The 70,427-nt window shown below is 54.1% G+C and overlaps 1 protein-coding gene and 4 gene segments (V, D, J or C); 3 read left to right on the forward strand and 2 right to left on the reverse strand.

Annotated features, from left to right (window-relative positions):
• Positions 1 to 882: 882 nt before the first annotated feature.
• Positions 883 to 25,808, forward strand: LOC120380854. The segment is given in 9 exon segments: positions 883 to 928; positions 1,583 to 1,891; positions 3,355 to 3,681; positions 3,981 to 4,301; positions 5,499 to 5,813; positions 6,906 to 7,235; positions 7,717 to 8,049; positions 23,041 to 23,180; positions 25,701 to 25,808. Coding segments are annotated over 9 exon segments (2,130 nt in total).
• Positions 25,809 to 26,830: 1,022 nt separating this feature from the next.
• Positions 26,831 to 35,181, reverse strand: LOC120380855. The segment is given in 5 exon segments: positions 26,831 to 27,159; positions 28,534 to 28,667; positions 32,678 to 33,010; positions 33,330 to 33,656; positions 35,163 to 35,181. Coding segments are annotated over 5 exon segments (897 nt in total).
• A 346-nt stretch (positions 35,182 to 35,527) lies between these two features.
• LOC120380856 lies at positions 35,528 to 41,409 on the reverse strand. The segment is given in 3 exon segments: positions 35,528 to 35,914; positions 36,324 to 36,697; positions 41,405 to 41,409. Coding segments are annotated over 3 exon segments (675 nt in total).
• Positions 41,410 to 41,583: 174 nt separating this feature from the next.
• LOC120380857 lies at positions 41,584 to 49,557 on the forward strand. Its single transcript, XM_039498743.1, is given in 9 exon segments — positions 41,584 to 41,644; positions 42,495 to 42,766; positions 42,769 to 42,802; positions 44,268 to 44,594; positions 44,894 to 45,244; positions 46,625 to 46,759; positions 47,860 to 48,294; positions 48,793 to 49,025; positions 49,387 to 49,557. Coding segments are annotated over 9 exon segments (2,019 nt in total).
• Positions 49,558 to 69,045: 19,488 nt separating this feature from the next.
• LOC120380858 overlaps positions 69,046 to 70,427 on the forward strand; it is a 30,202-nt gene continuing 28,820 nt past the window's right edge. The window contains 1 exon segment of the C gene segment in view: positions 69,046 to 69,049. Coding sequence covers positions 69,046 to 69,049 — 4 coding nt within the window.

The following is a 70,427-nucleotide window of genomic DNA, read 5'->3' on the forward strand; positions in this document are numbered from 1 at the left end:
ATTTGCCCCAGGCTCCGGGCCCTGCAGGGGCCCCCATGAGAGTTTTTGGGGTCCCTGGAGTGGGGTCCTTCTCTCGCTCCGGGAACCCTGGAAAACTCTCGTGGGGCCTAGGCTCCCGGAGCTTCTTCCGCTCCTGGTTGTCGTCGGCAATTCGGTGGTGGGTGGGGGGTCCTTCCACCGCGGGACCTGCTGTCGAAGTGCCCCGAAGACCCACAGTGGGAAGGTCCTTCCGGCACTTCGGTGGCGGGCCCTGGGGCGGATCTTCAGCGGCAATTCGGCGGCGGGGGGTCCTTCCGCCATGGGACCCGCCACCAAAAACCCCAGGCTCCCTGCATCCTCTGGGCGGCCCTGCAGCCCCCCCCCCTAATCTTGGAGATCCCTGTTCACTCCCCCAGCTGGGGACAGATCCTAGGGGGTGATGTTTCAGCCCCATCTGCATTAACCTTGTAAAGACCAGAGAGAAAACCCAGGAGTCCTGACTCCCACCCACCCAGGATGGATAGATTGATAGTGGGCGTCTATGGGGAGGGATAGATGTCCTGTACATAGTTGCACACAAGTATCGTGTCTCCCTTCTAGCATCTTTTCTTTCTTTTAACGTCTCCTGGCAGTTTGTTGTTGCTATACAAAGGGTCTCTTCTTGTCCTTGCTCCTGTGAAGGTGGTTAGAAGTAGCAGGGTGGTTCCTCGCACTGTGACTGGTGGTGGAATGGCCACTGCAATTTGACCTGTTTAGAACTGATCGACTGGTGGAATTTCAGGGCACAAGAAGGGATCACTGTGATCGGCATGTCCCCAGCGATTCCTGGCCCAAGCCCCTACCTTCTGGTCGAGCAGAGTAGTTAGAAAGAGAGGCCAAAGCTGGCTTTAAGGACTCCGAGTCATGGAGAGTTCACCACAGTCCAGAAATCAGGACTGCAACCCCCAAAGTATTGCAAAGCTGGGAAATTTCCCCTGGACCTGTCAGTGTCCCGGAGAGGCAGATTGACGAGCCCAGAGGCCGAGGTGTATGGTTTGAAAGCTCTGTTTGCACAGAAGGGCAGGGACCGGAGGAGAAAGGGCGCTGGTTGGGTTATCTCATCCATCCATGACTCATGGAGGGCTCTTCCCTAGCTTTAACTAATAGTCTTGTGATCAAACAGAGGAAGGAATTTAGGGAACTGGCTTCAACTCCCAGATCTCCCACAGATTCCCTCTGTCACCTTGGGGAAGCCACGTCACCTCTCCATGCCTCACTTTCCCCATCTGTTCAATGGGGGTGATGATGCTCACTGCACACTGGAGAGCTGAGATGGGCTGGACGCAGGTTGTGAGGTGCCTGGGGAATATTTCAGCCTTGCAAAGGACCAGAGTCTCCTCTCAGCATCACTCACACAAAACCAGAACTATTCCACCGGAGCTGCTCCAGGTTTACACTGGAACGGTCGAGGTCAGAATCCCATTTCTCGTGTTTTTTGCCGGTCGCTAGGACACCACTGCACAATGGGAAGTTAAAGGCGGAGAGAAGGTCTGTGACAGGCCCAAGGTCCCACGTGGTTTCCCCCCTCTTGATGGTTTCTCTTATATTCTCTTTATTTTTCCAGCGAACCCCAGACCCCCCTCCGTCTTCCCCCTGGTTCCCTGCTGCCCCAAGACTGGGAATGCTCCCCCGGACACGAGCTTGGCCTGCCTTGTAACTGGCTATTTCCCAGCACCAGTGGCCATCAAGTGGAATTCGGGCAAAGTGACCCAGGGGGTCACAACTTTCCCAGGGGTGACGATGACCGACGGGCTCCTCACCCGGAGCAGCCTCCTGATCAACCCTGCCAGGTCCCAGCAGGGCGACACCTACCAGTGCGATGTGACACATCAAGGGACAGCAACGACCCTGTGGAAGAAGTTCCCTCAGGAGTGTAAGACACGCGGCAGGGGAGGGTGGGACAGCCAGGCTGAGCTTTTCAAAGCGCCTAGAGGGACTGGGAGCCAGTGAATCTTAATCCACATCCCGTAGGTGCCTTTGGAAAAACCTCCGCCTGAAAGTCTGGGGAAAGTTGGGCCCAGTGTTGAAACACACTGAGCCCTGGTGCTTTGTGACTGCAGATCTCCTGCCCCCAGCGCCCCCTCCATGGACCCCTGAATGAGGGAAACCTTAGGGTGAAAGGCGCCCTGGGCAGAGACCTACGTTCCACTAAGGGGGGGATTTTTCAGCCCTGCATAAAGGATTTAGGCACCCGGTTCCCATGGGAACTTGGTATGCAAATCTCTTAGGCACCTGGGAAATCTTAGACCCGCAGCCGGGCTGAAATGGCACCTAAGCCTCATGCTGGCCCCTCTGTACAGGGGAATCTTCAGCTCACTGCCTTTCACCCTCCCCCTCCCCCAAACCCACCCAACCGCCTCCCACTGGGGAGGTAGAACAAAGCCCATTCGCCGCATCAGTCCAAAGCCTCAAAGCAAAACCAGTGCAGCTCAGAGCCCAGGGACCCGGCCACCAGGGCCCCCCAACGTTCAGCCGGCTGCATGGGGAGCACACCCCCCGTTTCCACTAGGTCACCGTTCCTGCATGTTTCCTAGGCCCCCTGCCTGTCCACACCTAGAGATTCCCCCTCAGGCGCTTTCCTCAGCACTGAGCAAGAAGCTTTCCCTGCTATAGCCAGCAGCAAGCAGCCCCATGGGACTACAATTCCCAGCAACCACTGGCCTTAAAGGGGCAATACCCCCTTAGGAGCTAGCACTGGTTCCACCTTTGTCATGGAGCTGGGTTTGTTCCTTGCACTCCCGCTGTTCTGGGGCATCGTTTGAAATGGACAGAAGCCCAGAGCCGCAAACCTAGGCATTCTGGGGTCAGAACTTCAACGGGTGTAAATCGACTGATCTCCGCTGAAGTCAGTGGCACTGAGCCGACTTACATCAGCTGGGGATTTGACCTTTATCCGTAGTCAGACACAGTCAGTCCTGTCCCAGGTTTTCTTCTGATTCTATGTCAGGCTGTGCAGTGCCACGGTGCCCCTTAAATAGGGGACATTAATTGAGGGAAACTAGTTCAAATTATCAAACACAGCTCAAGCTCCAGCTTTGTCCCCGCTGTTGACCAGGGAGAACACACTCCATGCAGCACGTGCAGGAAGAGGCCTGGAGGCTTTTAATATTTGCCTAGATGATTTAAGGGCCCTGTTCCCATTTGTTTTAATCCCTTACATGGCTGTGAAGAATCTCAGCCCTGGAGGCTGGTTAAAGTACTCAGTGGAAACGTACCACAACAAGCTGGGGGTTGCTGGTGCTGGGAGGACTGTAGCGTTAGCCCTCTCTCTGGAAGGGGACTGGGGATCTACAGAGAGTGACACTGGACTGTGTTGTCCCCTCTCTCTGCTCTCAGGGTGTGTTTCGACAACGCCACCCCAGGTTCACCTCCTGGTCCCCACCTGCGAGGAGAGCTCCACAGAGAGCCAGCTGGAGCTGGTTTGCCTCCTCCTGAGCTTCAAACCCGGCAACGCCGACGTGAAATGGCTGGTGAATGGAAAGGAGAGCAGCCCCCCCACCCCGGCCTTTTCCCCTGCCATGGGCACAGACGGCTTCTACATGGGGCAGAGCCGCATGAACATCACCAAGCAGAGCTGGGAGCAGGGGGACGTCTACAGCTGTCAAGTGACCCACCCAGCAGTGGGAGCAGAGCTCTCCATGCACAACACCAGCAAGTGCTTGGGTGAGGGGATGGGCCCGTGCATGGCGGGGAGGTGGGGCGGAGAGTTACTGAGAAGCCAGCCCTGCCGAAGGGTAGGTGGGACTTCACCTAGACACCAGTGTGATGGGAGACATAGGAGTGCCATAGAGAAACTGGTGCTGTATGTGGATGGGAAGAGAAAGAGATACCATGGCTGGCTGGATGGGAGGGACACTAGGAGTGTTCTGATGGAGGTCGAGGGATAGATTAGATTTCAATCGTCCTTTTCTGCCTTTCCACATTATTTGAACTGGTCAATGACATCTCTTTGCATTTCTCAGCCTGCCTCAGAAGCTCACTTGACCCAACCATCTACTTAACCAAACCCTCCTATGAAGACGTCATCAAAAATTCTGGTCATGTTACCTGTCTAGTTCTGGGCTTTGACTTAGCAGCCAGCAGGATGGCATGGAAAGTGGATGGGCAGGTCAGCTCTGCGGCAAAGACAGAACCCCCCAAGAAGAACAGCAACGGGACCACCAGCCTGGTCAGTTCTCACCCTGTGTCTCTGGCACAATGGGGACAAGGCACCAAATTTACCTGCAAAGTGACCACACCCTGTTCTGGAGAACTAACCCAGGACATAACCATGAGCAATACAGGTGAGGAGCCCTGGCATCTCCAAGGGAAAGGCAACCGCCAGTCACTGTGAATTGGGATTAGAGGGTGAAACTCACCCCACACACATCCTAGGCAGCCTTTATGTCCCAGGTAATCACCAAGTCGGACTTTAGCGGCGCCTAGGCCCTTAGCACAGGGGTGTGTTGCCGGTAGAATTAGTATTTCCCCTGTGAATCTCTCATTCTCAATCTCTCACTAATTTCCACTTGCACAGTTTTCCCAGTATTCCCTGCCTGATCATTAAATCCCAGCTCCTCCAAGAATTTCACTTCTTCGGCTCCCTGGGCAACGGGGATGTGGCCTGTCAGGGACTCTGATCTGCCGTGCGTCTGTACTTCTTACCTCTGGAAATCTGGCTGGTGCTTGTCACCCGCCATCTGGCCTTTCCGGGCTATTTCCGGTGAGACTCTCAGAGCGTCCAGTGGAGTTAGGTGCTCAAATCCCATTGAAATACCCAAGATGTCCAAGTCCTTAAGGCAGCCTTTGAAAATCTCAATTGTGTTGAATTTCGCTGGGAGCATTTGAAGGAGGGAAGAGGCTCCATCGGAGTGGGAAATGGGTTGGTGACCCAATATCATGATGATGCATGATGGAGACTTGGGTGAAGAGGAGATTCAATGTTTGGGGTGAGAGTTCAGGTTTGGGATGCAGGACGAGCTCAAAGCCCCCTGCCCCTCTGCGTTACTGTAAAGCCAAGCTGAGGATAATGAGCCTGATGATGATCTTGAAGGGGATGAAGATGACGTCGATGACGGTGAAGATGCTGGAGGAGAAAAAATGTTAGCATTCTGGAGAAGAAGATAAAGAGGAAGGAAGTGGTTATGAAGACAAGGGAGGTGAAGAAGATGAATATGATGATGGTGATGAAGATGAAGATGAAGATGATAATGTTAAGTTGTTGCCGTTTAAGCTTGAGTATCTGGGAGGTCACTGTGCACTCTGCGGGGAAGGCTTGGGAGTTCATTTGAGTTCTTGGGTGAAGGTCCAGCCTCTTTGAGTTTCAGGGGAGATGATGCTCAGTGGTTGGGTTTTTGTTTTGCCTGGTCTAGCTTCACACATACCCTGAACAACTGCCCTCCCTGGGCCCTTCACACAGTGATAGCTGCTGGAGCTAAGTCCTTAACTTAGACATGCAAACAAGTCTTATTCTTCTCTTGCCCCTCTTCCTTTTCATTTAGGCATCAGTAAGAAGGAGCCCTCAGTCACCGTCTCCCGAGCTTATCACGAAGACATCTCTGGAAACAGAGTCTCCTTGACTCTCATCTGCGAAGTTAGCGGCTTTTACCCAGAAGAGATCAGCATCTCATGGTTGAAGAACAACTCCCCGGAACTCAAGTTGAGTTACAACAATGGGCCTGTGTCAGGAAGTGGCACTTTCTTTGCCTACAGCATCCTGAAGGTTGAGCAAAGTCAAGGAGAAGGAAATTACACCTGCGTGGTGCATCACCCGGCCATGGAAGAGCCCAAGAGTGTTGTGGAAAAGGTGTCCCTTGGTAAGTGGATTCTCAGAGGCAGGTATTAATTTGGGGATGTCCACATGCTTTCTTATCCCATTCAGCCAATGGCATGAACAAGTGCATGACTCCATGTGAGCCCTGGTGGGAGGAGTGGCAACGAAGGAATTCTATCTCCATTACGATGCCGTATCAGATTGAGAAGCTGATGAATTCATGCAAATAAAGGAGAGAAACCCCTCAGTTCTATTGTCCCACATTGGGGCTTGGGCATCCATATGAATCTGGACTCCCAGCTCCAGCACGATCCACTTTAGAAACTTATTTCATGAGCCAGACCATGCATATCCTTCAGCGAACATTCAGTAGAAGCCGTTGTGCCTGGGTGCCAGGGCTCCAATGAGTCTGGGCTTCCCTGCTGAGATTTCTAAAGGGATTCAAGTTCTCCCCTCCCCCATTGGTTTGTAGTGGGAGTTGGGGGACTCAGGCCCTGAGGGACTTTCGCAGATCGTGGTTCTGAAATGTAAATGGCCCCTTTGCCTGTGCAGGGGGTAGGGGTTTAGGGAACACAAGTTCCGTCCTGAGCCCTGGGTGTGGTGAGGTGTTTAGTGGTTAGATTAAGGGGTCTGGGTGCCAGGCATGGCCATGGGCAGGTCATTTGTGCTCTGTGTCCCAGCTGCCATCTCTGGGAAATGGGGATAACCACGCTGAGCTCAGAATCGCCATTAAGCTCATGAATTTCAGGCCAGAAGTACCCTGAGTTTAGCAACCACGGCAGGTCTGTCCCTGGCCATTTTTTCTACAATGGGGCTTTCTCCCAACAAAACCGGAGACCTTCAGATTTGCTCCTGGCTCCCAGATACCGTAATAACCATAATGGGACCCAGGAATCCCAATCCCTTGGTTGGTTGGAAAATCTCAGCCACTGTTCCCGCTGCTCCATAAAATGAGATTCCCGCCCCTTCCACCAGGGAACCCAGTGCCCTATTTACAAGTCCAATGATGCTCAGCCCCTTTCCCAAACAGCCCCTGGGCTTTGCACCCCTGAGAGAGCGGCACTCAGTTACCACCTGGTGCCTGTTGACGTATTTGCTCAGCCCAGCCCTCAACACCTCCTCCTGCCCCCACCAGTTGTCAGCAACTGTAATCGACACCCTTTGGAGGTGTCTCTCCTTCCCCCTTCCCTGGAGGAGCTCTACATAGTGCAGAACACCACTATCAGTTGTTTGGTGAGCGGCATGGAGACCCCCAGCAGCCTGGAGGTCTCCTGGAACCGGGCTAGCGGGGGCCCGTTGGCCGTGGTCTCCAGGGATCTGGTGCTGCAGGAAGATGGTACCTACAGTGCAACCAGCATCCTGCGGGTGTGCGTGGAGGAGTGGCAGGCATGGGAGGAGTTCACCTGCACCGCGAAGCACCAAGACATCCCGTCGGCCATTGTCAAGACCGTCCACAAGAGTCACAGTAAGAACTCAGCCTTTCTCCTGTAGGGGGGCGCCAGCTCCAATCGGGCCGCAGGCTGGGGGAGTGGCTGGCACAGGGTGTGGGGAATGGGATGCGGGACCTTCTGTCTCTAGGGGGCGCCAGCTCTGATCCGGTTTCAGGTTTTGGGACTGGGAGTTACAAATTTGCAAAGTGATGAGAGAGAAGGGGACGGAGAGTCAGGACTCCTGGGTTCTTTTTCTGTCTCTGGGAGGGGAGTGGGATGTAGTGGGTTAGAACAGGGAGACTGGAGGCTGGGACTCCTGGGTTCTAGCCCTTTTTCATGGAAGGGATTTGGATCTAGTGGGTTAGTATGGCCCGAACTCCTGGATTCTGTCCATGGGTCTGAGATGTGTGTAGAGGGGTCTAGTGGGATATTGCAGGGGGATGAGGGTGGGGGATGGTAGCCAGGACTCCTGGATCCCAATTCTTAGCATTAACCTCTTGCTGTTTCTCATGGCAGTGGTCTCCCTCCGGGCCCCTTCTGTCTACATCTCCCCTCCTCACGCTGAGGAACTGGCTCTCTGGGAATCAGCCACCATCACCTGCCTGGCCTCTTGCTTCTGGCCCAGAGACATCTTGGTTACATGGACCCAGCAGGACCGGCCCATGCCCCAGGAAGCCGACACCAACATCGGCCCTGTGTGGGAGGCTGGGAAGGAGGAGCGCTACTTCATCTACAGCAAGCTCAATGTCCTGGTGTCCGAATGGGAGCACGGGGACACCTATGCCTGCGTGGTGGGGCACGAGGGTCTGCCCATGACCTTCATCCACTGGAGCGTGGAAAAAGCTTCTGGTAAACCCACCGCCGTCAATGTCTCTGTGATCTTTTCCGACACCGACGTCACTTGCTACTGAGGAGCAGAGCCCCGCGGGCTCCTCATGGCGTATCTGAGATGGCCACGGAACCTCGTGGGGTCTGGGATTCCTCGGAGCCTGTGTGTAAAGCTGTGGTAGCTCTGCTGTGCGGCGTGTGGCTGTGTGTGGAATATGCCCAAATATGCACCATGCTAGAGCTTGTGATGAAGGGTGTGTCTTCTGCAGAGAGTGTCCATGTGTCTTATCTACCAACCCACTTTTACTCCCACAATATCTAGATGTAGCCATCTACCCTTCTTTCTTTCGCTCTTTCTCTCTAGCCATCCTCCTTTCCTCATGGATTGTCTACATCAATTCATCCTTCCACAGGATCCATCCATCCATCCTACCCTCTGCAGTACCTGTCTCTTCCATTCTACCATATCCATCCATTCATGCATGGAAAATCAGGCAATGTCTTCTCTGCATCCATCCATCCTCATGCAGTTCATGTTTCTACCTGCTCACCCCTCTGCAGTGAGTTGCTATCCATCCATTGTTATTGATGATATTGCAGCTCCTAGATGTCCTGAGTGAGGTTAGGGCTCCATTGGATGGGCACTACATGAACACAGGTAGAGCAAACGTCCTGGAACCAAGGAGCTGATAGTCTAAGCAGAGAGAGGCTGGGAGGGGATATTTTGGCACAAAGGGATTAAAATTGGGACACTAAAAAGGAGTGAGACACCCAACTCCCACTGCAATTGTGAGTTTATTTCACTGGCACCTCATTTCCTCAGAGTCCTTGAAAGACCCCAGCCTAAGTGGCTTTTCTCTGGTCACACTGCAGGTCAGTGGGAGAGGTGGAAATAGAGTCCTGATCCCCCATCTCCAAGACTTGTTTCTTAACCATTGCACCTGTCTAGCAATGTAGCCCAGGCTGCTATGGTGTCAGAACTCCTAGGAGATGTGTCCTCATCTGACTGCAGAAGGTGCAGGGGCAGAGCCCCCAGAAATCTGGTGTTATGTCTGCCAGGAGCTAGGCGACGGGTGAGACTGAGTTAGGAGCCTCCATTCCCACCAGCTCTATCCCTGGATGTATGAACATGGGGTGGGGTGCAGGGGAAGTGATTTCACCTCTGTGTTCGGGGTTAGGGAGACCGATACTGGAGCAGCATTCAGCTCTGGAGGCAACATGCAGTGACAGTCAGAAAAGGTAACAATGGTAGGAACCATTAGGAAAGGGACAGATAATAAGACAGTAAATCTCATAATTCCACCATATAAATCCATGGTATGTCCACAGCTTGAATATCGTACGATTGGTGTTGAGAAAGTAAATAAGGAAGTGTTATTTCCCCCTTCACATAACACAAGAACCAGGGGTCACCCACTGAGATTAAATGGCAGCTGGTTTAAAACAAACACAAGGAAGTATTTCTTCCCACAACAGAGTCAACCTGTGGAACTAGTGGTCAGGGGATGTTGTGATGGCCAGAAATATAGTTGGGTTCAAAGAAGAATTAGAGAAGTTCATGGAGGATAAGTCTATGAAAGGTTATTAGCCAAGATGGTCATGGATGCAGCCCTAAGCTCTTGTTGTCCCTAAGGCTCTGCCTGTCATAGTCTGGTTCTGTACGACAGCAGATGGATGACTCAATAATTGCCCTGATCTGGTTATTCCCTCTGATACCTCTGGCATCAGCCACTGTTGGAAGACAGGATACTGGGGTAGCTGGACCATTCGTCCCATGAAGTGTGGCCGTTCTCTTGTCCAATATTCAAAAGAAGGTTGAAAAATTGGAGGAGGTGCAAAAGAGAGCTAGAAAAATGATTAGAGGGCTGGGGAAAATGCCTTCCAGTGAGAGACAGGAGGAGACGAATTGGCTGAAAGAGACATTCAGGAGATGGCTTCATGGATATGTATAAGTACCTCCATGGGGAGAAAGTACCGGGCAATTAAGGCCTGTAACTTAGTATAGAGAGACTTGAGAGGGGCCCATGGCTGGACAGATACAAATGTAGAATAAAGCACTGCGGGGTGGGTCAGGGTCGTGCTGACACTGCAGATTCAGTCTGCCGGACTGTCCTGGGCCTCACCACAATGCGGCCCAATTGCCAGAGTCTAAGCGGCAGCCCTTGGGTTCTGGGCTGTGTGGCCTAATGGGCCGAGACAATATGGCCACCCATGAGCACAGAGCGGTGTGGCCTAGTGCCCAGGGTCGATATATCAGCCCTCAAGTGCAGGAGTTTGTTTCCTAGGGGTTAGAATGAACATAGCGGCCCTTGAGTGCAGGGGAGCGTGGCCTAGCAGCCAGGGTGAATAGAGATTGCTTCTTGTCCTATCCTCAGAGGTTAAGAAGAACAATTTTTCTCCCTTCTCCTTGTAACAGCTTTTAGTGTTCTTGAAAACGGTTATCAAGTCCCCTCTCAGCCTTCTCTTTTCCAGACTAAACAAACCCAGTTTTTAATCTTCCCTCACAGCTCATGTTTTCTAGACCTTTCATCATTTTTGTTTCTCTTCTCTGACTTTCTCCAATTTGTCCACATCTTTCCTGAAACGTGGTGCCCAGAACTGGACACAAGACTCCAGTTGAGGCCTAATCAGTGCAGAGTAGATCGGAAGAATGACTCCTCGTGTCTTGTTTACAACTGTCCTGATAATATATCCCAGAATGATGTTCACTTTTTTTGCAACAGTGTTACACTGCTGACTCATGATTAACTTGTGATCCACTATGACCCCCAGATCCCTTTCTGCAGTACACCTTCCTAGGCAGTCATTGCCCGTTTTGTATGTGTGCAACTGATTGTTCCTTCCTAAATGGAGTATTTAGCATTTTTCCTTATTGAATTTCATCCTATTTACTTCAGACCATTTCTCCAGTTTGTCCAGATCACTTTGAATTTTAATCCTGTCCCCCAAAGCACTTGCAACCCCTCGAAGCTTGGTATCATCTGTAAACTTTATAAAAGTGTACTCTGTATGCTATTATCTAAATCATTGATGAAGTTATTGAACAGAACCAGACCCAGAACTGATCCCTGTGGGACCCCACTCGTTATGTCCTTCCAGCATGACTATGTGACCCTGCCAGCAGGTAGGGGATCTTGGGGGACAATTACTGCACTGGTCGGGTGCAAAATAAACTTTATTAAGAAAATACAAAAACAGGGAAAATTCAATAGTGAGGGGTATGGGGTTTGTTAAGGTAGACAATTGGGGAGGGGTTTCTTTTGGTGAACAGTAAGGGGGTTTCAATAGTGGGGTACAATACAGTAGGATACAATACAGTGGGTAACCAATTAACACAGAAATATATGATGCAAAAGGGAGCTAACAATTTCTATGTAAAAAGATGTGTCACAGCAGCATATAACCAACTAACAGTTATGGATAAAATATGTTAAATAGCAAACAATTCTAGGCAAAAATGTGTCACAGTGGTGTAAATGTAGAATGTGAGGTGTATCAGAGAGAAAAAGTAACCAATGGGGTTTTATGCTAGACTTCAGCAATACAATTGAGGTTTGGCAGCAGTAGGAGCGGGGTGAACACGTGAGGGAAGGAATTAAAAGAGAGAGAGCACGAGGTGGAGGGAGATTTAAACTCAGAGAGACACAGAGAGCAGAGAGACTGCAACAAGTTAGGGAGACACAGAGAACAAACAGGCTGTAAGTGACTGGGGAAGCCCGGGGGCGGGGGGTGTGTGCTGACAGTGGGAAGACAGACTTAATCACAATTATACAGAACACAGCAAAATCTTATCTATGATCTAACTTAACCAAGACTACACAAATTAGCAAGTAACAAAACACAATGCAACAATTCTCTAAGCCTAACTTACAGAGTACAATGCAAACAATTTTCGAAACCTAACTTAAGCATAGCTATGCAAAATGAAATTACAATTTATCTAGACTAAAGGCTAAACCTAACCTAATGGGTGCACCTTATACTAGGGGTAGTTCCAAAGGGCAGAGTGGTGTGTGCCAAGGATACAGCTCCAAGGGTGAGGGATTAACTAGTGGTGGCTGCAGCAGTGGGGCAGCTGCAAGCAGGCTTATTTCTAGCAGCAAAGGCGCTGCAGAGCTAGAAGCAGATTACAGATACAGACCAGGGAGTTAGCTTGGGTCTGTCTGCTGGGGAAACAAGGCCAGCAGCTAGGACAGGGGGAGTTTGCAAGAGGGAGTTCTTACCAATCTCCAAAGCAGCAGCAGGAACAGCAGTTTCAGCATCAGAGGACACAGAGAGGACTCGATTCGCTTACAATAATCAGGAGATCTCCAGGCAAAATTCGTTGTTCGTGGGAGGGGAGTTTAAAAATGGGGGTACGCTCAAAAACAAACGAGAGCGGGAAGAGGGCCCCCCCAAAGACCCCTAGCTGATCAGACCAGGTGGCAAAGCAGGGACCTTCTTCGGGGGTCTGATCAGAAAATGTCTGTTTTTAAAGGCAAACTCAGGCAGTTTCCCGCCAGTAACTCTGATTGGTTCCCCTTCTTACAGGGGAGGAGAGAAGGCAGGGAAAAACTGCAGGTACGCATAGGACATGTCTGGGCAAGTTCTAAGCTACAGGTATGACTCATATGCTCAGCTATTTGGCCATTTTAGGTCTTGCATACCTGGGCAGAGCACCCTACACCGAGCCGGGTCTGAACAAAGAAGCTAGACAAAGGAGCAAAAAGCCCCCCTCCCTGAGCAGAGCAATGGCTCCAGTCAGTCTGCACAAGCCATTTCCAGGACAGCAGGGCCAGGCTGTGACTTTAGTTAGCACCATGGCCGGGAGGGGCGGCCACACAGGACAAACAGAAAGGAGAGGGAAAAAAAGGAATGCAACAGGGGGACAGCTGTAACAGACAATGAACCACTGATAACTACTCTCTGGGAATGGTTTTCCAACCAGTTATGCACCCACTTTGTAGTAGCTCCATCTAGGTTGCATTTTCCTAGTTTCTTTATGAGACGATCATGCGAGACAGTATCAAAAGCCTTATTAAAATCAATATATACCACATCTACCACTTCCCCCAATCCACAAGGCTTCTTACCCTGTCAAAGAAAGCTGTCCGCTTGGTTTGACATGATTTGTTCTTGACATGTCCATGCTGTTACTTATCACTTTATTTTCTTCTACATGTTTGCAAATAATTTGCTCTATTATCTTTCCAGGTACAGAAGTTAAGCTGATTGGTGTGTTATTCCCCGGGTTGTCTTTATTTCCATTTTTATAGATGGGCACGATATTTGCCCTTTTCTAGTCTTCTGGAATCTCTCCCATCGTCCAGGACTTTTCAAAGATAATTGTTAATGGCTCAGATATCTCCTCAGTCAGCTCCTTGAGTATCCTAGGATGTATTTCATCAGGCCCTGATGACTTGAAGCCAACTAACATCTAAATCATTTAAAACTGGTTCTTTCCCTATTTTAGCCTCTGATCCTATGTCATTTTCACTGGCATTCACTATGTTAGATGTCCAATCGCCACCCACCTTGTTGGTGAAAAGCGAATCACAGACGTCATTAAGCACCTCTGCCATTTCCGCATCGTCTGTTACTGTTTTCCTCCCCTCATTGCAACACTTCAACATGCTGACCTTACACGGGTGGGAGATACCACTCCCTCCCGCTCCCTGGGACACTTCCGACCGGGCTTCCTGAAGCTGCAGTCCATGTCACGTTGGGGTCTCTGGGCTCCTTGGCGCTGGTAATTCCCTGGGACTCCGACTCCAGCTGGTCAGCTGTAGGCAACAGGTCTCTGGTCTGTGTCTCGAGATCTCCGCCTTCCGCAGGCAACGGCTGTAATGGCTCCGGGGCTGGAGCCTCGACCAAGCGTCCTTCCTCCTTCGCAGTCAGTGCAGAGTGAGCTGGGCTGCTCTTCTTTATACCAGCACAGCATTTGGAGCATGCTTAGCATGGTCTGAGGGGCAGGACTTCCTCCACCCCTAAGGGGATTAATCCTTTCCTGGCTAGTGCGGGTATGCGCACCCCATCACAGGCACGAAATCTGGAAGGGAACCACTGGAACTAACTTCCAGTGGAAGTGGTGGAGTTTCCATCTTGAGATTTGTACATCCAGCCTGGGCTCCATTCTGGAAGATATGCCCCCAACAAAGATAAGTCATTGGGCTCCATAGAGGGGTAGCTGGGTGAGAGTCTTTGGCCTGTGATATACAGGAGATCGGGCTCATTGCTGTCATGGTCCCTTCTTGCCTTAAGATCTACAAAAGCACCAGTCAAAGTTTCAGAGCTAGGAAGGTCACATCAATTATCCACCACCGAACTCTATGGCCTAGGCCTTACAGCACACTGGTGGGTGAATAAAGATTTCAGCTGGTACCTCGGTGCCAGCCCTTTGATTGCCCAGGTGTGTACTAAGTTGAGGAGGCTCCAGGCCATTTCCCAGTTGACGTTTGTGCCATTGACAAGACACATGGATGGGCTCAGGGAATGCTGGGCTGTGAGTCCTTCCAACTCTTGGGAAGGGGTCCCCAATGGAGCCCAGGCTGGTGGTGAGTGAAAGAGGCTCCTACTGAGTGGTGTCCCATGTGGAATGAGTTGGGAGGGGTCTTTACTCAGTCCCCATGACACAACAATACAGACGGCTCAAGGAATTAGAAATGGGCCATGGAGACGTCTGCCTACAGGGACTGAGGTCACTGCTGTGTGACGGTGGCAGAGTGGCTCCAAGTGAGAAATCAGTTGAGGGACATCATTTCTGTTTCCAGTGTCTGACAATATGGGGCAGCTCAGGGTGTTGCTGATGGGGCGGCCAGGCCTTTCCCCCTTTTTGTAGGGCTTGCAGGTGGGCTGGGCAGGTGTTGCCCAAATGTGGCGATGGGCGACAGATCTTCCCCCTTCTCGGAGCATGGGTTGAAATGGAGTCCAGGTGGGTAGTAGCTTAAAAATTGTTCCCATCAGATGGCCCTGTTATTAGGTGTATTATAGTCGTGTGTAGAGGTCTCCACTGAGTTTGGGACACCAATGCGCTAGGAGCTGCACACACATGCAGAGTAAGAGAGAGTCTCTGCCCAGAAGAGTTTAATGTCTGTAGTGAGGCGGCCTGGCTCCCAGCTGCATCTGTGAGGGCCGAGCCAGAACAGCCGCCGAAGTGGGCGGAGTCACCGCCCCCTGTCCCCGCCCCCCAGAAGTCAAGGGGCGGGACAGGAAGTATAAAGGCCCCGACCCAATGCTCAGTTGAGGGCCGGCCGCTGAGGAGGACAGACGCTGGTGCCCGAGCTCCTGCTGGACCGAGCCTTCCCCGAGCCCGGTACCCCAAGGAGGACTGGCCGAGCCTTCCCCGAGCCCAGTACCCTGAGGAGGACTGGCCGAGCCTGTCCCGAGCCCGGTACCCTGAGGAGGACTGGCTGAGCCTTCCCCGAGCCCGGTACCCAGAGGAGGAGTCGAGCCCACCCGTGCACCCGTATCCTGAGGAGCCGATGCTGGTGGACCCCCCTGCCAAAGCCACGACGACACAGGTACCAGTGGAGGGGGAGATTGGAAGTGGCCTGGGGATAGCCGACCCCAGTCTGGCTGCAGCAGATCCTGAGCCTATGTCAGTGTGTCGCGGCCAGGATCCCCACTGACTGCGGCAGACCCACGCCGCTGCTAGGGCCCCGGGCTGGGACGCAGTGGAGTGGGTGGACCTGCGTCCCCCCGCTACCCCCCTCACGGGTGGCAGTTTCCCCCTCACCCCAACGCTCAGGCGTAGAAGCCTGGACTTACCAGTTCCTGCTCAGCCCTGCCTGAGGGTCTGAGCCCTGGACTTGTGTTGCTGCCCCGCCCTGAGCTAGGGCTCAGGCTTTAAAGACTTAATCTGAACTGCTGCTCAGCCCTGCCTGAGGGGCTGAGCCCTGCACCTGTGTTTGTTGCCTGCCCTGAGCTGGGGCGTGGGCTTTGCGGGTACCCAGATGGTACTACCCGTGTGTAGTGAGGTGGCCTGGTCCCCAGCTGCCCAGAGGGTGAAGAGCGACCCCTCACTCAACAGGGGGACCCTTACACGTGGCACCTGACCAGGGACCCTTGCCCAGATATGTGGGCACGGGCCCTCGACCCTTCTGAGAGGGGACCTGGGGGGGAGCGAACCCCACACTGAGACATGGATCTGTCTCAGCTCTTCGCCTTCCTGACCGAAAGCCAGGAGCTCCAGCAGGCGGCCCAGCTCCGGCAACAGCAAGAGCAGCAGGCCGCCCAGCAACAGCAACAGCAGCAGCTGGTTGAACAGCTGGGAGCCCAGCAGCACCAGTTGATGCAAGACCTAGCCATGCGACAACAGGACTTCCAGAAGGAATGCCTCCACCAGCTGGCCGTGGCACTGTCCCGCTCTGCGGACCCCCAGCTGGGGGGCTCCGAGGGGGCACCGCGGCCGAACCCACCCATCCGGCTGACCAAGATGAGCCCCAGCGATGACCCAGAGGCCTTCCTGGTAACGTTCAAGCGGGTCACCGTTGTCGCGGGGTGGGCTCCGCACCAGTGGGCATCCCTCTTGGCCCCGTACCTGACGGGGACCGCCCAGACGGCTACTGGGGTGTCATAGGTTTATTCCCCACTTTGAACTTTAGCGTTCACAAGATGGGGACCTGCATGGACTCCTCTAAACTAAAATCCTAGTTTAGATCTGGTTCTCACTGCCACCAGTCAGTTTTAAGTGTCTGACACACTCCCTGTTCCCCCAAAAACTTCCCCTGGGGAACACAGATCCAAACACCTTGAATCTCAACACAAAGGGAAATAATCCATTTCCCTCCTCCCCTCTCCTAGTACTTAGGAGAGCTACCTGGATTCAAATTCCTTGAATCAAACAAAGAGGGATTCATTTTTCCCCCTCCCCGTCTTCCCCCTCCCCTTGTCCTTGGGAAAAATACCTTGATTCAAACTCCTTGAATCAAACAAAGAGGGATTCACTTTTTCCCTCTCCCCTTCCCCTGAAAATCCAAACAAGGGAAGAAATCAATCGAGTTCTAAAAAGAAAAGATTTTATTAAAGAAAGAAAAAAAAAGTACACTCTCTCTGTATTACCAGGATGCAAAAATACAGGGTCTAACTTATAAAAACTGGAGAGATTTCCCCTCCCTCCTCCTCAGCATAATCAAAGTAACAGCAACAGAAATAAAGAATTCCTTCAGCAAACACACAATTGCAAATATAGAAAGCAACTCAAAAGACTAATCTGCCTTTTTAACTAATACTCTCTATACTGGATAGTAGGAAATACTCAAGGAGAACTTGGAGACATGTCTGGCCTCTCTTAGATCCAAAGAGAGCACGGCAATTCAAACAAAGGACACAGACAAAGCCTTCCCTCCACAGAGATTTGAAATTATCCTGTCCCTTGATTGGTCCTCTGGTCAGGTGTTCCTCAGGTTACTGAGCTTGTTAACCCTTTCCAGGTAAAAGAGACTTTAACCCTTAACTATCTGTTTATGACACGGGGCCTGTCTATGGAGGCCCCCCAAGATTACCACCAAGTAAAAGCGGCAATTCTGGATGCCCTGGACGTGAGCCCAGAGACCTTCCACCAGCGGTTTAGGGGCTTGACCTACCCCACCGGGGGCTGGCCCCGGATGGTGGCCCAGGAACTAAGGGAGACATGTAAGCGGTGGCTGCAACCCGAGACCTGAACGCCGGAGGAACTCACGGAGCAAATAGTGTTGGAACAGTTCCTCCATATACTCCCGCCACGGGGGAGAGCCTGGGTCCTCTGCCATCAGCCCTCGACGCTGGTGACTGCTGTCTCCCTAATGGAGAACTTTTTGGTGGCAGAGGTGGCCGTGGCCCCGACCCCATGAGTCGCCACCCCCAGGGTGGGTCACCCCAATCCCGAGAGGAGGGCCCCCCTGGCCCGGACGGACTCCTGAGGGTCTCCCTGGGGGCCCAAGCCCTGAGGCCGACCCACGGAGGCCCCGGTGTGACCCGCGCCCCCCTTGCCTCCCATAAAGCAGGGGACCACCCGGGACTCCCCCGGGGGAGCCGCAGGAAGACGTCCCCAGCCAGGCCGAACTGACCTGGGACCCTGCTTCTCCTGCGGGGAGTATGGACACCTATGCTGGGACTGCCCGACGATGGAGTGCCACTTCAGCCAAGCTTACTCCGGGGAAGGCCGCGCCCGGCGTCCCCAGGCCGCCAGAATCACGGTGCCCGTGGTCCTGGAGGGGTCCCCAACGGTGGCTCTCATCGATTCCGGCTGCGGTCAGATGCAGGTCTGCCAGAGCTTGGGGCCTCGGGCCGACCCCGACCTAGGAACGATCCGGCTGCAGTGCATCCACGGGGATATCCGGTCGTACCCCAGTGCTCAGGCCCAGCTAACGATAGAAGGGGTCACCCGACTGATGGTAGTGGGCCTCGCCCCGCGCCTGGCGTACCCAGTGATCCTGGGCAGCGACTGGCCCGAGTTTTCGGAAGTCCTCCACTGCCGCACCGGGGAATGCCCGAGGATCACGCCGGTGTGGGGAGAAGAGCCCCCGGAGGCCGTAGAGGGCGAGGAGGAAACGTCCGACCCCTCTGAGCAGCTGAACGAGTCAGGGGACTCCCCCTCAGGGACCCTGGAGGCCCCCCCGCTTCAGACGGACTTCTGCCGCAACCAGCGGGCAGACCCCAACCTCAAGCGGGCATATGAACAGGTGGCCGTCATTGACGGCACCCTCAAAAACTCTCGCCAGGCCACCCAATGGCCCCACTTTGAGTTACGGCAGGAACGGCTGTACTGTGTTGAGAAGGACCCCCGGACAGGGGAGCTTCAGCCCCAGCTCCTCGTTCCCCAGTGTCACCGACGAGCCGTCATGAAGCTAGCCAATGACGTCCCGGCGGCTGGGCACCTCGGCCATGAGAAGACGTTGTCCCGGATTCTGACGCGCTTCTTTTGGCCTGGCATGCATCAGGAGGTGTGGACTTACTGCCGGTCCTGCCCCGACTGCCAGTTGGCTGCGCCGGCCCAGACCCCGAAGGCGCCGTTGATTCCCATGCCATTGATCGAAACCCCCTTTGAGCGGGTGGCCATGGACTTGGTGGGCCCGCTCCCCAAAAGCGCGGACGGCTTCCAGTATATACTGGTCCTGCTGGACTATGCTACCTGGTTCCCCGAGGCCATACCCCTCCGGACTATCACGGCCCGTAGCATTGCCAACGAGCTCGTGAAAATCTTTGCCCGCATTGGTTTGCCCCGAAAAATCCTTACGGATCAGGGTACCAACTTCACCGCTCGGCTATTACGGCAGGTGTGTGAAGTCCTAGGGATTAAGCAGGTGCATATGTCCGTTTACCATCCGCAGACCGACGGGCTGGTCGAACGCTTTAATCGGACCCTTAAGAGCATGTTACGGAACTTTCCCCCAGACGACCTCCGACGCTGGGACCAGTTACTACCACCACTGCTCCTGGCGATCCGGGAGGTCCCGCAGTCTTCCACGAAGTTCTCCCCATTCGAGTTACTATATGGCCGGCGGCCCTGAGGCCTCCTGGACCTGATGCGAGAGACATGGGAGCAAGCCCCATCCCCTGCCCAAGACCTCTTGAAGTACGTATTGCAGCTTCAGGAGCGTCTGGCTCAGGCAGGGGCCCTCGCCCGTGAGAATTTGACGCCCAGGAGTCTCAGGCGCAGGCCTACAATCGCGGGGCGCAGACTCGTGAATTCCAATCCGGGGACCTGGTCCTACTTCCCCTCCTGTCTAGCGAATCAAAGATTCTGGCCCGGTGGCAATGACCGTACGAGGTGATCCGACAGGTCGGGCCTGTTACGTATGAGATCTACCAGCCCGACCGGCGAAAAAAGAAGCAACGCTACCACGTGAACCTTCTGAAACCATGGCGAGAGCAAGAGGGGCTATTGATTACCCCCTACCCGCCGGACCCTGAGCTGGGTCCCCAGGTGACAGAACCCGTGGACTCCGAAGGCCCCCAGCTCGGACCGACCCTGACGACGGAGCAACTCAACCAGACCCAGTCTCTCCTATTGGCATTCCCCCACACCTTCACAACCCATCTGGGGTGCACCACCCTTGTCCAGCACACCATTCAGACAGAGCCGGGCATGGTGGTCCAAGGTGCGGCCAGGCCTTTGCCCTACCACATGCGGCCGATCGTCGAGGAAGAGGTACGGGCCATGCTGGACTTAGGGGTCATCGAACCAGCCCAGAGTGAATGGCGCAGTCCAATTGTCCTAGTACCCAAACCGGATGGCAGCAGACGGTTCTGCATCGATTTCAGGCGCGTCAACGCCATCTCGAAGTTTGACGCGTACCCGATGCCCTGAGTAGATGAGTTGCTCGGCCGGTTGGGAGAAGCCCGATACATCACTACTCTTGATCTGAGCAAGGGGTATTGGCAGATCCCCCTTTAACCGGCCTTCCGGGAGAAGACCGCTTTTGCCACCCCCATGGGCCTGTATCAATTCACCAGAATGCCCTTCGGCCTCCATGGGGCCCCGGCCACGTTTCAGCGGCTGATGGACCGCCTCCTCCAGCCCCATCAGGACTACGCCGCCGCATACCTGGACGACGTGGTCATTTATAGCCGTCAGTGGGAGGACCACCTCAACCGGGTGGCCGCAGTCCTGAGGTCCCTGCGGGCTGCCAGGCTGACAGCCAACCCAAACAAATGTCGAATCGGGTGGCAAGAAACAACCTACCTGGGGTATACCATCGGAAATGGACTAGTAAAACCCCTCGTAGGGAAAGTTCAGGCTATTGCAACCTGCCCCCCGCCAACTACGAAGCGCCAGGTTCGCCAGTTCCTGGGGATGGCTGGCTACTATCGACGTTTCATCCCTCGGTTCGCGATCATTGCGGCCCCCTTGACAGGATTGCTGGCCAAGGACAGTCCACGACAGATACGGTGGACCCAGGAGTGCGACGCGGCATTCCAGACCCTCAAGGCCAGCCTCTGCTGCGAACCGTCCTCTGCAGCCCTGATTTTGATCGGGCCTTTATCCTCCAGACCGACGCCTCAGAAGTGGGACTCGGTGCGGTCCTCTCCCAAGCGGTCAATGGGGAAGAACACCCGGTCATCTATATCAGCAGGAAGCTGTTCCCCAGGGAGAAGAACTACGCAGTGGTGGAGAAAGAGGCCCTTGCTATAAAATGGGCATGCGACGCCCTCCGGTATTATCTCGTTGGAGCCCCTTTCATGCTAGTTACGGACCACGCCGCGCTCCAATGGTTGGCCCGCATGAAAGACCACAACATGAGGCTGCAGAGGTGGTACCTAGCGCTACAGCCTTACGCCTTTATGGTCCACCACAGGGCCGAGAAGGACCACGCGAATGCGGACTTTCTTTCCTGGCTGGGAGGCATGGACGGGTCCGGCCCTGCCGCCCAGGAGCCGGACTTGCATCGCCGGCTGCTGAGGAGGACAGATGCTGGTGCCCAAGCTCCTGCTGGACCGAGCCTTCCCCGAGCCTGGTACCCCGAGGAGGACTGGCCAAGCGCGCCCCGAGCCCGGTACCCCGAGGAGGACTGGCTGAGCCTTCCCCGAGCCCGGTACCCAGAGGAGGACTGGCTGAGCCTTCCCCGAGCCCGGTACCCAGAGGAGGACTGGCCGAGCCTGCCCCGAGCCCGGTACCCAGAGGAGGACTGGCCGAGCCTTCCCCAAGCCCGGTACCCAGAGGAGGAGTCGAGCCCACCCGTGCACCCATATCCTGAGGAGCTGATGCTGGTGGACCCCCCGCCGAAGCCACGATGACACAGGTACCAACGGAGGGGGAGATTGGAAGTGGCCCGAGGATAGCCGACCCCAGTCTGGCTGCAGCAGATCCTGAGCCTATGTCAGTGTGTTGCGGCCAGGATCCCCACTGACTGCGGCAGACCCACGCCGCTGCTAGGGCCCCGGGCTGGGACGCAGTGGAGTGGGTGGACCTGCGTCCCCCCTGCCACCCCCCTCATGGGTGGCAGTCTCCCCCTCACCCCAACGCTCAGGCGTAGAAGCCTGGACTTACCAGTTCCTGCTCAGCCCTGCCTGAGGGTCTGAGCCCTGGACTTGTGTTGCTGCCCCGCCCTGAGCTAGGGCTCAGGCTTTAAAGACTTAATCTGAACTGCTGCTCGGCCCTGCCTGAGGGTCTGAGCCTGGTACTGTGTCTGCTGCCCCGCCCTGAGCTAGGGCTTGGGCTTTAGAGACGTGACCTGAACTGCTGCTCAGCCCTGCCTGAGGGGCTGAGCCCTGCACCTGTGTTTGTTGCCCGCCCTGAGCTGGGGCGTGGGCTTTGCGGGTACCCAGACGGTACTACCCGTGTGTAGTGAGGTGGCCTGGTCCCCAGCTGCCCAGAGGGTGAAGAGCGACCCCTCGCTCGACAGGGGGACCCTTACAATGTCCAAACAGAGAAAGGGTGTGAAGGGAAACTGAGGCAGAGAGAAGGGAGGTGAATTGCCTGAGGTCCAGCAATGTCAATGACAGAGCTGGGAATAGACCCATGGGAGTCCTGAGTCCCATCCTAGTGCTCTGTTCATTGCACCACACTCCCTCTGGGATGGTGTGAGTTGGGGGAGGTCTCAGAACAGCTCTGTGGGTAAATTCCTCAGGTCCCCAAAATAGGGACTTTTGGTGGTGGGGGAATTGGTGTCTCTGCTGCCTGGGAACGGGTCCCAGCATGGCTCAAGCAGGCACTGACTGGGAAGATGCTGCTGTCTGATGGGTGTGCCTGGCCCCACTGAGTTCTGCACTGGCAGGTCTTAGCCCAGTTCCCTGGCTGGCCAAGGGAGGGGGAGGGCATGCTCGGGGAGGGGCGTGTAGTGCCGCTGGCTGGGGTTTGCAAAGGAGCCAAAGGGTGTGAAATTTAATGGAAGTTGGGGGCTGAAATCCCCGAGGCTGCTCTGAGAATTGCAGCCTGTGACAGGGAGTCTCCACCTGCAGCCTGCCCGGTCTCCTCTGGCAGAGAACCCTCTGTCTCTGGCCCTGGACAGGAGCTCCTGCCAAGAGCACAGACCAGAGCCCCCTGCTGTGCCCACTCAGCTCCTTGGCTTAACGAAGAGGCCTCTCTAACTGGCCCGTTTATCTCCTCCCCAGCTCCTCACTGCCCGGTGGAGGACCAAGGCATCGATGCTGAAGGAGGAGAGGAGGAATCTGACGGTCTCTGGACACCTGTTGCCTTCATTGCTCTCTTCCTGCTCAGCCTGTTGTACAGCGCCGGCGTCACGCTGATTAAGGTAACAGCAACCGCTACCTTCATGGTCACGCGTCACTGCTTCTAGCAATAACCAGTGCTCAGTAATCTATCCCACCCCATCAGCATGCAGCCACCAGCCATCAGCCATCCTCGGGAACTACTCAGTCACCCACATTCAGTGGTGAAATTCAGTGAGCACAAATGGAAGGTAACCACTTGGGTATGAAGAACCAGTAGCCCACATGCAGAATGGGAAATGACTGCCTAGGTAGGAGCACTGCGGAAAGGGATCTGGGGGTCGTAGTGCATCACAAGCTAAATATGAGTCAATAATGTAACAGTGTCGGGGAAAAAAACAAATTCTGGGATGTATTAGCAGGAGTGTTGTAAGCAAGACACAAGCAGTAATTCTTCTGCTCTGCTCCGTTCTGATACGGTCTCAGCTGGAGTCTTGTGTCCAGTTGTGGGCACCACATTTCAGGAAAGATGTGGAAAAGTAGGAGACAGGCCATAGGAGAGCGACTAAAATCATGTAAGGGCTAGAAAACATGAGCTGTGAGGGAAGATTGAAAGAACTGGGTTTGTTTAGTCTGGAACAGAGAAGACTGGGGTGGCTGGGGCAGGGGAATGACATGGTAACCTTTCTGAAATACATAAAAGGTTGTGACAAAATGGAGGGTGACAAATTGTACTCGTTATCCTGGGAGGACAGGACAAGAAGCAATGGACTTAGTTTGCAGCAAGGGCAGTTTAGTTTGGACATTGGAAAAAACTTCCTAACTGTCAGGCTGGGTAAATACTAGAACAAATTGCCCAGGGAGGCTGTGGAGCGTCCATTGTTGGAGGTTTTTAGGAGAAGGTTAGACCAGGGATTGGCAACCTTTGGCACGTGGCTCACCAGGATAAGCACCCTGGTGGGCTGGGCCGGTTTGTTTACCTGCAGCGTCGGTAGGTTCAGGCGATCATGGCTCCCAGTGGCCGCGGTTCGCTGCTCCTGGCCAGTGGGAGTTGTGGGAAGCAGTGCAGGACGAGGGATGTGCTGGCCACCGCTTTCCGCTGCTCCCATTGGCCTGGAGCGGTGAACCACGGCCAGAGGGAGCAGCGATCAGCAGAAGCTGCCGACACGGCAGGTAAACAAACCGGCCCGGCCCACCAGGGTGCTTATCCTGGCGAGCCACGTGCCAAAGGTTGCCGATCCCTGGGTTAGACAAATACCTGTCAGGGATGGACTAGTTATTACTTCGTCCTGCCCCACGGCAGGAGACGGGACTAGGTGACCTCTCGAGGTCTCTCCCTGTCCTACATCTCTGTGATTTTATGGTTGTCAGAGACTAAAACCAAAGTCAGGAACTGGAGCCCAGGTTTAGGACCAGGTTACCTGGAGAGAGGAAAGCCTGGGGCCAGGACAGGAGCCTGGCTGGAGCCAGACAGAAGCAGGGCTGAAGCCAGACAGGAACAAGGTAGGAACAGGCTGGAACAATCCATCACAGCCGCTATCACAGCCCTGGGGAAATGCTCTGGGCAACTGCTTAACTTCTGCTGGGTTTATGAGCCGGTTGCTGACTCTGCCCAGCAACCAGGGCGGAGCCGATGAGGCAGCCAGCTACAGGCCAGGTGTGAAGACGTCAGGTTACCTGGGACTGGCTCTGCTGCCGGCCCTGATTCCTGACAGGGCCCAACGATCAATCAGAGATAATCAGGAAAGATTATTTATTAATAATCAACCACCCGTCATCACTGATTAACGAGTTCCCATCAAGGTTGATTCAGCAGTGATCAATAAATGAGAATCAAGAGTCTATTATCAATTCCAATAATTTATCACTGAGAAATCAATAATCAGGGATTGGCTATTTCTGGTCAGTACCTAGTGATCTGTAATTAATGCTGAGTAGCCATTAATCTGCAATTAATTATCAATAATCAACACTCACAGACCAGTAATTAATGTTAAACAATGAAGGATCAATAAGCTGCTAGTAATTATCAACTGATAATAATCACTTATCAATAATCAGCAATTAACGATCAATGACCAAAAAGGAATGATCACTAATTAAGAAGCCAGAACAAATGTTCAAGGACCTATGAGCGTCAATCACTCACCACTGAGCCATGATCACTGAGGATCCGTGGTGGGGCCCAGATGCACCAAGGGCCATAGGAGCCTGTGAAGCCGGTTCTGTGGTGGGGACGTGGTGCCAGGGCCTGGAACCAGAAGCAGGATCGGCTTAGACAGCCGTGGCTCCCCAGGGAGTTGGTGTGCGGCACCCGCTGGGCAGTGCCCGTTCCCTGAGGCGGTTTGACAAGGCTGGTGTCTCTGTCTGGAAGTTGAGCTGCAGCTCAGCACAGAGATCCTGGCGGGACGCAGGCGTGGCTGGGCCAGGTCCATGGCCTGGGCTACGCAGCAGGACAGGCTAGATGGTCCCAAAGGCCCCTTCTGGCCTTGCTCTCCCAGCGTAGGATGCTGCCCGTGAGCCCAACACCGGGTCCAATGGCACCAGCTGAACTCCTCTGCTCTTATGTTCTTATGTTCTTATGTTCTCTCTGTGTCCCACAGGTGCGGTGAGTGCCTGGCTCCGGGCTCCTAGGAGGTGGACAGCACTGCTTCATCCTCTTCATTCCCTCCCTCCATCGTCAGCCCTCCCGGGCTCCTGCCCTCTCTCCGGACACCTGGACGGACCATGTTCCACGGCAGCTCAGAGGGCGCGACAACGGCCGCTGAAGGGTCTGAGCTCTGCGGAGCTCAGAGCAGGGAGGGCAGAGTCCTTCCCCGGACATCCCCAGGGGGCAGCCCATGCTGGAGATTGAACTCAGCCCCATTCCCATCCATCCTCCACCCCCGTCCCATGGCAGGGACTGGATTTCCTTGTGTGTGTGTGTGTGTGTGTGTGTGTGTGTGTGTGTAGGTCTGTAGTGTCTTGATTGGTAGCTGCATTTCAGGGTGGGTTTTGGGGGATTTAACCAAGGAGAACGCTAGCCACTGTATGTCTCAGTCCCCTGGTATCTATCTACACAACTGTCCATCCTCATACATACACATCCCTCTTTCTTTCTTTCTTTCTTTCTTTCTTTCTTTCTTTCTTTCTTTCTTTCTTTCTTTCTTTCTTTCTTTCTTTCTTTCTTTCTCGCATGCCCCCCTATCTGATCAGTGGCTTTCCCTGCCCCAGAGATCTCCCCTTCCTGCCCCTCCGTCCCAGCCTGTATAGGCCGAGGGACGAGGCCCCAGCTCTCTGGGTTTGTAGCTAGGCCCCCTAACTCCCATTGGGGCCAGTTCAGCGGGCACCTGTCATTTCATTCTCCATGCCCGGAGGCGCCCCTACAGACACGACATGCCCCTCTGGAGGGCGTCAGGGGTCCCTGAAAGTCCGGGATGGAGGTTATGAATGAGGTGGAGCCTGATTTGTATATTTATTTATTTATTTATTGTCACTCAGTGCACACAACAAAAGTCACACACACACACACACACACACCACCCACAAAAATCCCAATGAAGAGCTAAATATGCAACATACAGCATGACCGACACAACTCTGGCTATGGTCCTGCCCCAGGGCGGGGGGCTGGCTGGCACAGGGGGTGGGGAAGGGACGTGGGGCCTCTCCCCTCTAGGGGGCGCTGGCTCTGATCCAGCCCAGAGCAGGGACTGTTGGGCTCAGGAGGGTGGGAAGGGGGAGAGGGGTTGTTTCCTCGCTAGGGGCGCTGGTTCCCTGCATGATACGAGTTGTCCGGTCTCAGTCAAGCTCCGAGCAGGGCAGCATCCCCAGTGGCTGAGGGCTGATTAGGCCATGTGGGGTGAGGTCCTGTCTCCCCCCGGGGGCTCTCCCAGGGGCACAGCGCTAGCGGGGGGCAGCTGTGGGACTCAGGGTGGTGTCGCCAATGGAGCCGGGTGTCTCAGCCCCTTGTCTCCGGGTGGATGAGGGCAGTGGCCCCTACACCACGCCCTGGATCACGTTCTTGTACTCGGGGCCACTCGCCTGCTTCAGCTGCACCATGGCAGAGAAAAGCCACTTCACCTGCAAGGGGAAGAGAGAGCAGGGGTGAGAGGGGTCAGCGCTGGGGGGAGCTGCTCTGTCTGTCTGTGTCATTCCTTCCTGCTTTTCTGTCTGTGTCTCATTCATTCAGTCTCTGTCTTATTCACCCATTCTCCTTTCTCCTTCATTCTTCTCTTCTTCCTTTCCCCTCCACGCTGCCCTCTGTGATGTTATTGACATAAACTGTGACCGTATGATCATTGTTGCAACCACTGTTCTATAGTTGCAGCAGATATTGTACAAAGGTTGTGGAGTGAGGTGTCTATGACAAGGTTCTGCTTTGCTGGTTATGATTGTGCTGTCTGTATGTGTGTATCATTTTTGTAGTTGAAGTTATGAGTATTGGCTCTGTACTTGTATCTCAATGTGTTTTGATTCTAAGTAGCCCCAGTGAAGCATCTGGTCAGTCTTTTGAGAAAGGACTATTCTCAGTAAGTGCCCAGTCAAGAAACACTGAACTGACCATGGACTTTGGGAGACGCCAATCCACATCTGAGCTTTCCTGGGAACGTTCAAACTAACATGTAAACAATGGCGTCAGCCTGCAAACTGAGTCATGCATGGACATGTGACTTGCCCAGGTGACTCCAAGTGCCATCTTGCTGCTGTGATTTTCCATTAAGAACAGAGGGGTCCTTCCACAGGGCGGAGAATATAAAAGGCCGTGAAAACCCCTCCATTTTGTCTTCAATCCTGCTTCTTACCTCTGGAGGGACTTTGCTACACTGAAGCTCTGAACAAAGGACTGAATGACCCATCCCAGCGGGGGATGTTCCAGAGACTTGATTTGAACCTGCAGTTTACTCCATCGCTGCTACAAGCCTGAACCAAGAACTTTGCCATCACTGTATGGAATTGATTCCATTTAACCAATTCTAGCTCTCATCTATGTTTCTTTCTTTTTATGAATAAACCTTTAGATTTTAGATTCTAAAGGATTGGCAACAGCGTGATTTGTGGGTAAGATCTGATTTGTATATTGACCTGGGTCTGGGGCTTGGTTCTTTGGGATCATGAGAACTTTTTTTCTTTTACTGGGGTGTTGGTTTTCATAACCATTTGCCCCCATAACAAGTGGCACTGGTGGTGATACTGGGAAACTGGAGTGTCTAAGGGAATTGCTTGTATGACTTATGGTTAGCCAGTGGGGTAAAACCAAAGTCCTCTCTGGCTGTGTGGTTTGGTGCCTTAGAAGTGGAGAAACACCAGCCTTCGGCTGTAACTGCCCTTCTCTAAGCAATTTGTCCTGAATTGATACTCTCAGAAGTGTCCCACCAAAGGCAGCATCGTTACACCATCTACTGTGCTAAACTCATTCATTCTTTCTTTCATTTCTACGTTTGTTCTCTCTCTCACCTTGAACAGGGTCATGGTGGCGCTGTAGCACACGCTCAGGAGGAAGAGGGTGATGAAGACCGAGATGGTGGACCAGAGGCCGTCCAGCTCCTCGTCTCCGTCCTCGCTGCAAAACTCACCTGACACGATCACCTCTGTTGGGGGGAGAGAAAGAGACATCAGCTCCGACTCAGCCACTGTGACAGAGAGAGCACAGACTGTGCGTCCAACACCAACCCGCCTATCCCCTTCTCTACCCATCCTTCCATCCCTCCAGTCATCTATCTCTGGATACATCCATCCATCCCTGACCACAAACCATCCATCATTCCATCCCTAGACACACCCTTCCTTCCATTCATCCATCTCTAGATGCATCCATCCATCCGCCCATCCCCACTCACCCCTCCATTAATCGATGACCACAAACCATCACTCCATCCATCAGTCCATCCCTAGAAACCTCCATCAATTCATCAATGCCTGCACTCATCCATCTCTAGATACTCATCCATCTCTAGATACTTCTGTCCATCCATGACCACAAACCACCCATTGATCCATCTATCAATCCATCGCTAGACACCTTCATCCATCCATCTATCCATTCCTGCCTCCACCCATCCATCTTTGAATACATCCATCCATCCATGACCACAAACCATCCATCCCCAGAAACCATCCATTCATCTCTAAATACATCCATCCATCCATCCATCCTGACTCACCCCTCCATGCATCCATGAGTACAGACCATCTATTCATCCATCAATCCATCCCTAGACACTTCCATCCATTCAACCATCCCTAGACACACCCCTCCATTCATCCATGACCGCAAACCACCCTCCATCCGTCCATCTCTAGACCCTCCATCCATCCCTACTTGCACCCCTCCATCCATCCACCCACTCCTGCCTGCTGTGATGAAATGAAGGATGCAGAGCCTCCCAGCTCTCATCTCACTCATCCCATGTGGCCGTGGCCCTACACCCTGGCACTGAAGCTTGGCCGCCTGTTGAATTTCTCTGTGGCTTAGTTTCTCTGCCTGTGAAAGGTGGCTCAGGATCCCTCTGAGGTGTGCGAGGTGCCGGGATGCTGCCATGGTGGGGGAGCTCCCTAAAGACCAGGATGGATGGATTTCACACCTGTGCCTCTATGACCCTGCTCCCAGTGTAACAAAACCCCCAGGAGTCACTTCAGATGGAACACAGCCATCTCTGGGCCTGTTTATCCCGGGCTCTCTTGCTCAGGTGCAGCCTGTAGTTGCCTCGGCTGAGGGATGTGGGGATTTTGAACCCTGTCACTTTTATGAACAGAGCCACAAGTATTTTAAGGATGGGATCTCAGGTCTCTCTGACATGACAGATGCTGCTCCCTGAGCATGGTGCCCCCTACTGAGCCCCCTGCCCTAGGGATGTCTGGAGAACAGGTGCATGGATCTGTGTGGGTGCATGTTTGTCTCTCTCTGTGTTGTGTGTCTCTCTGTGGGTACAAACATGACAGCCCAGGTGGGAGGGTCTCTGGGTCATGTCATGTTACAGGTGTGTCCATCTGCCCTGGACTGAGCTCTCTCTCAGCCACCCCCCCACTCTCTTACTCTGTGTGCCCCTGCGCTGCCCCAGGATAACAGCCCTAACACTGCCGCTGCAGGCTACCCCCCTTTCATGCCAAGTGTGAGCTCTGTGCTCGCACTGGTGGGTTTGATTCCTGCACTCGCCCATCCAGCTTTGGGGCTGATACACACATGGGGGGCGGGCGGGGGAAGGTGTGTGAGTGAGGGGCTCGGTAGGAGACAGAGTTCATGTGCAGGGGCACAGGGGCATCTGTATCATCTGTCCCACCCCACTGCCGGGGCCCCCATGTCACCAGAGCTAGTGAGACTTTAGGTGAGTCCCTGCTTAGTGTGTGCTCCAGATAACAGCCCTACTACTGCTGCTGCTTTGTGGGGACTGAGTCTCACGAGCTGATCTCTGGTGTGGGGTGTTTGCTGTATGTTGTCCTATCGCCCCCTACACAGCTGCTGCTGTGGGTAAGGAGTGGAAGGAGACCCCTTAGCTTCCTAGCCAGAAGAAGAGTTTGTGTGGGGGTCAGAGTATTTTACCTTCTCCCCACTGACTCTGGAAAATCCCCATGGGGCATCTGATCCTCTCTGGGGTGGAAGGGGGTGTAGGGTAAATGCTGATATTGATACGCTGCCCCTGTGGGTATGCATGGATAATAGACTAGAGAGGATCATGCCTCAATGAGATGCCAGGGATGGCTTGGCCATCCACCGATCCACCTATCTACCCAGCCATCCCATGCTCCATCCAGCCTTATCTCTAACCGTCCTCCATACCTTCCATCCATTCACATAGATCTATACCCATCCATCCATCCATCCATCCATCCATCCATCCATCCATCCATCCATTGTCATCCCTAACCACCCATCCACTCATCCTCATCTATCTATCACTCACCATCTGTACCAGCCCATCCATCCGTCCATCCATCACCATCGGTACTGATCCACTACCATATGCATCCACTCACCCATTCATTTATACATCCATCCATCCCCACCTCTAGCCATCCATCTATCGCAGTCCATCTATGGCCATCCATGTATCCATCCCTTCATCCTTCAGAATGGGTACCCCTCCAACCTTCACCATAGATTTATCCATCCATCCCCATCCACTTATCCATTGGCATCGCACCCACAAACCGTCCAACCATCCTTCCCTCAGTGCAGCACAGTCTAGTGGGACTGGGTGGGACTCTCAGAACACCTGGGTTCTGTGTCTAGCCTGGTAACGGACGTAACCTTGGGCAGGTCCCTTCCCCTCTTAGTGTCTCTGTTTCTTCTCCCTCTTTCTCTATCTAGGTGTGAGCCCTTTGACACAGGGACTGTCTCCCACGGTGTCTGTGCCACACCCAGCCCAACAGGGCCCTATCTGTGCTGGGGGAGGAGGTGCTACTTTAATCCAAATAATAATCTCTCTCTCTCTCTCTCTCTCTCTCTCTCTCTCTCTCTGTGATATCTGTTGGTCTATGAGCCGTTCCAGGGCCAGCTCTAACTTTTTTGCCACCCCAAGCAAAAAAGAAAAGCGCTGCCCCATCGTACCCCCCCAGCACTGCGCCGCCGAAACCCCCAACCCCCGAGCACCATGCTGCCCGAAGCCCCGCCGCCCTGAGTGCCGTGCAAGCCCCCACCCTCCCAGCACCACGCTGCCCGAAGCCCCGCCCCGAGCACGCAAGCCCCCACCCTCCCAGCGCCGTGCCACTCAAAGCCCCGCCCCCAAGCGCCACACCACCCGAAGCCCCCCCCCGCGATGAGTGCTGGGCAGCACTGCCCCCAGCCCACCCCCTCCAAGTGCCGCACCAAGCACTGCCCCCCTGAGCGGCACACCCGCGAAACCAAACAACCACCACGCCAGCGCTGTCCTGATGAATCAAAAAAACCAACACCACCCGAGCGCTGCCCTGCCCAAGGTGCCGCCCCAAGCACGTGCTTGGTCGGCTGGTGCCTGGAGCCGGCCCTGGGTCCTTCCCTCTGAAGTATGTATGTATCCATCTAACCATCTCTCTGAACACCTGGCCTTCCAACTGAGCTGGGCTTGGATATGGGCTCTGCAGTATGTATGTGTGTAACTGTCCATCTACCCCCCACTCCATCACTGCTTCTGTGCTGTGTATGTACCCATGTATCTACCCATCCTTCCTTCCTATGGCACAACCCATCCTTCCTTCCATGGCACCTACCCATGTATCTACCCATCCTCCTTCCATGCCTTCAACCCAACCTTCCTTCCATGGCACCTACCCATGTATCTACCCATCCTCCTTCCATGCCTTCAACCCATCCTTCCTTCCATGGCATTAACCCATGTATCTATCCTTCCCTCCATGGTATATATGTATCCACCCATACAGGATCTGGGAATTGGCAGCCCCAGCCTAATAGCATCTCGGTTTCTCCCAGCCTGCAACCTGGGACCTCGTCCACTTTGGGCGACCCGCAGATTTCACCCAGTCACACCACAAGAAGGAGACTGGGGTGTGAGCTTAGAGTAGTTCCATTTATTCACTTGTTGTCACTGAGGGCACAGAGATTATTTACAGGAAGCTGTACTGGACAGTGCTAGCAGTGGGGCTGGGAGGAGCCTTCTTCATTTACCAGAGACTTTGCTGACGCTGCGTTGGGTGAACTTCATCTGCAGGGCTTCGTGGATGACCATGCAGGTGTAGGTGTCCCCAGTGTTCCAGCTGGCCTTGCTGACTTTCAGCTTGCTGTAGAGGAAGAAGTTCGAGTCGCCGGCTCCGTCCTTGATGGGCTGGGTGGTGATGTATTCCAAACTCTCATCGGGTTTGTGGTTCTTCATCCACTGCACCGAGATGTCCTCGGGGAAGAAGCCCCTCACCAGGCAGGTGAGGCTGATGGACTCTTCGGAGCTGCTCAGCTCCTCGTTGTGGGGGTGCAGGAGGTAGATGCCAGGGCCAGAGCGCCTGCCTACGGTGGGTGGGGACGGTGGACACAGATGAGCCATGCACATCACTCAGCTGGGGTCACGCGGGGAGGAGGATGGTGTGGGTGTGGTTGCCGGTAGGAACATCCCCTCTCTCCTCCGGGACGGAGGGGCTGGGGACTGGGAGCTGGTAGTCCTGGAGTGCAGGATGGGGGATAGGATGGTCTCCATCTCACATGGGGATGCAAAGGGACCCAGGGCCGGGATCCCAGGTTGTTGAGGCTTTTCCTTAAGGAGCATCCCTCCCTGGTGGGGGCTGGGATAGGGGGGTCGCTCCCCTTAGGGACCCTGCTCTCCTCCTACCTGGCTTCTTGGAGATCGATTTGATGAGGGGCGAGGTCAGCTCTGAGTGCTTCACTGTGCAGGTGAAGTTCTCTCCGTCCTCCCAGTCGCGGGTGAAGATGGGCATGGAGCTGGAGGCGGTGAAGGTGCTGTTGAGCTGCTCAGTGAGGTTCAGCGGTTCAGGGACAATGGACCCCGGCTTCTCTCGGGACCAGACCACCTGGAGGCCGGAGTTGCTAGGCAGGTTGACCACCAGGCAGGTGATCATGGGGCTCTGGGCCACGTACAGGGCTGTGGGAGACGGGGGCACCAGGAAGACCTGGATGTTGCTGGGAGACGTTGTTTCTTCTGGGGACAGGAGAGCCCAGGTCAGCCGCTAGGCCTGGTCTGCCCTGCCCAGGCCCATCCCAGTCTGTCCCCAGCCCTCTCCCCCCTCGAGCCCGGCCCGGTCCCCCTCCCCACAGGCGGATTTACAGTAAATCACAGGGTGCCCTGGCATGGGGAACCCCAACGACAGGGGGCCCCATGGCCGGGCAGCTGTGGGGGCAGAAGCTTGGTCCTGCCCAGTGGTGGATTTAGAGTGAGTGGGGCCCTGTGCTCAGCTTCGTTTTTGGTGCCCCTCCTTGGGACCCAGCCGAGAAAAAGAACCTTCTCTCTTATCTGCCCCCGCCCCCGGTTTTCATTCTTGTTTTCTTCATCGTCCTCCTGTCAGTAATAGCAAGTAAATGGAAATAAAGTGAGGGACCTTGATTGTTTTTGTAGTCAAACTCATTTTTCCACAGACCACTTGAAAATAGCTGGAAATGGGGAGGGGGGCAGGAGCTCCCGTTTGGTGCTCAGGGCAGGGGCGGGGATGGGGGGTGCTGGATTCAGGGCAGGGGGTTTGGGGGGCTGGGTGTGTGTGAGGGGGTGCAGGAGCAGGCTGGGGTGCGGGTCGGAGGTGGGGGCAGCGCCATTTGGTGTGAGGGGTGCAGGTGGGAATGTGGGGGGTGCAGAAGCTTCTGTTTGATCCTCAGGGTGGGTGTGAGGATGTGGGGGGGTGCAGGAGTCAGGACAAGGGGTTGGGGGTCTGTGTGGGGGGTGCAGGAGTCAGGGCAGGGAGCTGGGGTCATGGGGATGCTCCCAGCCCCCTGCCCTACCCCCCCCCACCCCCTACCCTGAGCGGCTCACGGCAGGGGGTTGGGGTTGGGGGGGTCTGCGTAGGGGGAGTGCGGGGACCAGGCTGCTGCCCCCACAGCTGCCCAGCCCTGGGGCCCCTGGGTTTTACTGTAAATCCACGTCTGGTCCTGCCGGCTCCAGGGGGTCCTGCTCCAGGCTCTGCCCCCACCGGCAGCCAAGCTCCCCCTCCCCCACCTCCCCCCCACCCCCAACCTGCTGTTTGCCGGCGCTCTGTTCGCTCCTGTAGGGGGGTGGATGGGGGAGGGGCCACAATGCACATGGGGGCAGGGGGCTGGGAGCACCCCCACAATCCCAGCCCACATCCCCAGCCCCCTGCCCTGACTCCTGCACCCCACACACACCCAACCCCTGCCTTGACTCCTGCACCCCTGCCAGATCCCCACCCTGATTACCAAATGGGAGCTCCTTCACCGGCCCCCACATCCCCACCCCCAACCCTTGCACCAAATGGAGCTGCACCAGGTAAGGGCTCCACACCCCAACCCTCTGCCCCAGGCCTGAGCCCCCTCCCTCACCCTAACTCCCTCCCAGACCCTGCACCCCCAGCCCTGACTCCTGCACCCTCTCACACACACCCAGCCCCCCACACCCCCTGCCCTGCATCCGTACTAACCACCCCCCCCCAGCCCTCCCTGACTGCTGCAGCCCCCACATCCCCATCTGCATCCCTCGCACCAAACGGGAGCTGCCCCATGTACGCGCTCCACACCCCAGTCCGCTGCCCCGGCCCTGAGCCCCTCCTGCACCCTAAGTCCTGGCCAGACCCCGCAGCCCAACGTTTTTTTATAAAGGGCTCTTATTGAAAGCGCTTCACAGGAGTTCGCTAATGGCACAAACAGGATTTGGAAAGACCGTTAAGTGTCCGCCGAGACCCCCAGCGATTTTCAAGTGGTCTGTGGAAAAATGAGTTCGACTACAAAACCAGTCAAGGAACCTCACTTTATTTCCATTTACTTGCTAATACTTACAGGAGGAGGATGAAGAAAACAAGAATGAAAAATGGGGGCGGGGGAGATAACAGAGAAGGTTCTTTTTCTTGGCACGTGGGCCCAAGGAGGGCCCCAAAATGCGGCTGATCACAGGGCCCCAGTAACCCTGAATCCCCCACTGCCCCTCCTCTTCGTAGGGAGCCTAGTGCCGGCGAGCGTCACCTCCGCACTTGTGGGCGTGGGCCTGCATTGTTGTGGTGCCCGTCTGGGACACCTCGCACGTGTACGTCTTGCCCTCCAGCCACTCGCTCTCGGAGACACTGAAGGTGTGGCCGTCGGCTTCCTCCGTGGTAGTGGCGGCGCCACTGGGCTTGCCGGCCACCATCCATTGCACCGTCAAAGGCTTAGGGTTGAAGCCAGAGATTAAGCACACCAGCTGGACGGTGCCTGGTTTGGTGGTGCAGGAGTAGAGCACTTCCACCTTAGGTTTAATGGACTCTGGGAGAAGGGTGATGAGTTAGTTTTCGTACAAACCCCTACTGAGCCCCCCGCTCCCTGCTTCCCAGAGCCCCCTGCTGTGCCCCCCCCCCCGCTCCCTGCAGCCCAGCACCCAGTTTGCAGCCCTCTGCCCCTTTCCCTGCATTGCAGCCCCATCGCTTCTCTTGGCGCGGTCTCTCTTTTCATCCCTCCACCCTTCGGTGCCTCCACACCCAACACTATCTACCTGCCCCATTCACTCCCATCTCTCTGTGGTGTCTCTCTCCATCCACCCACCCACCCCAGCGACTCCATCAGCTCACAGCACTAGCAGGCTCCCAGCCTCTCTCCCTGCAGCAGTCAGCAGAGCAGGGACCTGCGAGACCCCCAACCCCTCCCTCCCCCCCGGGCCGCGCCGCGCCGTCCCTACTTGGGATTTCCGTGGAGATGCTGCGGCTGGTGGGCGGGTGCTTTACGGTGCAGCTATAGGTGTCAGACTTCCAGCTGGTGGCCGGGACGGTGACCTGGCTGCTGAGCGAGTAGAGGCCGCTGGAAGGTTGCAGCACGGAGGGATAGGTCCTCACGCCCGAGGAGCCGACGTTAGGGCTCCATGTCACGGTGACCGGCTCGGGGAAGTAGCCTTTGGCCAGGCAGCCGAAGGTGACCGGGGAGGTGGTGACTTCGCCGGTGCAGGAGGTCAGGGGGAAGACAGACGGGGCCGTGTCGCTAGCTGCAAAGGGAGAGAGAGCGAGGCCATGAGACACAGCCCCTCTGAGCCCTGCCCCGCTCCGTGCAGCACAGGCCCTAGCGGGGCACTGGGGCAGCACTCAATGCCGAGGGAGAGCGTCCCCTAGCGAGCCCCACTCTGCTCCATTCACACAGCACAGTTTGGGGTGAGACTGTTGACAGTTGCAAGGTCTTACTAATGTCTGTGTGTAAGTGGGGGCCTGAGATAGGCTGCCCCCCGTCTTCCAGGGTGTGTCACTGTCATAGGTCTTCTCCCCCACTTGGAGCTGTTGGGTTCCAAGATGGGGACCTGCATGGACTCCTCTAAACTAAAATCCTAGTTTAGATCTGGTTCTCATTGCCACCAGTTACGTTTTAAATGAGTAACACACTGCCTGTTCCCCCAAACTTTCCCTGGGAAACCCAGATTCAAACCCCTTGAATCTCACCAGAGAGAGAGAAACAGCCAGTTCCCCTCCCCCCCTTCCCTCTTTTCAGCCTGCTCCGGAGAGAGAGATACCTTGATTCAAACTCCTTGAATCAAACAAAGAGGGATTCACTTTTCCCCCTCCCCTTCCCTTAAAATCCAAACAAGGAAAGAAATCAATTAAGATCTAAAAAGAAAAGATTTTATTAAAGAAAGAAAAAAAAGTACACTCTCTCTGTATTACCAGGATGGAAAAATACAGGGTCTAACTTATAAAAACTGGAGAGACTTCCCCTCCCTGCTCCTCACCATAATCAAAGTAACAGCAAACAGGAATAAAGAATTTCTCCAGCAAACACACAATTGCAAATGTAGAAATCAAATTATAAGACTAATTCGCCTTTCTAATACTCACTATACTGGATAGTAGGAACTACTCCAGGAGAACTTGGAGACATGTCTGGCCTCTCTTAGCCCTGGTCTACACTAAGGTCGGGGGTCGAACTAGGGTACGCGAATTCAGCTACGTGAATAACGTAGCTGAATTCAAACTACCCTAGTTCGACTTACTTACCGTCCAGACGCCGCGGAAGCGAACTCCGCGGCTCCAAGGTCGACTCCGGCAACTCCTCCTGCCGCGGTGGAGTACCGGAGTTCGAACTAGCGCTTCCGGGGTTCGAACTATCGCGTCTAGATCAGACGCGATAGTTCGAACTCCGAGCAGTCGAACTCGCCGCGTCGACCCAGCAGGTAAGTGTAAACGTGGCCTAAGATCCAAAGAGAGAACAAAGAACACAGACAAAGCCTTCCCTCCACAGAGATTTGAAATTATCCTGTCCTTTGATTGGTCCTCTGGTCAGGTGTTCCTCAGGTTACTGAGTTTGTTAACCCTTTACAGGTAAAAGAGACTTTAACCCTTAACTATCTGTTTATGACAGTCACAGACCGAGCAGGATCAGGGCCCCCAGTTCACTTGGTGTTAAACAGACACAGTGTGTGATCGGGGCCCCCATTACACCGGGTGCTGCAGAGAGACACAATGACAGACAGTCCCTACCCCACTGAACTTACAGGCCAAATAGCCAAGATAAAGGAAGAATCAGAGGGGAAACTGAGGCAGCAAGCAAGGAAGGGACCTGGTCACAGCAGGTTGGTGGCACAGCCAGGTAGAGAACCCAGGAGTCCTGTGTCCCACCCTCTGCTCTGTGGACTGGATGATGCATTGTGCTGTGTTGCTGGTCAGCAGTAACACGCGTTGATTTCAGAGAGTAGAGGGTTGTTCCCAGTAATTTCCACTTGGTTTTTCCTGAGGAATCAAAGGGAATTAGGTGCCGAAGTGGCAGAGAAATTCCCCTTGGAGAAATCACAGCATCTGCAGCTAGAAAACAACCCAAGATTTTGACCAAGGAACTGAAATTGGGAGACACTTCTGGGCTCTCGAAGACGTGTCGTACCACTAACGTTTGGGTTTTCAGGTCTCCAGCTGAAGACATGCAGAAGTTATTCTAGCAATTGTAGCTTGGGTACGAATATTAAATGTTATATTCTCATTAGGCTCCTAGGTTCATTGCTAACATCCTCAGCCCCTAGTGGCCAGTGAGCAATTCTGTATCTCAAACACACGTCGTTAGAGTCCTGAGAACTCACTTGAGACACCGGTAGGAGGGACTGGGACTGTCCAATTGAACTCGGGACATATGGGCCCTTTGGGTTAGAGTTCGGGTTATAATTATACACGGGGAGGAGGATGAAGGGTTTGCGGTTAGGGTTAGGTGCTGGGGTTAAGGGCTATAGGTAGCTGGGGTAGAATTAAGGGCAATAGTTTAATGGTTTGGGTCAAATACCCTTCCACCCTCAAGTTCAATATTTGACGTGTTGTGATTGGATTTCTAGCCAATTTTGCAGCCACTCAACCTTCAGATACCAACCGGTTCTGCTGCCATTTTCCAGAGGGAGTTAGTGAGACTCTTGGGTCCTACCCCAAGGGGTCAGTTTGCCACGATGACTCATAATTCTGAGGCTGGGATGCTTGATACCCAACTGGAGACACAGAAACCCTAGTGCTCAGAGGGTCAAGGTGGGGAGGTTCGGGTTAGAGCTGGGGTTATGGTTAGGGATATAATTGGTTGTTAGTACTTGTATCACAGTGGTCTAGAAAACCCAATCTAGGACCAGGACCCATCGCACCAGGAGCTTTACAGAGAAATAACAATGAGGACTCTACTGATCCCAGCACCATTGCAGCCTGAGCAATCTAAAGTCAGGGTTCAGGGGATAAGGTTGGGACTTTAGGGTTAGGGGTTAGGGGTTGGGTTTGAAGAGGGGGTCAGAGTTGGGGGTCAGAGTTAGGGAGGAGGGGTTAGAGAGCCGGGGTTAGGGATGAGGCTAGGACTCTAGGGAAAGGGGGAGGATTAGGGTGCTGGGGTTAAGGAATGGGTGCATCTGTCGGGGGTTAGGATGCTGGGGTTAGGGTCATGGTTAGGGAGCTAGGACAGAGTTGGAGGTCTAAGTAGTTGGGTTTAAGGTTTGGTTTAGGGTCATAGTTCTGGGGTTAGGGTAAAAAACCTTCCCTCCCCCAAACTCAGTAGTCGACTGGTTATCACCGCCCCTAGCTCACGACCTTCCTAGCCAGGTTCCCACTCAGGAAACCACTCGGATTCTAACCAATTGGGATGAAGATTTTCTGGACACTTTCCCAAACTCTGCGGGAGAAATCTCCCAAGAAGTCCAGCTGCCTCACTTTCTAGGTGCCCAGAGGTGAGGCGCCTTGGGGAGCACTTACCGGGGTCTGCATCTCCACTGGGCTTTAGACGGAGACGTCAGAGCTCGTCCCCCCGGAAAGGAAGCCCAACGCGTCTCCAGCTGAGTGCGCCGCAGAAACGGAGCCAGCTCAACTCAAAGGCCAAGTTAGGAAGCTGACCCCTGAGTTGTCGCCTCTGAGCTGCCAGTTACGTCCAGCCCCAGGCAGCCGAGCTCACATCTGGCTGTGCTGGGAATCCCCCCGCCCGGCTCTCAGCATGGAGCATGAGCGCAGAGCTGCTGGAGGGAGGCAGGGCCGGCTCAGGGAGACGCGTTCCTGCACTCGCTGAGGTCAGGGGGTTCCCTCTGACAAGGGATACGCCAAAGGGGAAATTTGTGCCTCAGGTTAGAAAGATTTTGTTTGCAAATATTTGTTACTGGGCTAAAGACAGGAGACAATAAAATCCCCTTAAAAGAATTCAGCTGTTCCCCCGAATGTCTAGTTGCAGCCCCCCAACTCTGAGCACCCCACATCTGCTAATGGCCCTAAGTCCTGACCCACATCCCCTGCTAGCCGAGCCCTCCGAACCAGCCCCTCACTCCCAACATGCAGCCCTCCAAGCCCAGCCCTGGCACCCCCCACTCTGCCAGTGCCCCCATTACTGATGTGCAGCCCCTGCTAGCCCAGCCCTGTGCTCCCCCGGCTCCCACCTCTGCTGGTGCCCCTCACTCCCGACCCGCAGCCCCTGCTAGCCCGGCCCTGCCCCCCCCAGCTCTGCTGGTGCCCCTCACTCCCGACCCGCAGCCCCTGCTAGCCCAGCCCTGCCTCCTCAGCTCTGCTGGTGCCCCTCACTCCTGACCTGCAGCCCCTGTTAGCCCAGCCCTGTGCTCCCCTGGCTCCCACCACTGCTGGTGCTCCCCACTCCTGATCTGCAGCCCCTTCTATCCCAGCCATGCCAGTGCCCCCCACTCTGCCAGTTCCCCCATTACCAACCTGCAGCCCCGTGCTAGCCCAGCCACCCCCCGAGCCCAGCGGGTGCCCCTCACGCCCGCCCCCCCGCCCCTCCGAGCTCAGCCCTGCCCCCCCCTCCTGCTGGTGCCCCTCACTCCTGACCCGCAGCCCCTGCTAGCCCAGCCCTGGGTTCGCTCCCTACAGTTCTTTCAAAGCTGTTATCCCAGCTAATAGCCGGAGTGTGGGATAAGCACCTCTGTCCCCCCATCTCTGCCTGGGGGGTGCACAGCCTGGCCTGTTACCCGTCCTGGCCTGGGCAGCATATCCAGCCTGTGCAGGGGAGCCAGGAGCTGCACCCTGCCCGGGTACTGGCTCCACACAGGGGGACGTACCCCACTGCCCTTCATAGGTCAGAACAGAGCACAACACTCCTGGCTCCCAGGCCCCCTGCTCTAACCTACTCCCCTTCCAGAGCCTGGGAAAGAACCCAGGAGTCCTGGCTCCCAGCCCCCCGCTCTAGCGGCTAGACCCCACTCCCATCCCAGAGCTGGGGAGGTAACCCAGGCGTCTTGCTCCCCTCTCTAGCACACGCTTCACCCCATTTATCTCACACCCTCTGCACCCCTGTGACAGGCCAATAGCAGCCACTTTCCTGGGATGGACTCACCACATCACCGGCCGCGTTGGGTCGTGGCCCAGCACTGGAGACCGGGGGCTTCTGTCCGGGAGCCCAGCTCTGCTCTGTGTCTGTGGCGGAGCTCTTCTGAGGTATCTTTGTCTGTCAGACATCCCCTCCCCTTCCCCCCCCTGATGGAAGTCAGGATAATTATAGCTTGAGAACAAGAGATGACGCCCTCTGGGGAGCTTTCACTGTTACAGCTGGTGAGAAGGTGTGAAAATTGGACAGGTGGGTGAGCACAAGGGGCTAAAACCGGGGTGAAAAAACAACCTCGGTGTGACTTTCACTTGTGTAAACTTCCTCTTTCAGCCCGTTTTGTTTGTTTGTTTGTTGGTAGGTTTTCCCCAGAGATTTGGTGACAAAGGCCGCAGACCTCAGAGAAGATTGAGGCCTCCTGGGGAATCTTTTTGAGAACCTGCCATGCAGGAAGGTGAAGAAGGAGACTTTATGGCTGTCCTGGAACTGGGGATAGAACCCAGGAGTCCTGACTCCTAGTCCCCCAGGGCCACCAAGAGGGGGAGGGGCAAGAGGGGCAATTTGCCCGAGGCCCTGGGCCCTGCAGAGGCCCCCACGAGAGTTTTTGGAGCTCCTGGAGTGGGGTCCTTCTCTAGCTCCAGGAACCCTGGAAAACTCTCGCGGGGCCCAGGCTCCCAGAGCTTCTTCCGCTCCTGGTCGTCGTCGGCAATTCGGTGGTGGGGGGCCGGAGGAGAAAGGGCGCGTGTTGGGTTATCTCATCCATCCATGACTCATGGAGGGCTCTTCCCTGGCTTTAACTAATGGTCTTGTGATCAAACAGAGGAAGGGACTCAGGAAGCTGGCTTCAACTCCAAGATCTCAAAGGACCAGAGTCACCTCTCAGCATCACTCGCACAAAACCAGAGCTATTCCACTGGAGCTGCTCCAGGTCTACACTGGAACGGCCAAGGTCAGAATCCCATTTCTCTTGTTTTTTGCCCGTCGCTAGGACACCACTGCACAATGGGAAGTTAAAGGCAGAGAGAAGGTCTGTGACAGGCCCAAGGTCCCACATGATTTTCCCCTTTTGATGGTTTCTCTTATATTCTCTTTATTTTTCCAGCGAACCCCAGACCCCCCTCCGTCTTCCCCCTGGTTCCCTGCGGCCCCAAGACTGGCAATGCTCCCCTGGACACGAGCTTGGCCTGCCTCGTAACTGGCTATTTCCCAGCACCAGTGGCCATCAAGTGGAATTCGGGCAAAGTGACCCAGGGGGTCACAACTTTCCCAGAGGTGATGATGAGCGACGGGCTCCACTCCCAGAGCAGCCTCCTGGTCATCCCTGCCAGGTCCCGGCAGGGCGACACCTACCAGTGCGATGTGATGCATCAAGGGACAGCAAAGACCTGTGGAAGAAGTTCCCTCAGAAGTGTAAGACACGCGGCAGGGGAGGGCGGGACAGCCAGGCTGAGCTTTTCAAAGCGCCTAGAGGGACTGGGAGCCAGTGAATCTTAATCCACATCCCGTAGGTGCCTTTGGAAAAACCTCCCCCTGAAAGTCTGGGGAAAGTTGGGCCCAGTGTTGAAACACACTGAGCCTTGGTGCTTTGTCACTGCAGATCCCCTGCCCCCAGCGCCCCCTCCATGGACCCCTGAACGAGGGAAACCTTAGGCTGAAAGGCGCCCTGGGCAGAGACCTACGTTCCACTAAGGGGGGGATTTTTTCAGCCCTGCCTAAAGGATTTAGGCACTCGGTTCCCATGGGAACTTGGCATGCAAATCCCTTAGGCACCTTGGGAAATCTTAGACCCGCAGCCGGGCTGAAATGGCACCTAAGCCTCATGCTGGCCCCTCTGTAGGGGGGAATCTTCGTCTCACTGCCTTTCACCCTCCCCCTCCCACAAACCCACCCAACCGCCTCCCACTGGGGAGGTAGAACAAAGCCCATTCGCCGCGTCAGTCCAAAGCCTCAAAGCAAAACCAGTGCAACTCAGAGCCCAGGGTCCCGGCCACCAGGGCCCCCCAGTGTTCAGCTGGCTGCATGGGGAGCACCCCCCCCTTTCCACTAGGTCACCTTTCCTGCATGTTTCCTAGGCCCCCTGCCTGTCCACATCTAGAGATTCTCTCTCAGGCGCTTTCCTCAGCACTGAGCCGGAAGCTTTCCCTGCTATAGCCAGCAGCAAGCAGCCCCATGGGACTACAATTCCCAGCAAGCACTGGCCTTAAAGGGGAGAGACCCCCTTAGGAGCTAGCACTGGTTCCACCTTTGTCATGGAGCTGGGTGTGTTCCTTGCACTCCCGCTGTTCTGGGGCATCGTTTGAAATGGACACAAGCCCAGAGCCGCAAACCTAGGCATTCTGGGGTCAGCACTTCAACGGGTGTAAATCGACTGATCTCCGCTGAAGTCAGTGGCACTGAGCCGACTTACATCAGCTGAGGATTTGACCCTTTATCCGTAGTCAGACACAGTCAGTCCTCTCCCAGGTTTTCTTCTGATGCCATGTCAGGCTGTGCAGCGCCACGGTGCCCCTTAAATAGGGGACATTAATTGAGGGAAACTAGTTCAAATAAACAAACACAGCTCAAGCTCCAGCTTTGTCCCCGCTGTTTACCAGGGAGAACACACTCCATGCAGCACGTGCAGGAAGAGGCCTGGAGGCTTTTAATATTTGCCTAGATGATTTAAGGGCCCTGTTCCCATTTGTTTTAATCCCTTACATGGCTGTGAAAAATCTCAGCCCTGGAGGCTGATTAAAGTACTCAGTGTAAACGTACCACAACAAGGTGGGGGTTGCTGGTGCTGAGAGGACTGTAGCATTAGCCCTCTCTCTGGAAGGGGACTGGGGATCTACAGAGAGTGACACTGGACTGTGTTGTCCCCTCTCTCTGCTCTCAGGGTGTGTTTCGACAACGCCACCCCAGGTTCACCTCCTGGTCCCCACCTGTGAGGAGAGCTCCACAGAGAGCCAGCTGGAGCTGGTTTGCCTCCTCCTGAGCTTCAAACCCGGCAACGCCGACGTGAAATGGCTGGTGAATGGGAAGGAGAGCAGCTCCCCCACCCCGTCCTTTTCCTCTGCCATGGGCACAGACGGCTTCTACATGGGGCAGAGCCGCATGAACATCACCAAGCAGAGCTGGGAGCAGGGGGACGTCTACAGCTGTCAAGTGACCCACCCAGCAGTGGGAGCAGAGCTCTCCATGCACAACACCAGCAAGTGCTTGGGTGAGGGGATGGGCCCGTGCATGGCGGGGAGGTAGGGTGGAGAGTTACTGAGAAACCAGCCCTGCCGAAGGGTAGGTGGGACTGCACCTAGACACCAGTGTGACGGGAGACATAGGAGTGCCATAGAGAAACTGGTACTGCAGGTGGATGGGAAGAGAAAGAGATACCATGGCTGGCTGGATGGGAGGGACACTAGGAGTGTTCTGATGGAAGTCGAGGGATAGATTAGATTTCAATCGTCCTTTTCTGCCTTTCCACATTATTTGAACTGGTCAATGACGTCTCTTTGCATTTCTCAGCCTGCCTCAGAAGCTCACTTGACCCAACCATCTACTTAACCAAACCCTCCTATGAAGACGTCATCAAAAATTCTGGTCACGTTACCTGTCTAGTTCTGGGCTATGACTTAGCAGCCAGCAGAATGGCATGGAAAGTGGATGGGCAGGTCAGCTCTGCGGCGAAGACAGAACCCCCCAAGAAGAACAGCAACGGGACCACCAGCCTGGTCAGTTCTCACCCTGTGTCGCTGGCACAATGGGGACAAGGCACCAAATTTACCTGCAAAGTGACCACACCCTGTTCTGGAGAACTAACCCAGGACATAACCATGAGCAATACAGGTGAGGAGCCCTGGCATCTCCAAGGGAAAGGCAACCGCCAGTCACTGTGAATTGGGATTAGAGGGTGAAACTCACCCCGCACACGTCCTAGGCAGCCTTTATGTCCCAGTTAAGCCCCCAAGTAGGACTTTAGCGGCGCCTAGGCCCTCAGCACAGGGTGTGTTGCAGGTAGAATTAGTAGTTCCCCTGTGAATCTCTCATTCTCAATCTCTCACTAATTTCCACTTGCACAGTTCTCCCAGGATTCCCTGCCTGATCATTAAATTCCAGCTCCTCCAAGAATTTCACTCCCTGGGCTCCCTGGGAAACGGGGATGTCGCCTGTCAGGGACTCTGATCTGACGTGCGTCTGTACTTCTTACCTCTGGAAATCTGGCTGGTGCTTGTCACCCGTCATCTGGCCTTTCCGGGCTATTTCCGGTGAGACTCTCTCAGAGTGTCCAGTGGAGTAACGTGCCCAAACCCCACTGAAATACCCAAGGTGTCCAAATCCCTTAGCCAGCCTTTGAAAATCTCAGCTGTGTTGAGTTTTGCTGGGAGCGTTTGAAGGAGGGAAGAGGCTCCATCGGAGTGAGCAATGGGTGGGTGACTGTAGCGGGGTGGTCCCCGCTCCAGCCCGGGAAGGGTTGAAGCAGCCCTGGGAGAGGGCTGAGGCTGCGGAGCAAAGCCTGGGCTGGCTGGGGAAGGCAGGAAGAGGTGGGGCCATGCCCCAGTCAGACCCAGCTGGTCCCTAGTAGAGTCTGCGAGCCAGGAGCCCAGTCAGACTCTCTCTCTGGCCTTTGCGAGGGAGGTGCCTGGCTGCTGGGGATCGAACCTGAGGCAGAGCACGGCTGGGGAAGGCCAGAGGAGCTGGGGAGCCCTGGCCTGGAATCCCGCAGGCTGCGGCCTAGTATAAGGCCGAATAGGTACTGGGGCTGCAGGGGGCAGCCCGAGGGCAGAGGAAGGCAGCAGGCCCAAACCCTCCTTGCCAGCGATGAGCGGCTGACACTGCAGCCTGCCCCAGGGCATGGGGGCTACGGTGACTGGCAGTAGCCTATGACTGAGGCGAGGTGGGGGTGGGGCGGGGTTCCCGGGAGGGTAAACCCTGCTACTGGGGGGTTACTGCCGGGGGCAGCACCCCAGATAAACGGGCACCGGAGTCCAGGGAGCGACACGGGGGCCAAGCGGCAGCGGGACACTGGCCTTGAGAGGGTGCTCCGGAGGCTCGAGAGCTAATTCCCGAGACGACCAGCAGGAGGCGCCGCAGGGGAGAGTCCCGCACCGTTACAGTGACCCCATGTGATGATGATGCATGGTGGAGACGTGGGGAGAAGAGGAGATCGTGTGGTTCAGTGTTTGGGGTGAGGGTTCCGGTTAGCGACGCAGGACTAGCTGAAAGAACCATGTCCATCTGCGTCACTGTACAACCAAGCTGAGGATAACGATCGTGAGGATGATCTCGAAGGAGATGACAATGATGTCGATGACAATGAAGAAGGAAATGAAGATGCTGAAGGAGAAAAGGAGAAAGAATGTCAGAACGCTGAAGGAGATGATGAAGAGGATGGTAATGAAGGTTTGCTCTGAAGATGAAGATAAAGCGCAAGGAAGTGGTTATGAAGACAAGGGAGGTGAAGAAGATGAATATGATGATGGTGATGAAGACGAAGATGAAGATGATGATCTTAAGTTGTTGACATTTAAGGTTGAGGATCTGGAAGGTCACTGTGCACTCTGCGGGGAAGGCTTGGGAGTTCGGTTGAGTGTTTGGGTGAAGGTCCAGTATCTTTGAGTTTCAAGAGATATGATGCTCAATGGTTGGGTTTTTATTTTGCCTGGTTAGAAGCCTAAAAATTCATGCAAACAAAGGAGAGAAACCCCTCAGCTCCATTGCCCCACAGTGGGGCTTGGGCATCCATGTGAATCTGGAATCACAGCTCCAGCAGGATCCACTTTACAAACTTGTTTCATGAGCCAGACCATGCATATCCTTCAGAGAACATTCAACAGAGGCCATTGTGCCTGGGTGCCAGGGCTCCAATCAGTCTGGGCTCCCTGGCTGAGATTTCTAAAGGGATTCAAGCTCTCCCCTCCCCCATCGGCTTGCAGTGGGAGCTGGGGGACTCATGCTCTCAGGGAACTTGGCAGACAATGGGTGTGAAATATAAAGGGCCCGTCTGCCTGTGCAGGGAGTAGGGGTTGGGGAACACAAGATCTGTCCTGAGCTGTGGGTGCCATGTGGGGTCTAGTGGTTAGAGCAGGAGGGCCTGGGTGCCAGGCATGACCATGGGCAGGTCATTTGTCCTCTGTGTCCCAGCTGCCATCTCTGGGAAATGGGGATAACCACGCTGAGCTCAGGCGGGTCATCGAGCTCATGAATTTGTGTCTGGAAGGGGTGAGTTTAGCAACCATGGCAGGTCTGTCCCTGGCCATTTTTTTCCACAATGGGGCTTTCTCCCAACAAAACCGGAGACCTTCAGATTTGCTCCTGGGACCCAGAGACCCAAATAACCATAATGGGACTCAGGAATCCCAATCCCTCGATTGGCTGGAAAAATCTCAGCCATTGTTCCTGCTGCTCCGTAAGATGAGAGTCCCGCCCCTTCCACCAGGGAACCCAGTGCCCTATTTACAAGTCCAATGATGCTCAGCCCCTTTCCCAAACAGCCCCTGGGCTTTGCACCCCTGAGAGAGCGGCACTCAGTTACCACCTGGTGCCTGTTGACATATTTGCTCAGCCCAGCCCTCAACGCCTCCTCCTGCCCCCACCAGGTGTCAGCAACTGTAATCGACACCCTCTGGAGGTGTCTCTCCTTCCTCCTTCCCTGGAGGACCTCTACATAGCGCAGAACGCCACCATCAGTTGTTTGGTGAGCGGCCTGGAGACCCCCGGCAGCCTGGAGGTCTTCTGGAACCGGGGTAGCGGGGGCCCCTTGGCCGTGGTCTCCAGGGATCCGGTGCTGCAGGAAGATGGCACCTACAGTGCAACCAGCATCCTGCGGGTGTGCGTGGAGGAGTGGCAGGCGGGGGAGGAGTTCATCTGCACCGTGAAGCACCAAGACTTCCCGTCGGCCATTGTCAAGACCGTCCACAAGAGTCACAGTAAGAACTCAGCCTTTCCCCTGTAGGGGGCGCCAGCTCCAATCAGGCCGCAGGCTGGGGGAGTGGCTGGCACAGGGTGTGGGGAATGGGACGCGGGACCTTCTGTCTCTAGGGGGCGCCAGCTCTGATCCGGTTTCAGGTCTTTGGGACTGGGAGTTACAAATTTGTAGGGGAGATGAAATTTGCAAAGTGATGAGAGAGAAGGGGACGGAGAATCAGGACTCCTGGGTTCTTTTTCTGTCTCTGGGAGGGGAGTGGGATGTAGTGGGTTAGAACAGGGAGACTGGAGGCTGGGACTCCTGGGTTCTAGCCCCTTTTCATGGAAGGGATTTGGATCTAGTGGGTTAGTGTGGCCCGAACTCCTGGATTCTGGCTATGTGTCTGGGAGAGGCGTGGGGGGTCTAGTGGGATATTGCAGGGGGATGAGGGTGGGGGATGGTAGCCAGGACTCCTGGGTCCCAACACTTAGCATTAACCTCTCGCTCTTTCTCATGGCAGTGGTCTCCCTCCGCGCCCCTTCTGTCTACATTTCCCCTCCTCACGCTGAGGAACTGGCTCTCTGGGAATCAGCCACCATCACCTGCCTGGCCTCTGGCTTCCGGCCCAGAGACATCTTGGTGACATGGACTCAGCAGGACCGGCCCATGCCCCAGGAAGCCTACACCAACATCGGCTCCGTGCGGGAGGATGGGAAGGAGGAGCGCTACTTCATCTACAGCAAGCTAAAAAAGGTAATAATTGGAGATATACCAATCTCCTAGAACTGAAAGGGACCTTGAAAGGTCATTGAGTCCAGCCCCCTGCCTTCACTAGCAGGACCAATTTTTTTTTTTTGCCCCAGATCCCTAAGTGGCTTCCTCAAGGATTGAACTCACAGCGCTGGGTTTAGGAGGCCAATGCTCAAATCACTGAGCGATCCCTCCCAGGGATGAGTTGTGAGTTCAATCCTTGAGGGGGCCACTTAGGGATTTGGGACAAAAATTGGTCCTGCTAGTGAAGGCAGGGGGCTGGACTCGATGACCTTTCAAGGTCCCTTCCAGTTCTAGGAGATTGGTATATCTCCAATTATTACCTTTATTACCTTTACCTAAGCTCAATGTCCTGGTGTCCAAATGGGAGCCGGGGGACACCTACGCCTGCGTGGTGGGGCACGAGGGTCTGCCCATGACCTTCATCCACTGGAGCGTGGACAAAGCCTCCGGTAAACCCACCGCCGTCAATGTCTCTGTGATCTTGTCCGACACCGACGTCACTTGCTACTGAGGAGCAGAGCCCGGCAGGCTCCTCACGGGGTATCTGAGATGGCCTCCGAACCTCATAGGGTCTGGGATTCCTCTGAGCCTGTGTGTAAAGCTGTGGTAGCTCTGGTGTGCAGAGCGTGGCTGTGTGTGGAATATGCCCAAATAAAATGCACCATGCTGGAGCTTGTGATGAAGGGTGTGTCTTCTGCAGAGAGTGTCCATGTGTCTTATCTACCAACCCACTCTTCCTCACACAATATCTAGATGTATCCATCTACCCTTCTTTCTTTCGCTCTTTTGCTCTAGCCATCCTCCTTTCCTCATGGATTGTCTACATCAATTCATCCTTCCACAGGATCCATCCATCCATCCTACCCTCTGCAGTACCTGTCTCTTTGATTCTACCATAGCCATCCATTCATGCATGGAAAATCAGGCAATGTCCTCTCTGCATCCATCCATCCTCATGCAGTGCATGTTTCTACCTGCCCACCCTCTGCAGTGAGTTGCTCTCCATCCATTGTTATTGAGGATATTGCAGCTCCTAGATGTCCTGTCTGAGGTTAGGGCCCCATTGGATGGGCACTACATGAACACACGGAGAGCAAACATCCTGGAACCAAGGAGCTGATAGTCTAAGCAGAGAGAGGCTGGGAGGGGATATTTTGGCACAAAGGGATTAAAATTGGGACACTAAAAAGGAGTGAGACACCCAACTCCCACTGCAATTGTGAGTTTATTTCACGGGCACCTCATTTCCTCAGAGTCCTTGAAAGACCCAAGCCTAAGTGGCTTGTCCCTGGTCACACTGCAGGTCATTGGGAGAGGTGGGAATAGAGCCCCGATCCCCCATCTCCAAGACTTGTTTCTTAACCATTGCACCTGTCTAGCAATGTAGCCCTAGCCAGTCTGGCATCAAAACTCCTTGGAGATGTGTCCTCACCGGACCACATTAGGTGAGAGTCAGAGCCTCCAGAAATCTGGTGTTTTGTCTGCTGGGAGCTAGGCGGCGGTTTAGACTGAGTTAGGAGCCTCCATTCCCACCAGCTCTATCCCTGGATATATGAACACGGGGTGGGGTGCAGGGGAAGTGATTTCATCTCTGTGTTCGGGGTTATGGAACCCGATACTGGAGCAGCATTCAGTTCTGGAGGCAACATGCAGTGACTGTCAGAAAAGGTAACAATGGTAGGAACCATTAGGAAAGGGACAGATAATAAGACAGTAAATCTCATAATGCCACTGTATAAATCCATGGTATGTCCACAGCTTGAATACCGCATGATTGGTCAGGAGAAAGTAAATAAGGAAGTGTTATTTCCTGTAGACGGGTCGGACTCACCCCTGCGGCGCCTCCTGCTGGTCGACCTTGGGAATTAGCTTATTCCAGCCCTGGAGCGCCCTCTGCAGGACGGTGATCCACCTGTCTGCTACTGCCCGTGTCCCTCCCAGGACCCCGGTGCCCCTTCAACTGGGTCTCCCCCTCCCAGGGGAACCCCCACCCCACTATCTTCACTTTGCCTCAGTATTGGCTACTGCCAGTCATTGTCTAGCCCCACGTCCTGGGGCAGACTGCAGTATCAGCCTACTCATCACAGGCAAAGGGGTTTGGACCTGCTGCCTTTGCCTACCCCTGGGTTGCTCCTTGCAACCCCCAGTACCTCTTGGCCTATAGCTAGGCTGCAGCCTGGGGCTTTCCAGGCTGGAGCTCCCCAGCTCTCAGCCTTCCCCAGCCCTGCTTCATCCTAGGTACCTTGTTTGGCTCCCTGCAGCCAAGCCCCATCTCCTCTACAAACAGAGAGAGACTGTCTTGGCTTCTGGCTTCCCTGGCCTTCTCATAAGGCCCTGTTGCTCAGTTTGGGCGTGGCCCCAGCTGCAGCCACTTCCCAATCAGCCCAGCCTAAAGTCCCTTCCAGGGCTATTTTAACCCCTTCAGGGAAGGGAGCAGGGTCCACCCTGCTACATTCCCCCTTCACATAACACAAGAACCAGGGGTCACCCAATGAAATTAAATGGCAGCTGGTTTAAAACAAACACAAGGAAGTATTTCTTCCACAACAGAGTCAACCTGTGGAACTAGTGGTCAGGGATGTTGTGATGGCTAGAAATATAGTTGGGTTCAAAGAAGAATTAGATAAGTTCATGGAGGATAAGTCTATGAAAGGTTATTAGCCAAGATGGTCATGGATGGAGCCCTAAGCTCTTGTTGTCCCTAAGGCTCTGCCTGTCATAGGCTGGTTGTGTATGACAGCAGATGGATGACTCAATAGTTGCCCTGATCTGGTTATTCCCTCTGATATCTCTGGCATCAGCCACTGTTGGAAGACAGGATACTGGGTAGCTGGACCATTGGTCCCATGAAGTGTGGCCGTTCTCTTGTCCAATATTCAAAAGAAGGTTGAAAAATTGGAGGAGGTGCAAGCGAGCTAGAAAAATGATTAGAGGGCTGGAGAAAATGGCTTCCAGTGAGAGACAGGAGGAGACGAATTGGCTGAAAGAGACATTCAGGAGGTGGTTTCATGGATATGTATAAGTACCTCCATGGGGAGAAAGTACCAGGCAGTAAAGGTCTGTAACTTAGTATAGAGACTTGAGAGGAGCCCATGGCTGGGCAGATACAAATGTAGAATAAAGCACTGCAGGGGTGGATCAGGTTGTGCTTACACTGCAGATTCCGTCTGCCGGACTGTCCTGGGCCTCACCACAATGCCCAATTGCCAGAGTCTGGCGGCAGCCCTTGGGTTCTGGGCTGTGTGGCCTAATGTGCCGAGACACGGCCACCCATGAGCACAGAGCGGTGTGGCCTAGTGCCCAGGGTCAGTATAACAGCCTCAAGTGCAGGAGTTTGTTTCCTAGGGGTTAGAATGAACATAGCGGCCCTTGAGTGCAGGGAGCGTGGCCTAGCAGCCAGGGTGAATAGAGAGGCCCTCAAATGCAGGGGAGGCAGTGTAATGGCTAAACCCAGGGCCATCACCAGAGGGGGTAATGGCCAGGTAGGGGCCAGGTCCACCCGACTCCACCGGGTCCTGACCCAGGGCCCTAGCAGTGGTGGAGTGGTCCACCCCTGGGTCAGTGGGGAGTCATAGAATCATAGACTCAAAGGTCTGGAAGGGACCTCGAGAGCTCATCTAGTCCAGTCCCCACACTCATGGCAGGACTAAACATTATTGCTTCTTGTCCTATCCTCAGAGGTTAAGGAGAACAATTTTTCTCCCTCCTCCTTGTAACAACATTTTATGTTATTGAAAAGGGTTATCATGTCCCCTCTCAGCCTTCTCTTTTCCAGACTAAGCAAACCCAGTTTTTAATCTTCCCTCATGGATCATGTTTTCTAGAGCTTTAAGCAGTTTTGTTTCTCTCCTATGGCCTTGCTCCAACTTTTCCACATCTTTCCTGAAATGTGGTTCCCAGAACTGGACACAAGACTCTAGTTGAGCCCTAATCAGTGCGGAGTAGATCGAAAGAATGACTTCTTGTGTCTTGTTTACAACACTCCTGCTAATACATCCCAGAATGGTGTTCGTTTTTTTGCAACAGTGTTACACTGCTGACTCATGATTAACTTGTGATCCACTATGACCCCCAGATCCCTTTCTGCAGTACACCTTTCTAGACAGTCATTGCCCGTTTTGTATGTGTGCAACTGATTGTTCCTTCCTAAGTGGAATATTTAGCATTTTCCTTATTGAATTTCATCCTATTTACTTCAGACCATTTCTCCAGTTTGCCCAGATCATTTTGAACTTTATTCCTATCCTCCAAAGCACTTGGCACCCCTTCCAGCTTGCTATTGTCTACAAACTTTATAAGTGTACTCTCTATGCCATGATCTAAATCACTGATGAAGATATTGAACAGAACCAGACCCAGAACTGATCCCTGCAGGACCCCACTCATTATGCCCTTCCAGCGTGACTGTGAACCACTGATAACTACTCTCTGGGAACGGTTTTCCAACCAGTTTTGCATTCATCTTGTAGTAGCTCCATCTAGGTTGCATTTTTCTAGTTTGTTTATGAGACGATCATGCGAGACAGTATCAAAAGCCTTAGTAAAATCAATATATACCACATCTACCACTTCCCCCAATCCACAAGGCTTGCTACCCTGTCAAATAAAGCTGTCAGTTTGGTTTGACATGATTTGCTCTTGACAAATCCATGCTGTTACTTATCACTTTATTTTCTTCTACATGTTTGCAAATAATTTGCTCTATTATCTTTCCAGCTACAGAAGTTAAGCTGATTGGTCTATAATTCCCCGGGTTGTCTTTATTTCCGTTTTTATGGATGGGCACTATATTCGCCCTTTTACAGTCTTCTAGAATCTCTCTCATCGTCCAGGATTTTTCAAAGATAATTGCTAATGGCTCAGATATCTCCTCCTTGAGTATCCTAGGATGTATTTCATCAGGCCCTGATGACTTGAAGCTAACTAACATCTAAATCATTTAAAACTTGTTCTTTCCCTATTTTAGCCTCTGACGTCCAATCGCCACCCACCTTTTTGGTGAAAAACGAATCACAGACGTCATTAAGCACCTCTGCCATTTCCGCATAGTCTGTTACTCTTTTCCTCCCCTCATTGCAACACTGCAACATGCTGACCTTACATGGGTGGGAGATACCACTCCCTCCCGCTCCCTGGGACACTTCCGACCGGGCTTCCTGAAGCTGCAGTCCATGTCACGTCGGGGTTTCCGGGCTCCTTGGTAATTCCCTGGGACTCTGACTCCAGCTGGTCAGCTGTAGGCAATGGATCTCTGGTCTGTGTCTCGAGATCTCCGCCTTCCGCAGGCAACGTCCTTCCTCCTTGGCAGTCAGTGCAGAGTGAGCTGGGCTGCTCTTCTTTATACCACAGCATTTGGAGCGTGCTTAGCATGGTCTGAGGGGAATTAACCCTTTCCTGGCTAGTGCGGGTATGCACACCCTGCCACAGGCACGGAATCTGGAAGGGAACCACTGGAACTAACTTCCAGTGGAAGTGGTGGAGTCTCCATCTTGAGATTTGTACATCCAACCTGGGCTCCATTCTGGAAGATATGCCCCCAACAAAGACAAGTCATTGGGCTCCATAGAGGGGTAGCTGGGTGAGAGTCTCTGGCCTGTGATATACAGGAGGTCGGGCTCGTTGCTGTCATGGTCCCTTCTTGCCTTAAGATCTACAAAAACACCAGTCAAGGTTTCAGAGCTAGGAAGGTCACATCAATTATCCACCACCAAACTCTATGGCCCAGGCGTATAGCGCACTGGTGGGTGAATAAAGATTTCAGCTGGTACCTCGGTGCCAGCCCTTTCATTGCCCAGGTGTGTACTAAGTTGAGGAGGCCCAGGCCATTTCCCAGTTGACGTTTGTGCCATTGAGAAGACACATGGATGGGCTCAGGGAATGCTGGGCTGTGAGTCCTTCCAACTCTTGGGAAGGGGTCCCCAATGGAGCCCAGGCTGGTGGTGAGTGACAGAGGCTCCTACTGAGTGGTGTCCCATGTGGAATGAGTTGGGAGAGCTCATTACTCAGTCCCCATGACACAACAATACAGATGGCTCAAGGAATTAGAAATGGGCCATGGAGACGTCTGCCTACAGGGACTGAGGTCACTGCTGTGTGACGGTGGCAGAGTGGCTCTAAGTGAGAAATCAGTTGAGGGACATCACTTCTGTTTCCAGTGTCTGACAATATGGGGCAGCTCAGGGTGTTGCTGATGGGGCGGCCAGGCCTTTCCCCCTTTTTGTAGGGCTTGCGGGTGGGCTGGGCAGGCGTTGCCCAAATGTGGCGATAGGCGACAGATCTTCCCCCTTCTCGGAGCATGGGTTGAAATGGAGTCCAAGTGGGTAGTAGCTTAAAAGTTGTTCCCATCAGATGGCCCCATTATTAGGTCTATTACAGTTGTGTGTAGAGGTCTCCACTGAGTTTGGGACCCTAATGCGCTAGGAGCTGCACACACATAGAGTAATAGACAGTCTCTGCCTAGAAGAGTTTAAACAGAGAAAGGGTGTGAAGGGAAAGCGAGGCAAAGGGCAGGGACGTTAATTGCCTGAGGTCCAGCAATGTCAATGACAGAGCTGGGAATAGACCCATGGAAGTCCTGAGTCCCATCCTAGTGCTCTGTTCATTGGACCACACTCCCTCTGGGATGGTGTGAGTTGGGTGTGGTCTCAGACCAGCTCTGTGGGTAAATTCCCCAGGTCCCCAAAATAGGGACTTTTCGTGGTGGGGGAATTGGTGCCTCTGCTGCCCAGGAACGGGTCCCAGCATGGCTTAAGCTGGCATTGACTGGGAAGATGCTGCTGTCTGATGGGTGTGCCTGGCCCCATTGAGTTCTGCACTGGCAGGTCTCAGCCCAGTTCCCTGGCTGGCCAAGGGAGGGGGAGGGCATGCTTGGGGAGGGGCGTGTAGTGCCGCTGGCTGGGGTTTGCAAAGGAGCCAAAGGGTGTGAAATTTAATGGCAGTTGGGGGCTGAAATCCCCGAGTCTGCTCTGAGAATTGCAGCCTGTGACAGGAGTCTCCACCTGCAGCCTGCCCGGTCTCCCCTGGCAGAGAACCCTCTGTCTCTGGCCCTGACTGGAGCTTCTGCCAAAAGCACAGACCAGAGCTCCCTGCTGTGCCCACTCAGCTCCTTGGCTTAATGAAGAGGCCTCTCTAACTGGCCTGTTTATCTCTCCCCAGCTCCTCACTGCCCAGTGGAGGACCAAGGCATCGATGCTGAAGGAGGAGAGGAGGAATCTGACGGTCTCTGGACACTTGTTGCCTTCATTGCTCTCTTCCTGCTCAGCCTGTTGTACAGCGCCGGCGTCACGCTGTTTAAGGTAACAGCAACCGCTACCTTCATGGAAAGATGTGGAAAAGTTGGAGAAAGGCCATAGGAGAGTGACTAAAATCATTTAAAGGCTAGAAAACATGAGCTGTGAGGGAAGATTGAAAGAACTGGGGTTGATTAGTCTGGAGAAGATAAGACTGGGGTGGCTGGGGCAGGAATGACATGGTAACATTTTTGAAATACATAAATGGTTGTGACAAAAAGGAGGGTGACAAATTGTACTCGTTATCCTGTGAGGACAGGACAAGAAGCAATGGACTTAGATTGCAGCAAGGGCAGTTGAGGTTGGACATTGGAAAACTTCTTAACTGTCAGGCTGGGTAAATACTGGAACAAATTGCCCAGGGAGGTTGTGGAGCCTCCATTGTTGGAGTTTTTTAGGAACAGGTTAGAGAAATAACTGTCAGGGACGGACTAGTTATTACTTAGTACTGCCCCCCGGCAGGAGACGGGACTAGGTGACTTCTTGAGGTCTTTCCTCGTCCTACATCTCTGTGATTTTACGGTTGTCAGAGGCTCAAACCAAAGTCAGGAATTAGAGCCCAGGTTTAGGACCAGGTTACCTGGAGAAAGGAAAGCCTGGGTCCAGGAGAGGAGCCTGGCTGGAGCCAGACGATATCAGGGCTGGACTGAGATGGGAACAAGGCAGGAGCAGGGTTGGAGCTGTACGGGAACTAGGCATGATCAATCCGACACAGCCACTGTCCAGGAGCGTAGCTAGTGGGGTGCAGGGAAGCAGCCGCTTCTTTAGCACATTTTCCAAAAGCGGCGCCTTAGTTAGGGGTTACCATGGCACCAGCGGGCGGGGCCCGCGCTCCTCTCTGAAGTTTGGCCTGCCGGCCTGTGCTGAACTCCTGCAGGCAAGGGGGTGGGCAGGGGCTGGTCCCTGCGGTGGAGCGGGCGGCGCCAGGCACAGGAAGTGGAAAGCTGCAGCGCTAGCAATTCCTGGATCAGCTCCAGCCCGCGTGCTGCTGGGGCGGTGCCTGCCTTTGCGTGGCGAGTCTGTTTTGTCAGATGCTACCGCTGTGGTGCTCTGCTTTCTCCAATGTTGATATCACTCGGCTGCGCGCGTGTTCCTCGGTGTGCTGCCCCAGCTCTGCGCAGACAGTTGACACAGCAGACCCGATGAGAACCCCAATGACCACAGAGTCTAGTAAGGTGCCAAGGCACGTCGGCCAGGTTTATTGCCGATGGACACAATTGCCGCTCCTCTAGATCGTTACTCTACAGGGCAAACTACGTGAAAGTGCCTCTGGCAATGGACTCGGCTCAGTCAGTGGTGGGACTTTCCACTGCCCTCAGCCAGACAAAGACACCACCCCAGGGATGCATTCTTATACACAGGCACAAACAAGTTACACATCACTCCTGACGTATTGAGGTCCAACCCCTCTACGTATTAAGGTGCCGCCTCTCACCTTGTACATGTTGGTTTGAACAAAACAACTCTATCCATCATATTACCCTTTTGGCCCTGTCATTGGGATGGGTCGGCCTGTTCCTTGTTACCCGTGTGGAGTGTACGAGTGTGCGAATGTTCTGATATCTGGTGTTCAGCACCTTTAGGTACGTATCTTCTTGCAGCATCAGCCCTTTCCTCACCAGCTCCTGTGAGCAGGGCCTGACTCTGGCTCACAGCTTCACTTTGCTTTATGTGAGCAAAGCCTTGACCATTACTTTAGTTCAGGCCTTAGGCCTCATACCGGGCCTCTGATAGCGAGGTTTGTATCTCAGGGCCTCCTTACTACAGCCCAGGCTCCGCAGTCTGCCCGCCCGCCGGCGCTGCTGGCCATGGCCGCCTCAGCGCATCGCCTGCGCAGGGTTTGGTCTCCCGGCAGCAGGTGAAGCCCCGAGCCGGGCGCCGAGGCTGAGTGGGTGGAGGTAACGTGGGCAGCGGGCTGGCCCGCCTGGCGCTGCGTTTGCAAAGCCATCTGCAGCCCCAGGGGGTTGAGGCCGTGCCATCCCTTCCCCGGCTTCCCCCTCCAGCAGCCCCCGCACCGCCCTGCTGGGCCTGTTCAGCCCTCGGCCCCACCGGGTCCTGCCCTCATGCAACCCGCCCCTACCGTGCAGGTGCCGGGGGTGGCCCGGCCCGGGAGGCCTGGGGGAGCCGCAGCAAAGCCCTGCCCGGAGCTGGTGCAGGAGACAGGCCTGGCTCTCAGCTCAGTCTCGGGCATCAGCCTGCAGCGGGGAGCGGAGCCACCCCCCGCCGGCTCGGCTCAGCCCAGCCCTGCTCTGAAAGGGACACGGACCCCACTGCAGCTCGGCCCGGCCCGGGGCACGTGGGGGGGTCTGGGTGCGTGCTGGGGCACCCGGGTGCCTGCAGGGCCCTGGCAATCGAGGGGTCTGGGGGGGATCCGGTGAATGCGGAGGGGGTGGGTACATGGGGTATCCAGGAGGGTCGGTATATGGGAGTATCAGGGTGCATGCAGGGGGCTTTGGGGCACTGGTGCAGGGTTCTGTTTAACATGCCCTGTGCTGAGTTCCGGGCGCTAGCATTGCTGGTGCAGGTCTTGGGGCGGGGCCAGCCGCAGCCTCCCAGCATTCAGCGCCCGGGCTGCCGTCCCAGCGTTCTAGAACCCGCCGGGCTCTGGAACATTCAGCCCCCGCCTGGGGCCCCGGTGCGGGGGTGTCGGCACCGTAGCAGCGCAGCGCGCACCCCCGGCGGGCGGGGGCGGGGGCGGCACGGCCGGAGGCGCCAGCCACAGGGGGGGGGGCACGGAACGGCTGGAGGAGGAGCCAAGGGGGGCGTGGCCAGAGGAGGAGCCGGGGTGCATGTGCCTTTTTTATGTTTGCGTCCCCTGCTCTCAGAACCTGGCTCCGCCACTGCCACTATCACAGCCCTGGGGAAATGCTTTGGGCAACTGCTCAACTTCTGCTGGGCTTCTGAGCTGGTCTCCCGACCAGCAACCAGGGCGGAGCCGATGAGGCAGCCAGCTACAGGCCAGGTGCGCGCGTCAGGTTACCTGGGATTGTCTCTGCTGCCGCCCCTGATTCCTCACACTGCCCAACGATCCATCAGAGATCATCAGGAATGATTATTTACTAATAATCAACCACCCGTCATCACTAATTAGCGAGTTCCCATCAAGGTTGATTCAGCAGTGATCAATAAATGAGAATCAAGAGTCTATTATCAATTCCAATAATTTATCACTGAGAAATCAATAATCAGGGATTGGCTATTTCTGGTCAGTACCTAGTGATCTGTAATTAATGCTGAGTAGCCATTAATCTGTGATTAATTATCAATAATCAACACTCACAGACCAGTACTTATTGTTAAACAATGAAGGATCAATAAGCTGCTAGTAATTATAAACTGATAATTATCACTTATCAATTATCAGCAATTAATGTTCAGTGACCATAAAGGAATGATCACTAATTAAGAAGCCAGAACAAATGTTCAAGGACCAATGAGCGCCAATCACTCACCACTCGCCATGATCACTGAGGATCCGTGAGTGGGGCCCAGATGCACCAAGGGCCACAGGAGCCTGTGAAGCCGGTTCTGTGGCGGGACCTGGTGCCGGCCTGGAACCAGAAGCAGGATCGGCTTAGACAGCCGGGGCTCCCCAGGAGTTGGCGTGCGGCACCCGCTGGGCAGTGGCTGTTCCTGAGGCAGTTTGACAAGGCTGGTGTCTCTGTCTGGAAGTTGAGCTGCAGCTCAGCGCAGAGATCCTGGCATGACACAGGCGTGGCTGGGCCTGGTCCATGGCCCGGGCTACGCAGCAGGACAGGCTAGATGGTCCCAATGGTCCCTTCTGGCCTTGCTCTCCCAGCGTAGGATGCTGCCCATGAGCCCAACACCGGGTCCAACGGCACCAGCTGAACCCCTCTGCTCTCTGTGTCCCACAGGTGCGGTGAGTGCCCAGCTCTGGGCTCCTAGGAGGTGGACAGCACTGCTTCATCTTCTTCATTCCTCCCTCCATTGTCAGCCCTCCCGGGCTCCTGCCTTCTCTCCGGACACCTGGAGGGACCATGTTCCATGGCAGCTCAGAGGGCGCAACAACGGATGCTGAAGGGTCTGAGCTCTGCAGAGCCCAGAGCAGGGAGGGCAGAGTCCTTCCCGGACATCCCCAGGGGCAGCCCACGCTGGAGCTTGAACTCAGCCCTGTACCTCAATCCTCCACTCGTGTCCTGTGGCAGGGACTGGATTTCCTTGTGTGTGTGTGTGTGTAGGTCTGTAGTGTCCTGAGGTCTGGTCAACCTGTACTCTGGTGAAGGAGAAGAGTCTCATTTTCTCCATCGTTTAACTTGTAACTTACACAGGACTTTTGTGTTTGATCCAAAATAAAATGAGTTCAAAATCGGTAGCTGCATTTCAGGGTGGGTTTTGGGGGATTTAACCAAGGAGAACGCTAGCCACTGTATGTCTCAGTCCCCCGGTATCTATATACACAACTGTCCATCCTCATACATACACATCCCTCTTTCTGTCTTTCTTTCTTTCTTTCTTTCTTTCTTTCTTTCTTTCTTAAAGTTCTAGGAAAAAATCGAGCCAGTGTGGTCCAGCACTATCTATGATTTGGGGGGCGCGTCATAAACAGAGAGTTAAGGGTTAATGCCTCTTTTACCTGTAAAGGCTTAAGAAGTTCACCTAGCCTAGCTGACACCTGACCAGAGGAACCAATGGGGGGACAAGATGTTTTCAAAGAGGGAGGAGGGAAATCAGTCTTTGGTCCATTCAGAAAAGTTTGTGCCGGAGTGAAGGATCCAGGAATCAGCCATCTAACATTTCTTAAAAGTAGTAAGAGGTTAGAGAAGGAACGTATTAGATTATGTTTATTTTCTTTTGTGACTTCTTTTTGCACGGAGGGAGAATCAAATTGGGTTTCTTTGTGAAACTAAGGTTTTGCCCAGAGGGACATCCTCTGTGTTTTGAATCTGTTGTCTGTGAGAGTAGCTTATGCTAGTCTCATAGAGTTATTCCTTTCACCCTTTGTCTGTAATTAAAAGTCTTCTTTAAGAACCTGATTGATTTTTCCTTGTTTTAAGATCCAAGGGTTTTTGGATCTGGGCTCACCAGGAATTGGTGGAGGTGAATCAGTCTCAATCCTGCCAGGAAAAGGGGATAAAGACTGGGAAATATTTAGGGGAAGACAGAGTTTCAATGACTTTCCAATAAACGTTTGTTTAAACTATTTGGTGGTGGCAGCTACTAGACCTAAGCTGGTAAATAAGCTTAAGGGTTATCTCATGCAGGTCCCCACATCTGTACCCTAAAGTTCAGAGTGGGGGTGACACCTTGACACATGCCTCCCTATCTGAGCAGTGGCTTTCCCTGCCCCAGAGATCTCCCCTTCCTGCCCCTCCGTCCCAGCCTGTATAGGCTGAGGGACGAGGACCCAGCTCTCTGGGTTTGTAGCTAGGCCCCATCTCCCATTGGGGTTAGTTCAGCGGGCACCTGCCATTTCATTCTCCATGCCCAGAGGCGCCCCTACAGACACGACATGCCCCTCTGGAAGGCGTCAGGGGTCCCTGAAAGTCCGGGATGGAGGTTATGAATGAGATGGAGCCTGATTTGTTTATTTATTTATTTATTTATTTATTTATTGTCACTCAGTGCACACAACAAAGGTCACACACACACACACACACACCACCCACAAAAATCCCAATGAAGAGCTAAATATGCAACATATAGCGTGAATAGACGCAACTCTGGCAATGGTCCTGCCCCAGGGCAGGGGGCTGGCTGGCGCAGGGGGTGGGGAAGGGACATGGGGCATCTCCCCTCTAGGGGGCGCTGGCTCTGATCCAGCCCAGAGCAGGGACTGTTGGGCTCAGGAGGGTGGGAAGGGGGAGAGGGGTTGTTTCCTCGCTAGGGGCGCTGGTTCCCTGCATGATACGAGTTGTCCGGTCTCAGCCAAGCTCCGAGCAGGGCAGCGTCCCCAGTGGCTGAGGGCTGATTAGGCCATGTGGGGTGAGGTCCTGTCTCCCCCCGGGGGCTCTCCCAGGGGCACAGCACTAGCAGGGGGCAGCTGTGGGACTCAGGGTGGTGTCGCCAATGGAGCTGGGTGTCTCAGCCCCTTGTCTCCGGGCGGATGGGGGCAGTGGCCCCTACACCACGCTCTGGATCTCGTTCTTGTACTCGGGGCCACTCGCCTGATTCAGCTGCACCATGACAGAGAAAAGCCACTTCACCTGCAGGGGGCAGAGAGAGCAGGGGTGAGAGGGGTCAGAGCTGGGGGGAGCTGCTCTGTCTGTCTGTGTCATTCCTGCTTTTCTGTCTGTGTCTCAGTCATTCAGTCTCTGTCTTATACACCCATTCTCCTTTCTCCTTCATTCTTCTCTTCTTTCTTTCCCCTCCACGCTGCCCTCTGTGACGTTATTGACATAAACTGTGACCGTACGGATCATTGCTGCAACCACTGTTATATAGTGTGATAGATCCAGGCCAGTTGGGTACAGCAGACTAGCAGAAGGCAGATATACTGGCCACTGGATTAACAGTTTTCTGTTCCCTCGCTGACCAGAGCAGGGGCTGCTCCAGGCTAATGAGAACACCTGACTCTAATTAACCTGCAAAGAGTCAGGTAAGGCCATTAAGCTAATGTGACCACCTGACTCTAATTCAGGCCCCACTGATACTATAAAAAGGGCTCACTCCAGTCAGGCAGGGAAGAGCCAGGGAGCCAGAGGAGAGGAAGTGCGGCTGAAGGGCTGGTTAATGAAGACACCCCCAAACTATCGTTAAGGGAGCCCTAAGGTAGGGTGAAGAAGGGAGAAGCAGGAGAGCTGTGGGGAAGTGGCCCAGGGAAATGTAGCAACTCTGGCAGTGAAAGGTTGGCTGCCAACAGCTGCTGCCACTAGGGTCCCTGGGCCAGAACCAGGAGTAGAGGGCGGTAAAGTGTTCCCCCCAACCCACCACTACAGGAACATCTCCTGGGAGGGGAAGTCAGGCCCCTGTCAGGACAGGAGGCTAAACTGTTCTGAAATAAGCCCCCAGGGACAACAGAGGCTGTGGGAGTTCTCTCACCAACCTTGCAGCCTGTGATGAAAAGGGCTCAGTAGACTGTAACCCTGGCCCTAGAGAGAGAAGGGCTACGTGGAGGGTCACAGTGAACCACTGAGGCTGGCATAAGCCGCCTAGAAACGCAGGACCCACGGAGCAAGGTCAGAGCTCTGCCACAATAGCTGCAGCAGATATTGTACAAAGGTTGTGCAGTGAGGTGTCTATGGCAAGGTTCTGCTTTGCTGGTTATGACAAAAGCAATCTGTAAGTGTGTATCATTTTTGTAGTTGAAGTTATGAGTATTGGCTCTGTACTTGTATCTCAATGTGTATCTTGGAATAACAGAGACTTGGTGGGATAACTCACATGACTGGAGTAATGTCATGAATTAATATAAACTGTTCAGGAAGGACAGGCAGGGCAGAAAAGGTGGGGGAGTTGCATTGTATGTAAGAGAGCAGTATGACTGCTCAGAGCTCTGGTATAGAACTGCAGAAAAACCTGAGAGTCTCTGGATAAGTTTAGAAGTGTGAGCAACAAGGGTGATGTCGTGGTGGGAGTCTGCTATAGACCACCAGACCAGGGGGATGAGGTGGATGAGGCTTTCTTCCGGTAACTAGCAGAAGTTACTAGATCGCAGGCTCTGGTTCTCATGGGGGACTTTAATCACCCTGATATCTGCTGGTAGAGCAATACAGCGGTGCACAGACAATCCAGAAAGGTTTTGGAAAGTGTAGGGGACAATTTCCTGGTCCAAGTGCTGGAGGAACCAACTGGGGCAGAGCTCTTCTAGACCTGCTGCTCACAAACTAGGAAGAATTAGTAGGGAAGCAAAAGTGGATGGGAACCTGGGAGGCAGTGACCATGAGATGGTCGAGTTCAGGATCCTGACACAAGGAAGAAAGTAGAACAGCAGAATACGGACCGTGGACTTCAGAAAAGCAGACTTTGACTCCCTCAGGGAACTGATGGGCAGGATCCCCTGGGAGAATAACATGAGGGGGAAAGGAGTCCAGGAGAGCTGGCTGTATTCTAAAGAATCCTTATTGAGGTTGCAGGAAAAAACCATCCCGATGTATAGAAAGAATAGTAAATATGGCAGGCAACAAGCTTGGCTTAACAGTGAAATCCTTGCTGATCTTAAACACAAAAAGAAGCTACGAGAAGTGGGAGATTGGACAAACGACCAGGGAGGAGTATAAAAGTATTGCTCTGGCATGCAGGAGTGAAATCAGGAAGGCCAAATCACACTTGGAGTTGCAACTAGCAAGAGATGTTAAGAGTAGCAAGAAGGGTTTCTTCAAGTATGTTAGCAACAAGAAGAAGGTCACAGAAAGTGTGGACCCCTTACTGAATGGAGGAGGCAACCTAGTGACAGAGGATGTGGAAAAAGCTAATGTATTCAATGCTTTTTTTTGCCTCTGTCTTTACGAACAAGGTCAGCTCCCAGACTACTGCATGAGGCAGCACTGCATGGAGAGGAGGTGACCAGCCCTCTGTGGAGAAAGCAGTGGTTCAGAACCATTCAGAAAAGCTGGACAAGCACAACTCCATGGGGCTGGATGCACTGCATCCGAGAGTGCTAAAGGAGTTGGCGGATGTGATTGCAGAGCCATTGGCCATTCTCTTTGAAAACTCGTGCTGAATGGGGGAGGTCCCAGATGACTGAAAGAAGGCTACTGTAGTGCCCATCTTTAAAAAAGAGAAGGAGAAGGAGCCGGGGAACTCCAGGCCAGTCAGCCTCACCTCAGTCCCTGGAAAAATCATGGAGCAGGTCCTCAAGGAATCAGTTCTGAAGCACTTAGAGAAGAGGAGATTGATCAGGAAAAGTCAGCATGGATTCACCAAGGGCAAATCATGCCTGACTAACCTAATTGCCTTCTATGAGGAGATAACTGGCTCTGTGGATGAGGGAAAGCAGTGGGTGTGTTATTCCTTGACTTTATCAAAGCTTTTGATACGGTTTCCCACAGTATTCTTGCCAGCAAGTTAAAGAAGTATAGGATGGATGAATGGACTATAAAGTGGATAGAAAGCTGGCTAGATCGTTGGGCTCAACGGGTAGTGATCTATGACTCCATGTCTAGTTGGTAGCCGGTATCAAGCAGAGTGCCCCAAGGGTTGGTCCTGGGGCCGGTTTTGTTCAATATCTTCATTAATGATCTGGAGGATGGCGTGGACTGCACTTTCAGCAAGTTTGCAGATGATACTAAACTGGGAGGAGTGGTAGATACGCTGGAGGGTAGGGATAGGATACAGAGGGACCTAGACAAATCAGAGGATTGGGCCAAAAGAAATCTGATGAGGTTCAACAAGGACAAGTGCAGAGTCCTGCACTTAGGACGGAAGAAGCCCATGTACTGCTACAGACTAGGGACCGAGTGGCTAGGCAGCAGTTCTGCAGAAAAGGACCTAGGGGTTACAGTGGACGAGAAGCTGGATATGAGTCAACAGCGTGCCCTTGTTGCCAAGAAGGTTAACGGCATTTTGGGCTGTTTAAGTAGGGGCATTGCCAGCAGATCGAGGGACGTGATCATTCCCCTCTATTCAGCACTGGTGAGGCCTCATCTGGGGTCCTGTGTCCAGTTTTGGGCCCCACACTACAAGAAGGATGTGGAAAAATTGGAAAGAGTCCAGCTGAGGGCAACAAAAATGCTTATGGGGCTGGAGCACATGACCTATGAAATGAGGCTGAAGGAATTGGGATTGTTTAGTCTGCAGAAGAGAAGAATGAGGGGGGATTTGATAGCTGCTTTCAACTACCTGAAATGGGGTTCCAAAGAGGGTGGATCTAGAATGTTCTCAGTGGTGGCAGATGACAGAACAAGGAGTAATGGTCTCAAGTTGCAGTGGGGGAGGTCTAGGTTGGATATTAGGAAACAATGTTTCAGTAGGAGGGTGGTGAAGCACTGGAATGGGTTACCTAGGGAGGTGGTGGAATCTCCTTCCGTAGAGGTTTTTAAGGTCAGGCTTGACAAAGCCCTGGCTGGGATGATTTAGTTGGGGATTGGTCCTGCTTTGAGCAGGGGGTTGGACTAGGTACCTCCTGAGGTCCCTTCCGACCCTGAGATTCTATGATTCTACAGGACTATTCTCAGTAAGTGCCCAATCAAGAAACTGGAGTGTCTTAGGGAATTGCTTGTATGACTTGTGGTTAGCCAGTGAGGTAAAACCAAAGTCCTCTCTGTCTGTCTGGTTTGGTGTGTTTAGAAGTGGAGAAACTCCAGCCTTGGGCTGTAACTGCCCTTCTCTAAGCAATTTGTCCTGAACTGATACTCTCTGAAGTGTCCCACCATTGTTACAAGAGGCACCATCATTACACTATCTAATGTGCTAAACTCATTAATTCCTTTGTTCCTACGTTCGTTCTCTCTCTCTCACCTTGAACAGGGTCATGGTGGCGCTGTAGCACACGCTCAAGAGGAAAAGGGTGATGAAGACCGAGATGGTGGACCAGAGGCCGTCCAGCTCCTCGTCTCCGTCCTCACTACAAAACTCACCTGACACGATCACCTCTGTTGGGGGGAGAGAAAGAGACATCAGCTCCGACTCAGCCACTGTTACAGAGAGAGCTCGGACTGTGCGTCCAACACCAACCCGCCCATCCCCTTCTCTACCCACCCTTCCGTCCCTCCAGTCATCTATCTCTAGACACCTCTATCCATTCATCCCTGCATCAATCCCTAGATGCACCCCTCCATCCATCCACCCACCCCTGCCTGCTGTGATGAAATGAAGGATGCAGAGCCTCCCAGCTCTCATCTCACTTATCCCATGTGGCCGTGGCCCTACACCCTGGCACTGAAGCTTGTCTGCCTGTTGAATTTCTCTGTGCCTTAGTTTCTCTGCCTGTGAAAGGTGGCTCAGGATCCCTCTGAGGTGTGCGAGGTGCCGGGATGCTGCCATGGTGGGGGAGCTCCCTAAAGACCAGGATGGATGGATTTCACATGTGTGCCTCTATGACCCTGCTCCCAATGTAACAAAACCCCCAGGAGTCACTTCAGATGGAACGCAGCCACCTCTGGGCCTGTTTATCCCAGGTTCTCTTGCCCAGGTGCAGCCTGTAGTTGCCTTGGCTGAGGGAGGTGGGGATTTTGAACCCTGTCACTTTTATGAACAGAGCCACAAGTATTTTAAGGATGGGATCTCAGGTCTCTCTGACATGACAGATGCTGCTCCCTGAGCATGGCGCCCCCTACTGAGCCCCTGCCCTAGGGATGTCTGGAGAACAGGTGCATGGATCTGTGTGGGTGGATGTTTGTCTCTCTCTGTGTTGTGTGTCTCTCTGTGGGTACAAACACGACAGCCCAGGTGGGAGGGTCCTGGGTCATGCCATGTTACAGGTGTGTCCATCTGCCCTGGACTGAGCTCTCTCTCAGCCACCCCCCCACTCTCTTACTCTGTGTGCCCCTGCGCTGCCCCAGGATAACAGCCCTAACACTGCCGCTGCAGGCTACCCCCCTTTAATGCCAAGTGTGAGCTCTGTGCTCGCACTGGTGGGTTTGATTCCTGCACTCGCCCATCCAGCTTTGGGGCTGATACACACTTGGGGGGTGGGGGGGAAGGTGTGTGAATGAGGGGCTGGGTAGGAGACAGAGCTCATGTGCGGGGCATCGGGCATCTGCATCGTCTGTCTCACCCCACTGCCGGGGCCCCATGGCACCAGAGCTAGTGAGACTTTAGGTGAGTCCCTGCTTAGTGTGTACTCCAGATAACAGCCCTACTACTGCTGCTGCTTTGTGGGGACTGAGTCCAGGAGCTGATTCCTGCTGTGGGGTGTTTGCTGTATGTTGTCCTATCTCCCCCTCCACAGCTGCTGCTGTGGGAAGGGGTGGAAGGAGACCCTTAGCCAGGGCCGCCCAGAGGAGGGCTCAAGTTGGGCAATTTGCCCTGGGTCCTGCAGGGGCCCCCACAAGAATATAGTATTCTATAGTATTGTAACTTTTTTTTACGGAAGGGGCCCCCAAAATTGCTTTGCCCCAGACCCCCTGAATCCTCTGGGTGGCCCTGCCCTTAGCCTTCTAGCCAGCAGAGGAGTGTGTGTGGGGGCCAGGGTATTTTAATTACCTTCCCCCACTGACTCTGGCTGGAAAATCCCCATGGGGCATCTTCTCCTCTCTGGGGTTTAAGGGGATGTAGGGTAAATGCTGATCATGATACGGTGCCCCTCTGGATATGCATGGGTTATAGCCTAGAGGGGATTGCACCTCAGTGAGATGGCCATCAACCGATCCATCCCACACTCCATCCAGCCTTATCTTTAGCCGTCCTCCATATCTTCCATCCATCCATATAGATCTATACCCATCCATCCATCGTCACCACTAACAATCCACCCACTCATCCTCACCCATATCTTCCATCCATACATGCAACCCCATCCACTTATCTATCAGCCCTTTATATATTATCCATCCCCAAACATCCATCACCACCTGTCCCCATTAACACACTCAGTCGTCCATCCATCCATTGCCATATTCACTCATTCATTCATCCTCATCTATCTATCACTGACCATCTGTACCAGCCCATCCATCCATCTGTCGGTCCATCCCCATCCATTCTCATTTTCCTATCACCATCCATCGCGATTGGTACTGATCCATTACCATATGCACCCGCCCATCCATTCATTTATATATCAATCCGTCCCCACCCATTCTCATCTCTAGCCATCCATCTATCGCAGTCCATCTATGGCCATCCATGTATCCATCCCTTCATCCTTCAGAATGGGTACCCCTCCAACCTTCACTAGAGATTTATCCATCCATCCCCATCCACTTATCCATTGGCACCGCACCTGCGAACCATCCAACCATCCTTCCCTCAGTGCAGCGCAGTCTAGTGGGACTGGGTGGGACTCTCAGAACACCTGGGTTCTGTTTCTAGCTCGGTAACGGACGTAACCTTGGGCAGGTCCCTTCCCCTCCTGGTGTCTCTGTTTCTTCTCCCTCTTTCTCTATCTAGGTGTGAGCCCTTTGACACAGGGACTGTCTCCCACGGTGTCTGTGCCACCAAGCCCAACAGGGCCCTATCTGAGCTGGGGAGGAGGTGCTACTTTAATCCAAATAATAATCTCTCTCTCTCTCTCTCTCTCTGTGATATCTGTTGGTCTATGAGCCCTTCCAGGGCCAGCTCTAACTTTTTTGCCACCCCAAGCAAAAAAGAAGAGCGCTGCCCCATCGTACCCCCCCAGCACCGCACTGCCCGAAGCCCCGCCCCCGAGCACGCGCAAGCCCCCACCCTCCCAGCACCACACTGCCTGAAGCCCCGCCCCCCAAGTGTGCAAGCCCTCACCCGCCTAGCACCGTGCCACCGAAAGCCCCGCCTTCCGAGCGCTACGCCGCCTGAAGCCCCGCCCCGCTCTGAGTGCTGTGCTGAGCTGCGCCAAGCCCCGCCCTCCCTCTGAGCGCCGCGCCGCACCCTCGAAACAAAACCCCCCCACTCCAGCGCTGTCCCGATGAATCAAAAAACCCAACAACACCCGAGTGTTGCCCTGCCCGAGGTGCCACCCCAAGCACGTGCTTGGTCGGCTGGTGCCTGGAGCCGGCCCTGGGTCCTTCCCTCTGAAGTATGTATGTATCCCTCTAACCATCTCTCTGAACACCTGGCCTTCCAACAGAGCTGGGCTTGGATAAGGGCTCTGCAGTATGTATGTGTGTAACTGTCCATCTACCCTCCACTCCATCACTGCTTCTGTGCTGTGTATGTACCCATGTATCAGGCCATCCTTCCTTCCATGCCTTCAACCCATCCTTCCTTCCATGGCACCTACCCATGTCTCTCCCCATCCATCCATGGTATATATGTATCCACCCATACAGAATCTGGAAATTGGCATCCCCAGCCTTATAGAATCTCAGTTTCTCCCAGCCTGCAACCTGGGACCTCGTCCACCTTGGGGGACCTGCAGATTTCATCCAGTCACACCACAAGAAGGAGACCGGGGATGAGCTCAGACTAGTTCCATTTATTCACTTGTTGTCACTGAGGGCACAGAGATTATTTACAGGAAGCTGTACTGGACAGTGCTAGCAGTGGGGCTGGGAGGAGCCTTCTTCATTTACCAGATACTTTGCTGATGCTGCGTTGGGTGAACTTCAATGAGAGG

The sequence above is a fragment of the Mauremys reevesii genome, linkage group 13 (assembly GCF_016161935.1).
Source record: "Mauremys reevesii isolate NIE-2019 linkage group 13, ASM1616193v1, whole genome shotgun sequence".
NCBI lineage: Eukaryota > Metazoa > Chordata > Testudines > Geoemydidae > Mauremys > Mauremys reevesii.